The 59,974-nt window shown below is 44.9% G+C and overlaps 2 protein-coding genes and 1 long non-coding RNA gene across 15 annotated transcripts; 1 reads left to right on the top strand and 2 right to left on the bottom strand.

Moving 5' to 3' along the window:
* Nucleotides 1-3,089: 3,089 nt before the first annotated feature.
* Nucleotides 3,090-6,338, bottom strand: LOC129860136 (uncharacterized). 13 transcript variants are annotated; one of them, XR_008760307.1, is made up of 4 exons: nucleotides 4,404-6,338; nucleotides 3,987-4,302; nucleotides 3,854-3,905; nucleotides 3,090-3,655 (listed from the first exon to the last, which is right to left on the bottom strand). It is a non-coding gene; the product is annotated as an uncharacterized LOC129860136 (long non-coding RNA). The 13 variants fall into 13 exon arrangements; XR_008760308.1 differs by having other exon boundaries at nucleotides 4,185-4,302; nucleotides 4,404-6,335; XR_008760297.1 differs by having other exon boundaries at nucleotides 3,090-4,302; nucleotides 4,404-4,782; nucleotides 5,353-6,338.
* An 8,317-nt stretch (nucleotides 6,339-14,655) lies between these two features.
* Nucleotides 14,656-17,414, top strand: LOC129860121 (glutathione S-transferase 3-like). The gene is made up of 7 exons (XM_055930443.1): nucleotides 14,656-14,758; nucleotides 15,181-15,284; nucleotides 15,452-15,503; nucleotides 15,590-15,722; nucleotides 15,845-15,986; nucleotides 16,155-16,280; nucleotides 16,758-17,414. Exons 2-7 carry the CDS (start codon nucleotides 15,198-15,200, stop codon nucleotides 16,884-16,886), a joined length of 669 nt encoding a protein of 222 aa, XP_055786418.1. The 5' UTR covers nucleotides 14,656-14,758; nucleotides 15,181-15,197; the 3' UTR covers nucleotides 16,887-17,414.
* LOC129860130 (transmembrane protein 14A-like) lies at nucleotides 17,039-25,662 on the bottom strand. Its single transcript, XM_055930456.1, has 5 exons — nucleotides 25,558-25,662; nucleotides 17,957-18,039; nucleotides 17,727-17,828; nucleotides 17,523-17,610; nucleotides 17,039-17,383 (listed from the first exon to the last, which is right to left on the bottom strand). The coding sequence occupies exons 2-5, from the start codon at nucleotides 18,030-18,032 to the stop codon at nucleotides 17,335-17,337; spliced, it is 315 nt and encodes a 104-aa protein (XP_055786431.1). The 5' UTR covers nucleotides 18,033-18,039; nucleotides 25,558-25,662; the 3' UTR covers nucleotides 17,039-17,334.
* Between the last annotated feature and the right edge of the window lie 34,312 nt (nucleotides 25,663-59,974).

The following is a 59,974-nucleotide window of genomic DNA, read 5'->3' on the forward strand; positions in this document are numbered from 1 at the left end:
GCAGCAGAATGGCGCTAACTTCGAAGGTCAACTGACGAACTAGTAGCTGCAGGTTTGTGAGTGAAAACATGGTATTTTTCTATTTGAAATCCGCTGAATACAAAACTAAATAGGAACTAAATATATATTTATTTATAATACTTCTATTTCTAAATATTTCCCTTTAAATCACCATAGAAACATCCCCTCTTAACTATTGCTGCAAAGTTGACTCCTGTTTCAGTCATGTCTTTAGAACAGAGACCGCTTGTGGGTGACTGCTAGAATGATGGGCGCGGAAGAGGGCATGAGTCCTTCGTCGACTATGGGGGTTGATCCATGCCAGAATTAAGCCTCGTGAAGCTACTGATACCGCTCACCGAGTCACCTAATGTCTTCCTAGCGCTATAAAATACCGCCATGAATTAACATGGACTGTCAATGGAGACAAGTTTGTTTCTTACACGGAACCCAAACCGGCTACGCGCGTGCGCTATCGTGCATACATTTATTTGGTCCCCCTACACTAAACTCAATCACTACAGCAGGTTAAAATATAAAAACAAATTCTGAACCAATGACATTAATTTGGGGACAGGTCGAAAAGCATTAAACATGTATGGAAATTTAGCTAGTTAGCTTGCACTTGCTAGCTAATTTGCCTTATTTAGCTAGCTTGCTGTTGCTAGCTAATTTGTCCTGGGATATAAACATTGAGTTGTTATTTTACCTGAAATGCACAAGGTCCTCTACTCCGGCAATTAATCCACACATAAAACGACCAACCGAATCGTTTCTAGTCATCTCTCCTCCTTCAGGCTTTTTCATATTTGAATTTATATGGTGATCGCATCTAAACTTTACCACGGTGACCGGCAAAACAGTTCGTCTTTCAATCACACACGTGGGTATAACCAATGAGGATATGGCACGTGAGTACCTGCTTCTATAAACCAATGAGGAGATGGGAGAGGCAGGATTTTCAGCGCGATCTGCGTCAGAAATAGAAAGGAGTTCTATTTTAGCACTTGGCATCGCAGACGCTTGTTGGCGCGCGCGAGCAGTGTGGGTGCAATAATTGAATAACATGGATTTCTACATTTATTTTGCGACGCACCTGACGTGTCCGGTCTGGTCAGCATGTAAGGCGTCAAACTGCCGACGCGTTCACGTCAAGTGATACGTACACGTTATGTAGACGTAGTATTCACATTGTGTTCACTTCGCGTCATGTATCAGTTTGCGTGTAATTTTATTATAAAGGATCTTACCATGAACGCCTTAAAAACGTCTACATGTGTTACGAGCGACGTGTTAGTTTAAGTGTCTGTTTAGTTTATTATTAAAGATCTCACCATGAATGTCTTACAAACTTCTACATGTTCATTGCCAGAGTCATCTCATTTATTTAATTTGTTGATTTACTTGCACATCATCATCTGCACATCTATCACCCCAGTGTTAATGCTAAATTGTAATTATTTTGCCACTATGGCCTATTTATTGCCTTACCTCCCTAATCTTACTACATTTGCACACACTGTACATAGATTTTTCTATTGTGTTATTGACTATGTTTTCTTATCTCATGTGTAATTCTGTGTTGTTGTTTTTGTTGTTCTGCTTTGCTTTATCTTGGCCAGGTCGCAGTTGTAAATGAGAACTTGTTAACTGGCTTACCTGGTTAAATAAAGGTGGGGGGAAATGTTTTATTTTTTTCCTAAATAGGGCTATCACCTCAATACAAAACCTATTAGGCTAGTTGATATCTTAGCCATCCACCATTACTGTGTAGATATGCCTATTTCTCACATCAATACAGACACAAGGGCTTCTTTGTTGGAGGTAGCCCTATTCAGAAACAAGAGGTAGTCTACGTCTCTAGTGGCGCATTTAAAACAATTCGGAAGTCGGCAATCTCTGACTTCCAACTTCAGTGCGTTCAAGACAACTGGGACCTCTAAAAAAAAAAAATACCTGACTGATTTTGTTTTGTTTTAAACGGTCATCCAACTCGGAATTTCAATCAGAAACTCTGGCATCTTTCTCTGACCTGAAAATCCCTGATGTCATGATTAGACCCCGTTTTCCCCCCACATCCCAGTTTACCGGATTAACAGACACAATCACTGTCACCACGCAATCTTTAGGCTATACATGTCTGTGGAGATGTCTTATGGTTAAAAGCAAGGTTTGAATTGAGGGGGTATGTGAGGATATAGGCCTAACCCTTGTTATAGAGACAGGCAAAAAGCATATGCTACCACTTGTTTGCTTAGCCATAGGAAAATCAATGGTCCAGATGATATAAAGCAATCTAGGCTATAACAATGATTAACTACATGATTATTTCTGATGTCTACTAGCCTATCGAAGATCTTGTTCAGCCTCAAACATCACAGGAAAATGTGGTTGGTTTATTAAATGCTCTGCAATTTAGAGCTCTGCCTACTGCAAAATACCAAAAAGTTAGAATCTTTATAGGTCTATACATAGACCAAACAGCTTAACAGATAAAAACATTTATCACTCAGGAGAATCCCATTGAATCAGGCTATTAATTTCAGTGCAATTGCGTTCTTACGCATAACCTTAGACTAACCCGGACCGAAAACACCCCAGCCTGGTTTAGCCACAGATCATGATGAAGCCTAAACATTTCAGCTGTTTGTCATTGATTTAGCCCACAATCGCCTACAGATTTGATACACATGAAGACCTATATTTAATCTGGATTTGACAAATAAAATCCGTACTAGGATCCCACATCATATTTGTTACCAATTAGGCTAAATGCATTCCTATTAATTTGCATAGGCTAAGCATTGCGATTGTTATTTACCATCTTCTGCTTTTCATGAATAAACAGGCATCAGGGTAAAACATAATATAATTTCAATGCCCCCCCAACCCACCACACACATTGTTACTTACCTTACAGATCCCAGTCAGCTAATTTCCACTCCATTCATATGCAAATACATTTTATTCATACACTGGCTTGTCTGGCTGGCATATTTTCATTTTAAACAGGCCTTCCCTTATCTACACTGAAATAATATTAGTCCTCTTTTTAATCATAATAAAGAATCTTAGCTCATTCATACACCTTTGTGGTTGAATATATATTTATTGTAGGTCCTATGATACAACAATGAATAATGTTGAACTAACAAACACCATCAAGGGATACATTACAATAATGAAAACCTTACGAAACAGCTGTGAAAACCAATCTGGCAATATTTTAGATTTAAATACATAAACGTAAATTTTTTTGGGTACATGTGTAAATTTACTTTCAGATATTTTTGTACACTCACATGGTAATCATAGACTGAATTATAGTGTGTGGAACAGAGAGGAGTTGGGTACTGTGTGGATGGGAGGTTCTGCCTGTCACATGTTTTTAACAGGTAGTCAGTCTTGGAAGGTGGACTCAATGAGGGGAACGGCAAAGTCCAGGCGCTGCTGCCCTCTTTGTTCTGAATGTTTGAAGTGCTAGTGTTTTTAGCTAATCTGTGCATCTCACATTATGTGCCCAGTATGATAGTTTTATTGCTCTTAGCAGATAATGACAATAACAGTAGCTGATGTAATGAAAAGTTAGAGGGTGATTGGTTATGGAGGACATCAGGTGGATCCATGTCTGGGTGTTAGGCAGAACCCCTAGGTCCTGGACAACAGGAGCAGAGTAAAGGGAAAAAGGTAGGAGCAGAGTAAAGGGAAAAAGGTAGGAGAGACATACGTAAACAAGCCAACACACAGGTCAAAGGATTATCATGTATGTCAAAATACAGTTATTGAATGATTTAATTTAACTGTTTGATTAGACATGCAATAATGTTAATGGCAGACAGAAAAGAAAGGATACATGTCAATTTTTTTATGTCAGTGAGGTTGATGAGGGAGGTAAGGGATGGTCCCTGGAAAAGATAGAGATCAGTTGTGAGAGAAACTCCAGGGTGTTGTCATGACCACTGGAGTCATAGACCTTAACTACCTACCTGGAAGTGGTGGTTAGCCTTGAGATTGACTATTTGGAGAAATCCCTGGGCCAGTGATGGTACTGCTGACAACGTGGCAATGCCGCCCACCATGAGGCGGCAAATGCAAATAGTTATCATCTGAGATTTTTAGATTCACCTTAACGGATGTTGACCCCAGCTAGGAGCAAAAGAGCACCAAGCTTTCCCAGGTCTCACCTTCCTTTCGTCCTTCTTCCAAGCCAAGTCATTCGCCCAGATGTCGAAGCATTTGGTCCCCTTGATTCTCCTCCGGTGACTCTTTTTTCTCATGCGCCTTGTCCATGTTCAGTCTCACCTTGATTGATAATAGAAATAAATGCAATTATATTTCATATTATTACAAATACATCTCTTGGAAGGCCAGAAAATAAATTAACAGCAGACAATCATTTTTACCTGGTCAAAAACCTTCACATCCTTGCATGGAGGTGGTCCTCGAAGGCGTTCTGATCTGGTTCGACAACTTCCACCACATCTGGTGGAGTATCAGTGATCTCAAAGTACGTTATACAAAAATATCAATAGAAAAACACTAAGTCAATGACACATTTGTTATACTACAGTATAGGCAATAATTTTATATACAATTGCATCGTTTAACCCCAGTAAACAGCTGCGGCTCCCGTCTGAACAGCAGGCGATAAAGTGAATACTCTGGAAGCCTGGACGCTGCTGTTGTGTGCAAAGATAATTACCTTCTGGTTGTCCTTCTACAATTCCTGGTACCCGTCAAGGGACTTGCCCATGGCAGTCCCGTTGGTCCGTTCATCCAAATCTGGAGTCACCATACCCGTTCACATTATATATAACTCACTGTACTATCAGTGTTAATTTCAAAAAACGTAATTACTGGACGCCTATGCGAAACATTGGTACAACCATTATAATATAAACCACTAACCTGTAAGCTGACATTGACTAAAACGAACTAGGCTGGAGCTAACTAGCACTTAGCCAAGCTAAATATGGTTAGCATCAAGCTGGAGAACTGTGACACGCTATTTTTGTACAAATATTAACACTAACACATTTTATCGTGACATCACATAATTACATATTACCTTAAGTAAACTGAGCCTTTTGTTCATAGAAAATAAAACAAATTGGATCTAAAACGTTGTAAAATAAAAGTACAAAAATTCAGACATCTTAATTCCTTCTCTTACATGAAAACCATTAGCAAACTAGCCTAACTCCATTACTTAATGGATAAAATACCAACCAGTTTTTCACTCGGTTAACACTCCCTTCAATTGCCTTCAAACATCATGAAACTCATGGACTATGTAATTAACCATGTTACCTCAATATTTTTGAGTCATATTGCACTTTGCACACTACATACCTGAATTAATTGGATAAAATTATGAGACGGAGAAACGTTAGTTTCCAAAACTAGTAATTCTCCATAATGAAGAAGAAATGTGAAAGATCTCACTAACGCACTCCATTGACGCCACAGCTCCCCTAGCGGCAGTAATTATATACCTACATTAAATGCAAATACCTGGGAGGCAAAATAAATAAAATAAAACATACAAAACATGACCATACATATGTGTGTGTGTCACATATACACATGGCATATACTTAAGTACCACCTTGATATCTCTGATCTGCTTGCCTCAATAAATTAATGCTAGAACATTGGTACCCAGGATTAGCTATTTGTATCTAGTCTCCTAATAATTGCATAACGGTTCAAGTTAGACACGTTATCTTTTGTTTGCATGTTTTTCTTTTTTTAATTAGACCTTTATTTAACTAGGCAAGTCAGTTAAGAACAAATTCTTATTTACAATGACGACCTACCCTGGCCAAACCCTAACGACGCTGGGCCAATTGTGCGCTGCGCTGCCCTATTGGACTCCCAATCACAGCCGGTTGTGAAACAGCCTGGAAACAAACCAGGGTCTGTAGTCTCTAGCACTGAGATGCAGCCCCAAGCATGTCTTTTTTTTTTTTTTGGTCCTGTCAATGTTGACTGATCAGAAATGCCTCAGCACACATAAAAGGTTACTGTGCAAATGTGTGCTAAAAGTGGGGATGTTTCACAGTTTTTCTGATTATCTTAACTCACCACCACCAATGAATTAGATTTTTTACAGAAAACCACAGAACCACCAGTGCAATATAGGCCTACACTCAGTTAAAAAAGGTGCTATCTACAAACTACCAGGATTCTTCTGCTGTCCCCATAGGATAACCCTTTTTGGTTCCAGGTAGAACCCCTTCTGTGTCTAGGTAGAACCCTTTTGGGCTCCATTCCACAGAGGGTTCTACATGGAACCAAAAAGTTATCATTTGGTGACAGCCAAAGAAGCTGTTGGTTCCTCTGGCTCATCACATCTTGACTAAAAGAAAGAGATTTAGAAATTAGTTCAACATTGCCATAGTTCAACAGCTGAAAAGCAGTCATTAACATACTCCAGGGGTATCAATACATTCAGTATTCACTGAATGAAGTAGTCTACCCATCCCCATTTACAATTGTATTCATCAATGAAATAAATGATACTATAGCACATTCAGTTACATTATTATTGTAGACTACTCCTGTATCTACCTTGTACAATACCGTAATCATTGAATGAAGTAGTGTACCCATCCACATTTACAATTTAATTGATCAATTAGATAAATAATACTAGCACATAGTTACATTGTTGTAGAATAGCCTACTACTGTATCTACACTATATTAGGATACCGTTGTGATTTTGTCAGGCATGATTTTAGGTCTTCCATTGAAGTTGCATGTTGTACCTTGTTTCCTTTCTTCAGTGAAAAGTGTTCATGCATCCCCCATTCAATTCTGTTTGAGTGTGAATGTGTAGGTCTAGTGACAGTGGAAAAATAAACCCATAGCTCCAGCACACAATGGCATGTAGGGGTAGTGTATTACAATGTAAAATATGTATGTATATATATCCTATAGCACAATGGCATGTAGGGGTAATGTATTACAATGTAAAATATGTATATCCTATAGCACCACGTGTATATTTTCATTTACAATTTAATTAATCCATTAAAGAAATAATACTAGCACATCAAATTACATTATTGTACACTAGCCTACTCCGCTATCAACACAGTAAATAATATTGCCTACGTGTTTTCGACAATACGTTATCAACAATTTTTTTTTTCAAATGAACCAAATATGCCTTTACACAGTAGGCCTAAATATTTCCAAACGATATCACTACTTAAATATAGCCTACTTACTCCTCAATTGGATCAAGTACATCTTGGTAATTCTTTTCATCGTCTCTAAGGGAACTATCTGGGGCAAACACTCGAAAATCGCTTCTGCCGCTTGTCTGTGTCGCCGCCGAGCTCTCAAATACTGTGCCAGTCTCTCAGTCTATGAACGGTCACTGCAATCCGGATTCCTTGGGACGTCCTTAGCCTAACTAACACTAAACTTAACCATTTCACATTTATACTTGATAGAGGTAGGGACATCCCAAGGATCCCGAATAGCACGGACCCTCTGGGAAAGTCTATGAACTGCTCTATTCGACTGAATGTACATCCCAAGGAACCCGAATAACACCCATGAACTCCTCTGAAAGCCGTGGACACAACTCTTATTGGTTGTCTGATATAGGCTACTGGCAACTGGTAACAACACAGTCTGTGATTGGCTAACTACATTTAGATCTGTATACAGCGAGATAAGATAACATACCATGCCATGAGGTGTTGAGGGAAAGATAGATTACCAATAGATTGGGCATCATCTTTTCTAGGCCATTAGAATAACAGGAAATACACAAGCGTAGGCTACACTATAGTTCAAGGTGTCTACGTCCGAATGTCTGCTTGTACGGGAAAAATTGTAAGTTTCTAACACTTATGATTGAGATTTAATTAATATAAATATAAACTATGCACATTATGACTTTCATTATTAATAACACGCGACGCAGGCGTCACGCAGACATTAGTAAGGCAGCCACACGGTGGTATGGTTGTGGAGGCTTTATAAAGTCTCTTATCACCCCCCATAGACGCAGGCAGCCTGGAGAGCCACTATGGGTGCTACCTAATTACATTTATGTATTTAACCTTTAACTAGGCAAGTCAGTTAAGAACAAATTCTTTGAGAACATATCTCGGGGGGCAGTTCATACACATGCCCCCCTCCGTGCAGAGTAAGCTAGCAAGGGACCAGTTCATACAGGAGCTCTCTCCTATCGAGCTGCCAATAAAGACCCAGCTGGCTCCACCTGAGGCATTGCAGATAGCCTTAGAGATGGCTTTGGAGAGGGAGCTCCAGAGCCGGAAAAGCCTACATGGGTGGCTGAAATGAATGAACTCATTCGTGATGTGTCGCTACAGGTGGCACAAAACACAAGCCAAATCAAATCAAATTTTATTGGTCATGGTTAGCAGATGTTAATGCAAGTGTAGCAAAATGCTTGTGCTTCTAGTTCCGACCATGCAGTAATATCTAACAAGTAATCTAACAATTCCACAACAACTACCTTATACACACACAAGTGTAAAAGAATGAATAAGAATATGTACATATAAATATATGCATGAGCGATGGCCGAACGGCATAGGCAAGATGCAGTAAATTGTATAGAGTACAGTATATACATATGAGATGAGTAATGTAGGGTATGTAAACATTATATAAAGTGGCATTGTTTAAAGTGACTAGTGATACATTTATTACATCCAATTTTTAATTATTAAAGTGGCTAGAGATTTGAGTCAGTATGTTGGCAGCAGCCACTCAATGTTAGTGATGGCTGTTTAACAGTCTGATGGCGTTGAGTTAGAAGCTGTTTTTCAGTCTCTCGGTTTTAGCTTTGATGCACCTGTACTGACCTTGCCTTCTGGATGATAGCGGGGTGAACATGCAGTGGCTCGGGTGGTTGTTGTCCTTGATGATCTTTTTGGCCTTCCTGTGACATCGGGTGGTGTAGGTATCCTGGAGGGCAGGTAGTTTGTCCCCGGTGATACGTTGTGCAGACCTCACTACCCTCTGGAGAGCCTTGCGGTTGTGGGCGGAGCAGTTGCCGTACCAGGCGGTGATACAGCCCGACAGGATGCTCTCGATTGTGCATCTGTAAAAGTTTGTGAGTGTTTTTGGTGACAAGCCAAATTTCTTCAGCCTCCTGAGGTTGAAAAGGCGCTGTTGCGCCTTCTTCACCATGCTGTCTGTGTGGGTGGACCATTTCAGTTTGTCTGTGATGTGTACGCCGAGGAACTTAACTTTCCACCTCCTCCACTACTGTCCCGTCGATGTGGATAGGAAGGTGCTCCCTCTGCTGTTTCCTTAAGTCCACGATCATCTCATTTGTTTTGTTGACGTTGAGTGTGAGTGTGAGGTTGTTTTCCTGACACCACACTTCGAGGGCCCTCACTTCCTCCCTGTAGGCCGTCTCGTCGTTGTTGGTTATCAAGCCTACCACTGTAGTGTCATCTGCAAACTTGATGATTGAGTTGGAGATGTGCATGTATGGCCACTCAGTCATGGGTGAACAGGGAGTACAGGAGAGGGCTGAGAACACACCCTTGTGGAGCCCCCAGTGTTAAGGATCAACGGGGTGGAGATGTTGTTTCCTACCCTCACCACCTGGGGATGGCCCTTCAGAAATTCCAGGACCCAGTTACACAGGGTGGGGTCGAGACCCAGGGTGTTAAATGCTGAGCTGTAGTCAATGAACAGCATTCTTACATAGTTATTGCTCTTGTCCAGATGGGTTAGGGCAGTGTGATTGCGATTGCGTCGTCTGTGGACCTATTGGGGCGGTAAGAAAATTGGGGTGGGTCTAGGGTGTCAGGTAGGGTGGAGGTGATATGATCCTTGACTAGTCTCTCAAAGCACTTCATGATGGGGGTTATATCCTTCCTGTCCTTCCTGTTTGGCCCTGTCCGGGGGTATCATCGGATGGGGCCACAGTGTCTCCTGATCCCTCCTGTCTCAGCCTCCAGTATTTATGCTGCAGTAGTTTATGTGTCTGGGGGCTAGGGTCAGTTTGTTATATCTGGAGTACTTCTCCTGTCTTATCCGGTGTCCTGTGTGAATTTAAGTATGCTCTCTCTAGTTTTCTCTTTCTTTCTCTCTCTCGGAGGACCTGAGCCTTAGGACCATGCCTCAGGACTACCTGGCATGATGACTCCTTGCTGTCCCCAGTCCACCTGGCCGTGCTGCTGCTCCAGTTTCAACTGTTCTGCCTGCGGCTATGGAACCCTGACCTGTTCACCGGACGTGCTACCTCTCCCAGACCTGCTGTTTTCAACTCTCTAGAGACAGCAGGAGTGGTAGAGATACTCTTAATGATCGGCTATGAAAAGCCAACTGACATCTACTCCTGAGGTGCTGACTTGTTGCACCCTCGACAACTACTGTGATTATTATTATTTGACCATGTTGGTCATTTATGAACATTTAAACATCTTGGCCATGTTCTGTTATAATCTCCAGCTGGCACAGCCAGAAGAGGACTGGCCACCCCTCATAGCCTGGTTCCTCTCTAGGTTTCTTCCTAGGTTTTGGCCTTTCTAGGGAGTTTTTCCTAGTCACCGTGCTTCTACACCTGCATCGCTTGCTGTTTGGGGTTTTAGGCTGGGTTTCTGTACAGCACTTTGATATATCAGCTGATGTAAAAAGGGCTATATAAATACATTTGATTTGATGATGACGGAAGTGAGTGCTACGGGGCGATAGTCGTTTAGCTCAGTTACCTTAGCTTTCTTGGGAATAGGAACAATGGTGGCCCTCTTGAAGCATGTGGGAACAGCAGAATGGGATAGGGATTATATGTCCATAAACACACCAGCCAGCTGGTCTGCGCATGCTCTGAGGACGTGGCTAGGGATGCCGTCTGGGCCGGCAGCCTTGCGAGGGTTAACATGTTTAAATGTTTTACTCACGTTGGCTGCGGTGAAGGAGAGTCCACAGGTTTTGGTAGCGGCACTGAATGTGGCACTGTATTGTCCTCAAAGCAAGCGAAGAAGTTGTTTAGTTTGTCTGTGAGCAAGACATTGGGGTCCGCGATGGGGCTGGTTTTCTTTTTGTAGTCCGTGATTGACTGTAGACCCTGCCACATTCCTCTCATGTCTGAGCCGTTGAATTGCGACTCTACTTTGTCTCTATACTGACGCTTAGCTTGTTTGATTGCCTTGCGGAGGGAATAGCTACACTGTTTGTATTCGGTCATGTTTCTGGTCGCCTTGCCCTGATTAAAAGCAGTGGTTCGAGCTTTCAGTTTTGCGCGAATGCTGCTATCAATCCATGGTTTCTGGTTGGCGAAGTCACCGATGCACTTGCTAATAAACTCGCTCACCGAATCAGCGTTGTTGTTGTTGTTCGACGCTATCCGGAACATATCCCAGTCCATGTGATCTAAGCAATCTTGAAGCGTGGAATCAGATTGGTTGGACCAGCGTTGAACAGACCTGAGCACGAGCGTTTCCTATTTTAGTTTCTGTCTATAGGCTGGGAGCAACAAAATGGAGTCGTGGTCAGATTTGCCCTGGTCCCATCTGCGCCGGGATTGCCCTAGGTCCCCTAGAGTTCAGGGAAACGGCTCGAGGTCCGCATAGACGGGGCAGTGCGGACCCCTGGCTCTCTTTCCCAACCGCTACCATCGCCAGGAGGAGCCCACTGGCACGGACGGGGGTGCAAGGCTCCACTTCCCCCAGAAGCAGACGAGTGCAAGCAGGTGGAGCCTGTTGTTGTGGTGGGCCGGACCTGTGTTGGGGACTTTTGTCATGTCCCTGTCACTGTGGAGGGGGTGCCCTGCTCTGCCCTGGTGGACACTGGGTCCACAGTAACCCCGGTGAGGCTGGATATTGTGCCAGGTTGGACTCAGTTTGAGCCCACAGCTGTGTAGCTCCGCACAGTCACAGGTGAGCTGGCACCCATGAAAGGAAAGGGAATAATGACTCTGACAGTAGTGGGCAGGACTGTACGTCATCCTGTGTGGGTGGTGGCTGTGCAGGATCTTTGAATCCTGGGGTTGGACTTTCTTAGGAGCACAGGCTGCCAGTTAGACCTAAATAGGGGCACACTGAGCTTCCAGGGAGGGCCGGCAGTCATCATGGCCCTCCCAATGTCCCAATGTCCCATTCACACAACCCAACTACCCCCTTACTCCAACAGTTAAAGCAGCAGAGACACATGGCTGCCCTCCCTCCCCCACATCGGTGTGTGACTTTTTCCCAGCCCTTCTATCACCTACGGCTGTGCGTTACATTCCCCCAGCTACCTCCACGACACAGCCCTCTGTGAGCCCGGGCCGTGCCCCCCCCAGCCCAGCTACCCCAGATGGGAGAGAAGAGGACACTGTCTGCAGTGAGGGAGATATGGGGGGAAAACTGTGTTGGTCTTGACCCCGAGCAGCAGGAATGGTTGTGGCAGTTGCTGTTTGAATTCAGAGACAGCTTTGCGCTGAGTGAGGAAGAGGTGGATCAGAATAATCTGGTCCAGCATGAGATCGACACAGGTGATGCTCGGCACATCAAGATGCATCCCCACCATATCCTGCTGGCACGCCAGGAGGCGGCAGACAAGGCTGTGTTGGAGATGCAGTGGGCAGACTTCATTGAGCCCTCAGACAGCCCCTGGGCGGCACCAGTCGTCATGGTTCCTAAGAAGGGGGGCAAGCTGAGGTTCTGTGCTGACTACATGCGGCTGAATGAGGTAACCAGGAAGGACTCAGACCCCATACCACCTATCGATAAGTCGCTGGACCTGGTTAGGGGGTCCTCCTGGTTCTCCTCACTAGACCTCCACAGTGGCTACTGGCAGGTGCCCCTCTCCCCAGAGGCCAGAGCCAAAACTGCGTTCTCCACTAACAGAGGACACTGGCAGTTCAAGGTACTGTGCTTCGGCCTGTGCAATGCTCCAGCTACTTTTGAGCATTTGATGGACAGGGAGTGTCTGGTATACCCCAACAGGAGTGTCTGGTATACCTCGACGACATCCGGGCCCATGGCAGCTCCTTCTAGTCAGCCCTGGGGGGCGCTATGGCATGTGCTGGAGAGGGTGGCTGCCGCAGGCCTGAAGCTCCACCCTGAGAAGTGCCACTTCGTGAGGAAAGAGGTGTCCTTCTTGGGCCACCAAGTGGGGAAGGAGGGTATCAGAACCATGGAGGACAAAGTGTGTGTTGTCCGAGACTGGCCCACCCCCACCAACCAGCATCAGCTGAAGGGTTTCCTGGGCCTGGCCTCGTACTACAGGAGGTTTGGACAGGGCTTCTCAAGCATCGCTGCTCCCCTGAACCACCTGCTGCCGAAGGACAAGGTCTTCATTTGGACAGTGGAGTACGAGGAGGCCTTCAACACCCTCATACGTGCAATGATCAAGGCCCCTGTGCTTGCCCCACCCCCTGATCTCACCTTGTCCTTTATCCTGGACACAGACGCAAGCAATGTGGGCATGGGTGGGATGCTGGCTCAGGTGGGGCCGGAGGGGGAGAGAGTGGTGGCGTACTTCAGCAAAACATTCAACAAATATGAGCGCCGCTACTGTGTCACCCGTTGGGAGCTCCTGGCTGTTGTGGCTTCCATCAAACACTTCAAGTACTACCTGGGTGACCTGCCCTTTACTGTAAGGACTCATCACTGCTCTCCAGTGGCTCATGTCTTTCAAAGAGCCAGAGGGGCAGGTGGCTCGCTGGTTGGAGGAGCTTCAGCCATACAACTTCACAATGGCGCACAGGGCAGGGGCACGCCACTCCAACGCCATGTCCCGTCGGCCCTGTACTGCAGAGAGAGCTGTGTGGGAAGGAGGGGGTCTGTTCCACAGTGGGTCGGGCGAGCGGGCCTGTCTGCTGTGAGCTGCACTGTCGACATGGCTGAATGGGGGCAGCACCAGGGACAGGACACAGACCTGAAGCATCCGTTTTGAACATTCTCACCACCAAATGTAGTGAGAGGAAGTGGGAGAGGATGGAAGTAAACTGGGCTGACATTCTGCAAATGTTGTCATTGATGAAACATTGATCTTAATACATTTTTCTGTTCCCAAAACTAGAATCTGTTACGAACACAGTGCGCTGTGTTTGTAACAGACTTAACGCTTTGCCAAAGTTACAAAAAAAATGCATAGTTTAGAAAGAGTGCAAGGTCGAATGGAGTTTGTTCACACGCGCACTTCGGAACAAGGCCCCAATAGGCTCTCGCTAGCTCGTGCTTGGCTTTGCACACCTCCTTGCCTGTTCTGCCCACTATGCTTCACTTGTCCCACTGTAAACGACACAGATGAACTTTCTTAAATTATGGTTAGGTATAAGATTAGCAGTGTGGTTGAGGTTTAAAATCTGATTTTAATAAGATAAATTGTAGAAATAGGCAGGGTTTAAGACTTTGTGGCTGTGGAAACTAGTGACGACCATTAACAAGGCGACACTCCATCTTAACTCCTCCTCCACATTTACTGGATTTGTTGAACAGTGCAGAAGAGACGTCCCACCCCCCGCCTGCTACGTCATTAATAATTTATGACATTTGTAAAGCGCTTTTTATTATACAAGAATAATCTCAAAGTTCATAAAATAAAAGTAAAAAACGTGTTTTTTTTAAACAAAGCAAATATACAGTATATAACCATATCAAAGTCTAAGTGGAAACCTTTCCACTTAGACTTTGCTCCAAAAGCTCCAACAGTCTGAACAGCCCTGAGATTGTCCGGAAGGAGTTCCAAAGGTGTGGCGTTACATAACTTTGCAAGTTAACTTTTTTGGTGTTCACACAAGTTCATACTTCTCTCCGACACACAAGGTCAGTATTTCTTAAACTTATCTTAGAATTGTAGGTTGATAATTAAACAGACAACCGTATGTTTTGTAGGCTTTTTTTTTCAGCTTTATTTTCATATATGTTTCTAGTTGAGGCTGTATAACAACCGTCTGTGATTGGAAGTCCCATAGGGAGGCGCACAATTGGCCCAGCGTTGTCTGGGTTTGGCCATTGTAGGCCGTCATTGTAAATAAGAATTTGTTCTAAACTGACTTGCCTAGTTAAATAAAAAAAATAGTTTGAGTAGTCTGATTTAAAATGCACAGTAAAAGTAATGCACATTACTTTTAGCAAACAGACAGGGATTTGCCTGCATACACTAAATCTACTGCAATGTATCAAACACAACATTACTGCATTTGCACATGAAAGTGTAATGGAGTGTGGTTGTTTCCTTCCTGCAGTAAACTTTAATTTCACCATGTCTGGAAAAGTGGTGTTGACTTATTTCAATGGGAGGGGGAAAATGGAGTCAATTCGATGGCTTTTAGCAGTTGCTGGAGTTGAGGTAAGTAGGCTGAACAAATACAAAAAAATGTGGCTGTGGGCTGTTTACAGGACTTGCATTTTCAAAGTAGACCTACCCTAAGTGAAATAGTGGACAGGCCTACAGGCGATGCACAGATGGATCACTAAACTGATGTCGTTCTGAAAATATACATTTTATATCCATAGTTTGAAGAAGTGAATATGACAAAGCACGAGGAATATGTAAAGCTGTTGAGTGGTAAGTTTGGTCACAGTGTTAATAACGCCGATAACATGCTCATTGTGTTGAAGGGTGTTTAAATGTTGGACCTTTTCCCCCCCCAGATGGAGCACTCATGTTTGAGCAGGTTCCATTGGTGGAAATTGATGGAATGAAGCTGGTTCAAACCAAGGCTATCCTAAACTACATAGCAGGGAAATACAATCTTTACGGGAATGACCTAAAAGAACGAGTCATGTATGAATTTTAATGTCATATTTGTCGTATTTACTTGTTTGGCTGTGTTAGAGGCATAATGGTAGCTGTTCGTACAAAAGGGGGGGAATTCTGCTAAGGGTTTGGTTTTCATTTACCTTTAGGATTGACATGTATTCTGAAGGTGTGAGGGACTTGATGGAAATGATAATGATGTTGCCATTCATTTCACCTGACACCAAGAAAACTAAACTGGAGGACATTGAGAGGAAAGCTACAAGCCGCTACATTCCCGTGTTCGAAAAGGTACTGTGGGCCTTGGCCGACTGGGAAGGGTAGGGCTCACTAAAGTAACCTGAATCTAAGCAGTTTTATTATCATTGCGAAATACCATGTCTGCTAAGTGAAAAGGTTGGCACGTCTGTACAAGTTTATGTATTGTCTAATGTGAGGGTGTGCGCTGATTTCTTACAGGCTCTCGCTAGCTCCCAGTACCTGGTGGGTTATCAGTTGAGCTGTGCTGATGTCCAGCTACTTGAAATCACCTTGATGTTGGAGGAGAAATTTCCTACAATTCTCTCCAAATTCCCTGTTGTTAAGGTAAAGTTTATTACAAATGTATTTTGTTCTTGACAAAATAAGTTAGACAAATCTTGATACATTTGAAGTGCATCTCATCAAAACATGTTACAGGTTCACATAACCCAAACAGCATATGAATATTGCATACCTGCTGCACATTTTCATACAGATAAACATAAGTCTGGCCATACTGTTTCGAATGTACTGCTACAACACCCTGTCTATTTTTAAATGTACTGTACTGCGTCTCAATAATCTCTCAAGTATGCCCTCGTTCACTACTTCCCACAAATCTAAAAGCATTGGATTGGTGGAGGCATATTTATTTGACTGTCATTTCCTTTCAAATCGGTTAAGGAAAGTGAACCCAGGCACACTTTGGGAGGAAGGAGAGATAATTAGGACATATGCTGCTGACTATCTGAAAGAAAGGTCAAAATATCCATAGATACTTCATTTGATTCATTCTTGATTGGGTGCAAATTATTTTTTCAGGCTTTTCAAGGGAGGATGAAAAGCCTGCCAGCTATTCAGAAGTTCCTGCAGCCAGGCAGCAAGAGAAAGCCTCAACCAGATGACTTATATGTAAAGACTGTGTATGAGGTGTTCAACTTCAAGCACTGATGCTTATCTAAGAAATGTAAAGAGTTGAAGTGAATATAATATAAGATATACATTATTCCAGATTGTCATTTCTTGTAACATGTATGAATAAGGACCAAATTGTTCAAGTAGAACAAGTATTTGTTTTTCAATAATACACACACAAAACAAAAGGCTGTTAAACAAAATATCAGCTGTAATTAAACACTTCATGTCTGTTCTGAGCTATTCCATCATTTATATCAAACAGTTATTAGGTTATTTACAGTGAGGCAGCTAAACATGATCGTCTAAGTAAGTAGTCATACCTTCAGATCAAGTAGTAAATGTTACTGTATTTCTGTTCCCATATTCATTGAACAAATCATTACAAAAATAATACATAGGCAAGCACAAACAATGTGCAAATGGAACTTCATCCCTTGCAGTGATATTTTCAGTCTCACTTTAGACAGTTGTGTTGTTCAAATCACATTACAATCACACCCATGAAGAGAAGTCGCAGGACCATCAGCAAACTGAATAAAGAAACCAGATATGATAACTTCATATTGACTGTGCATGTTCATTATTTAATTTGAAACATTCAAACAAATACAATGAAAAGGAGTTAAATGTAACCAATACTGAGTATAGTGCACATTTGGTGATTCTCACCTTAGTCCTGCCATGATGCCAGCTGGCATTATTTTCCCAGATTTCTTGAATCTCATTCCCATCACTATTGTCAGCACTCCTGAGGCAACTGAGAAAATAAAGATTTATACATTTATGAAATGCTATTTAAAGACGTGTCAAGGCCTAAAATAATAAATTTTATTTAATTCAGGTTTCTGGTGACCAACATGTAGGCATACTTACCGAGGGAATAGAAAGTCTTGGTTGGGTCATATGAAATCATTAAGGCCCCATAGGTGGCCATGCTGCCAAACAATATCCCAGCTATCAGTGACATGACACTACCTGTAGTAAAAAAAATACAAAAATAGCTATTACTTTCCATCGTCTTGTTAACAGGGTCAATGAAACAATGACACAGACAAATTCATGTTGCTTTGTGTATTTTGAAATGCTTGACTGGAAACTCCTACCTTTTTTCTTGTACCCCATGAATCCCCCCAGGGCTATGGCTGCAGCATAGCCAAATCCAAGCCAGTCAATTGCCATTGCAGTGCTGTGGAACAGGAGTATTGGGACACATCAATAAATCTTAAGGCTTCTGCATATTTCGATTTGGCTGGCTTCGACTAGGCAAACCGAAAGAATGTGCTCACATAGCCCCTCCCTTAAAAGACCTTTGCTTGAAAATCAAGAAAAAAATGCAGTTTTTCTAGAGAGGAAGAGTCAAAGCGAGGGATAATCAAAAATCAGATTGTTCATCTGCCCTCTCATTGGCTAGAATGGTCCCACCTGATCTTGCCTCCTGACTGCCTTCCATTTTTGAAGACATATCTTATCATTTTTATAACTGCCACTAGAGTATCTGGTCTACATAATGGATCATCTGTAGTATTTCTCAAGTGAAAGATGGTTCGTTTTCATGCACAGACACTCACCAGGTCATAACATTTATTTTTTGGTCCACCAGCCAGTCAGCGGTTTTATTTTTGCTGCTAAAATTACACCAACAAAAGACTGCACATGACTTGTAATGTTTCTAAAACAATACATTTATTTTTAATGTGCTATATTGAATAATTCAATTTTTGTGACCAGAGTCTTTTAACAAGAATATCACAGATGAGACAAACATTTTCACCTGCCCCTTTCAGGGCAGGAGGTTATCATGATAGTGAGACTCCAGTCATGTTTGTGCCTGTGAGATTGAGCCTTATTAGTAGAAGTGTTGTCTTATGGAGCCAGATACCTGCCAAAAGCTTGAACATATGTATTGTTAGGTTCGTAAGAAAAGCAATGTGTGAAATTTAATCTGTGAACATACAAACACCATGTAACGATTACATACCTTTAGGCTTGAACAAATCTTGTGTTGCAATTCTGATGTACAATAATACCTTTCAGAGTTTTGGCAGTTTCATCTCACCAACAACAACAAAAAAACGTACACCAAACAGTCTGTTAGGAGTGCTACTCGAACAAGCATAACGCAGTATAAAAAAATAAAAAAAACAGAAGTCAGGGAACCCAGAAAAAGGTATTCTGCACATTTTCAAGTTAAAAGTCTCCATTCTCTATTACTCCTGTTGAGTTTACTTCACATTTAGGTAGCTACGGTAATGGATTTGTTTGCCAGTACCAGTCTAGATAGCACTAGCTGTATTATGCCTACAACAGTTCATTTTCAGTCCGCTAGGTGTATCTCCACAGCATGGGCATGTCGCTGGGTGAAGTGTACCTTATCAAAATATGACTAATTCAATATTGCACCATCCCATTCTCTGGGCTCTGTCTGAAATCCTAACCAGTAGTATCTACCAGGAATAATGAAACACAGAATAATAGATGTTTGGTGAATCTATGAATTATGTATGACCACTGGAGTCTTTGCCACTCAATATTTAGATTTTTATTTCATCACTCAATCTTGCAAAACATATTCTGTAGGAGGAGTTAATATGAATTTAAAATAATTTGACATAATTTATTTGAATTGGGTCATGAACATATGGACTTTGAAATGAACAAGGGAGAGGTTAAACGTTGCAGTGGAGCTTAGGTAGTCTCCGTATAGGCCATTCCCCCCATTGCGACACTGCTGCCCAGGTGAAGAGCTTGTGAACTCCATGCAGCAGCACAGCACAATGCGCCTTGAGGAAAAGCACCCCTCAGCCTCAGAAGATGACCTTCCGGAGTCATGCAGTCATAGTAATTTTACCCTAATGTAGGCCTATTTGCCTACTAGCCAAATAAAGTGCAGAGCATGCATGATGCGTGCAACTCATCATTCCAACATATTTGAACATTTAATTAATCCTTCATTCAGTTCAGTCAGTCAGTATGTCATCCATTCAGTCATTTGTCTGAGTTGCAATAGGATCCAAAGAGAATAGAACAGTCTTATCCACTTGTTTATTGAAATGCATGTGTATTCACTTTAATAATTAAATGTTTAATTTAGGCCTATCCAAATAAAAAAAAATAGTCCTTCAACTTGTAGGCATCGCAATTTAGGGTTTTTGGGTACTTCATTTTGGGTACTGGTGTCTTGCGGAATCATTTTTTAACTATTTGTGTTTAACTGTTTTTATTATAGAGTAGGCCGTCATTGTAAATACTATTTTTTTCTTAACTGACTTGCCTAGTTATATAAAAACAAAGACTAGCTCACAGGCCTCTAAATACAGCCTCTAAATAAATGTGAAAAAATTGTTGAAGCAGCACGTGCAGTGACTGATAGGGAAAAAAGATCTCGCAATAAGAATAGGCTATAGATAGTCTTGACCATTTGGGACCCCTTGGCTATTTCGCTCAGGACAGGTTACAGCTAAGACGTAATCAATATTTAGTTTTGTCTCATTTATTGAAATGGATATAGCCTCTGCGTGATGGGGTTGTGTAACGCAAATGGCTATAACAAGCCTATATAGAATGGAATTCATTAATATAACAGTCGAAATGCCTAATATGAGGCCTACAGTCCGTGCTCCCAAATACTGGAAAAAGTGTGATTCATTAGGTTACATGATCACCACAATAGCCCCACGCGGCTATAAAAATAAATTATGCAATTATATGGCCATTAAATAACACACAACAGAATGGCATATTTAGATAGCGGATTAGACTCAACAGCCTTGGTTTCTCAAACTACTGCCTCGCCAACTACTCCTTAGATAGAGTTCAGTGTGTCAAATCGGAGGGCCTGTTGTCCGGCCCTCTGGCAGTCTATGGGGGTGCCACAGGGTTCAATTCTTGGGCTGACTCTTTTCTCTGTATATATCAATGATGTCGCTCTTGCTGCTGGTGATCCTCTGATCCACCTCTATCCAGACAACACCATTCTGTATACTTCTGGCCCTTCTTTGGACACTGTGTTAACAAACCTCCAGACGAGCTTCAATGCCATACAACACTACTTCCGTGGCCTCCAACTGATCTTAAATGCAAGTAAAACTAAATGCATGCTCTTCAACCGATCACTGACCACACCCGGCCGCCCGACTAGCATCACTACTCTGGACGGTTCTGACTTAGAATATGTGGACAACTACAAATACCTAGGTGTCTGGTTAGACTGTAAACTCTCCTTCCAGACCCACATTAAGCATCTCCAATCCAATATTACATCTAGAAATCGTCTTCCTATTCTGCAACAAAGCCTCCTTCACTCATGCTACCAAACATAGTAAAACTGACTATCCTACCGATCCTTGACTTCGGCAATGTAATTTACAAAAAGCCTCCAACACTCTTTTCAGCAAACTGGATGTAGTCTATCACAGTGCCATCCGTTTTGTCACCAAAGCCCCATTTACACTGCCCACCACTGCGACCTGTATGCTCTCGTTGGCTGGCCCTCGCTTCATATTCGTCGCCAAACCCACTGGCTCAAGGTCATCTATGTCTTTGCTAGGTAAAGCCCTGCCTTATCTCAGCTCACTGGTCACCATAGCAACACCCACCCGTAGCAGCGCTCCAGCAGGTATATTTCACTGGTCATCCCCAAAGCCAACTCCTCCTTTGGCTGCCTTTCCTTCCAGTTCTCTGCTGCCAATGACTGGAACGAATTGCAAAAATCACTGAAGCTGGAGACTTAAATCTTCCTCAATAACTTTAAGAATCAACTGTCAGAGAAGCTAACCGATCATTGTACCTGTACACAGCCCATCTGTAAATAGCCCACCCAACTACCTCATCCCCATATTGTTATTTATTTATGCTATTTTGCACCCCAGTATCTCTACTTGCACATCTATCACTCCAGTGTTAATGCTAAATTGTAATTATTTCGCCACTATGGCCTATTTATTGCTTTACCTCCCTAATCTTACTACATTTGCACACACTGTATATAGATTTTTTCTATTGTGTTATACGTGTGTTTTTGCCGCTTTGCTTTGCTTTATCTTGGCCAGGTTGCAGTTGTAAATGAGAACTTGTTCTACACTGGCCTACATGGTTAAATAAAGGTGAAATAAAATATAAAAAATATATATTAAAAAAAATATCATATTTGCTTTCTATTTTGCAGCTCAGGTGGTTATTCTAGACAAGGCTCTTCTGTTTCTTTATCATTCTCACACAAGTAATTTGTTGAAGGCCCAAGCCTATACTATGGGATCTACTGGTATAACGCCATTATTGAATGCAGTTCTAAAACAAGCTCCAGACTTTTATTTTGGAAATTAAACCGGAAGCTGCAAACTAACATCTGGGCTAGAGTTGCTTGATTGACTAGCTAACTTCGACTAGCTACGTTCAGATCATGTCCTTTGCAGATGCCACATTACTGACAACAGTTTGTACGCATAAAAAATATCTGTAACAGAGTAAAGGGAGACGTAAAGTAAGAATTTAACGTGTAAATATTAATAGTCGTAACATAGTACGTTTACAGATCTATTTTAACATTTAGATTTCATGTTTCACGCAAGGCTTTTCTTAAGATCCTAACAATTTACAAATGGATTTTCTTACAATCCTAACAACTTTTTGGCATGTATTTGGCTCCATATGGTCTTCTCTTCCCTAGCAGTTGAAACTCAAAAAGAAAAACAACCTAGTTTGTGAACAAAACAAAGTAAAGAGCCAAGAAACACAATGACAAAGTCTCACTTCAGTAGACCTTCGTTTCAAGTAAATTAGACCAACTTTTATGCCTGTGCACAGCGCTTCTAAAAAGGTATTTCACTCAACTCTTTGCGTGTACACAGCCCCCAGCCAGGCAGTGTTGCAGCGCGTGGTGAAATAGGCAATAGGATTCGTGGTTTTGACTTTGTGTGATTATTTTACCGGCTATGAAACAAAACGGCGAAAATACTTACAGCTACTGCAGCATTTATTTTAATATAAATGTGATCATACTTGACTATTTTTATTCACAAATGCGAGTGAAATGCTCGCATCGTAGAACCCTGACCACCCGTCAACCTTTGCTGGTGAAATAGACATTTTACCCGCTAATGCCAAAATCTACCCGCATTTGGTGGGTGTTAATTTTAGGCACTGGCTCAATCTGAACAATAACACGTGTCAGTTGTGGTGCAGTTTTTGAAACATAAGGACCGTATCTTTCATAACGAGAAATAATTATTTAAAAAAGGTTAAATTGATACACATCTTGATAGGGTTAGTGTTCCCACAAGGCCATATCTCCATGTTACAGCGCTTTTTACAGAAGACAAGAGGCGACCACCTGAGCTAATTAGTTATCTAGCATGCGCCGAACACCTGTGTAAGTGTAACCTGGGAAGTGTAGTTTCTTCGGATGGAGGCACACTTAACTGTAAGGATCAGTTCAAAACTGCTACAGTATGTGTATCTTTTTTATTTAAAGGATTCTTTCTCGCCGATGAAAGATATGTTTCGAAAGCTGTATCGCAAGCAATGATTAAAGTTTCTAAATGTTAAAGTTAAAACACAGCATCGGGATTGTAGTTCACATGAGCCAGTCATGGGCGAAACTAATGGCTGAAAACTGTATGGAGAAGTCAGAACGTCGCCTAGACCAAGATATACTACATGGCCAAAAGTATGTGGACACCTGCTTGTCAAACATCTCATTCCAAAATCATGGGCATTAATATGGAGTTGGTTCCCCTTTGCTGCCTTAACAGCCTCCACTCTTCTGGGAAGGGTTTACACTAGACTGATTGCTTTCAATCAGCCACAAGAGCATTAGTAAGGTTGGCCACTGATGTTGGGATATTAGTCCTGGCTCGCAGTCAGCGTTCCAATTCATCCCAAAGGTGTTCGATGGAGTTGAGGTCAGGGCTCTGTGCAGACCAGTCAAGTTCTTCCAAAGCGATCTCAACAAACCATTGCTGTATGGACCTCGCTTTGTGCACGGGGGCATTGTCATGCTGAAACAGGAAAGCGCCGTCCCCAAACTGTTGCCACAAAGTTGGAAGCACTGAATCGTCTAGAATTTCATTGTATGCTGTATGTGGCGTTAAGGGGCCTAGCCCGAAGCATGAAAAACAGCCCCAAACCATTATTCCTCCTCCACCAAACTTTACATTTGGCATTATGCATTGGGGCAGGTAGCGTTCTCCGAGCATCTGCCAAACCCAGATTTGTCCGACGAACTGCCAGATGGTGAAGCGTGATTCATCACTTTAGAACAAATTTCCACTGCTCCAGAGTACTATGGCAGCGAGCTTAACACCACTCCAGTCGACGCTTGGCATTGCGCATGGTGATCTTAGGCTTGTGTGTGGCTGCTCGGCCATGTAAACCAATTTCATGAAGCTCCCAACGAACAGTTATTGTGCTGACGTTGCTTCCAGAGGCAGTTTGGAACTCGGTAGTGAGTGTTGCAACTGAGGACAGATGATTTTTACACACTTCAGCACTTGGCGGTCCAGGCTGAGCAGTTGTTGCTCCTAGACATTTCCATTTCACAATAACAGCTCTAGGTGGGCAGAAATTTGATGAACTGACTTGTTGGAAAATTGCCATCCTATGACGGTGTCAGGTTGAAAGTCACTGCGCTCTTCAGTACAGACCATTCTACTGCCAATGATTGTCTATGGAGATTGCATGGCTGTGTGCTCAATTTTATACGCCTGTCAGCAACGGGTGTGGCTAAAAAAGACGAATCCCCAAATTTGAAGGGGTGTTCACAGCTAGCCCTTAAATCATGACTGTTAGTCTGGTGTTAAAGTAGATTTAATTTCTTACTGGTACAGACACCCAAGCGTGCACACTTGTTTTTATAGCCTAGTTGTAATGATAGAATCCCGATTATCTGTGGACCTAGAAAAGATGTCATATCACTTTTAACAAGCTATACCTTTTAACATAGGCGGCGTGTAGGTATTAAGTTAGGGGAAGCTAATTTTCAGCATAAACATGCACTGTTATAATAAAGTAATTCCATGCATCCTCGCATTTGCAGACTTATGTGAAATATCCTACTATTACTAATGTGATGATTAGATTGGATAGTGATAATTTGGGCTAATAATAATTTAGGCTAATAATAACTCAATTACTGTTCAATGGAGCGAGTAGTGTCGTAGATTAGGCTTATCAAATACATTTCATGCAATTCTACTACACATTGACTGGAGACAGCATAATGTTTTTAATACGACAAACTACAGGGTAGCCTACTCTGCTGACGCTTACAAACAGATCAATAAAAACGACGTTGTCTGATCCATATACTAGGCATAAGAAAAGGGGAGATACAAATACAATATGACGTCCACCTAACCTGGAGTGGGAAATTATTGTCCAAAAACAAACCAAAGTGGCACTGACTCAATGATAAAGACAGTGAATTTAGGGGGGATTTATGTTTCTATAACTATATCGCAATTGAGACTCGATTCGCGTTTAGATGGGAGTATTTGGCTTTTTGGGCTTCCAAAGTAAATTCGCCCTTTAAACAGACCATGTGAGGTACTTGGACTGCAAGGAGTAACGTTCAGCCAGTCCAACGTTAGGCTACAAAATAATAGCTAACTACAACTAGCTAACTAGCGAACAGAAAGGTACCCAACACTTGACAAAACACCACTTGAAATGTATGCATACTACTCAGATTTGAAAATAATGAATTTACCTGGTATTTGCTCATTTAAACGTAAAACAAATTAGTTAGAAATTTGCACACGTAGACGCCTGTAGTCCCAATGTTTACTGTTCAGCAGTAGGAAGGGATCACTACTATTCTGCAAGCAGCACTAACAATGACGTCACTTTCATGTGGTAATGAAGAAAACTTCCAAATAAAAGCTCGCATTTCAAAACATTGCAAGGTGGATAACTCATTCAAAAGATATTACATTTTAATCAATGTCGATTTTTATTGTGCTTATTTTAACATTATTTTAAGACCTCTATGGAAAAATACAATGCTCAGACTGGTATGTTGACAATATGGGCTTACAGTAAAAGATAATTGTGTAGCGACCCGCACAGACAGCTGTGTGTTATGTGTTAGGCTAGTAGGTGGTTGTGTTCGCAGGGTCCGACATGTCAATCAACCTGCTATCTGCCAATCACGAGAATGCCTGGAATGTTCTGATGCCGGGCATCCTGGCGGTTGGCGGAGTGGCGTGGAGGGGGGTTGGGCAGGGGGATGGAGCATTGGAAGTTAAGACCGGGTTTTGCCTTTGTTCTCTCTCTCACGTCTGGGCTTCACAAGAGAAGGTCACGATTGGCTTGTGGGTTATCTTTCATTTGTTTGGCGTGGGCTACGGCCAAACAGTAGCCTGTGTAAAGTTGGTTTAATAAACCGTCCGTTCGAAACTCAATCCTCTGTCTGGACAGTTGTTCTTTTATGATCTAGTCAGGTCATTACATTGGTGTCAGAAGTAAAAACAGTGATAAAAGTTAGCCAGCTAGCTAGCTGACTTCTGTGGCTAGCTACCGTAGGTGAGAACGGGGGTGAAAATGCTTCGAGGGAATCCGAAAGTGAAGGTGGAGGTAGGGGACGATTATGGCCAAGGAGGTGCGTGTGCATGGACGTCGGGGGTTCTGGCTGAGGAGATCGCTAGGGCGTCGGAGCCCAGAGGCCGCTTGAGGGAGGACGTTAGAGTGATGGCGGCTGAAGCGGGCATGAGTGCTTCGTCGACTGTGTTTCGCGCGGATTCTGGTGGGCGGGCTGAAGTAGTGACGTCGACGCGGCGGGACGAGGAATCTGGGGCTCAGGATGTAAACAAACATGGCGGCGCCCAGTCCCCGGCTGCGTCCGTATCTGTTAAGACCCCGAAGTATTCCGGTAAGGCGGATTGGGAAGCTTTTCATGCTCAGTTTGAACTGTTAGCTCATTTTAGGGGGTGGTCGGATGAAGAAAGGGCACTGCAGTTGGCTTTATGCCTCACGGATGAGGCTCTGGCCTGTTTGATATTGATTAGCCCCGAGGACAGACATGATTATGGTGCTTTAGTGGGACCACTGAGGAGGCGTTATGGACAGTGTGTACAGCCCGGGCTACTGCGCTCCGAACTGAGTAATAGACGCAGGCAGCCTGGAGAGCCTCTACGGGTGCTAGCTAATGACATTGAGAGCCTCTCTCGGCGGGCATATGCTCACATGCCCCCCTCCGTGCAGAGCGAGCTAGCACGGGACCAGTTCATACAGGCGCTCTCTCCTACGGAGCTGCGCATACAGACCCAGCTGGCTCATCCTGAGTCATTGCAGATAGCCTTGGAGATGGCTTTGGAGAGGGAGCTGGTGTGGGCTGGGGCTTTGGTGGGGGTGCAGGGAGACACACCCTCTGTGCGAGCTGGGGGGCAGAGCAGCCCGGAGCCGGAAAAGCCTGCATGGGTGGCTGAAATGACAGAACTCATTCGTGCTGTGTCGCTACAGGCGGCACGAAACACACACCCTGGTCCCAGGGTCTGCTGGGGTTGTGGCCAGCCAGGCCATCTGCGCCGAAATTGCCCCATGTCCCCCAGAGCTCAGGGAAACGGCTCGGGGTCCGCATAGACCGGGTAGTGCGGACCCCTGGCTTTCTATCCCAACCACCATCATCTTCAGGAGGAGCCCACCGGCACAGACGGGGAAGCAAGGCTCCACTTCCCCCAGAAGCAGACGAGAGCAAGCGGATGGAGCCTGTTGTTGTGGTGGGCCGGACCTGTGTTGGGGACTTTTGTCATGTCCCTGTCACTGTGGAGGGGGTGCCCTGCTCCGCCCTGGTGGACACTGGGTCCACAGTAACCCTGGTGAGGCCGGATATTGTGCCAGGTTGGACTCAGTGTGAGCCTACAACTGTGCAGCTCCGCACAGTCACAGGTGAGCTGGCACCCATGAAAGGGAAGGGAATAATGACTCTGACAGTAGGGGGCAGGACTGTGCGTCATCCTGTGTGGGTGGTGGCTGTGCAGGACCCTTGTATCCTGGGGTTGGACTTTCTTAGGAGCACAGGCTGCCAGTTAGACCTAAATAGGGGCACACTGAGCTTCCAGGGAGGGCCGGAAGTCACCATGGCCCCCCCTAATGTCACAATCACTCAACCCAACAAACCCTTTACTCCAACAGTTAAAGCAGCAGAGACTCATGGCTGCCCCACCTCCCCCACAGATGTGTGTGACTTTTCCCCAGCCCCCCTGTCACCTACTGCGGTGTGTTACATTCCCCCAGCTACCTCCATGACACAGCCCTCTGTGAGCCCGGGTCGCGCCCCCCCCGGCCCAGCTACCCCAGATGGGAGAGGAGAGGACACTGTCTGCAGTGAGGGAGATATGGGGGAGGAACTGTGTTGGTCTTGACCCCGAGCAGCAGGAACGGTTGTGGCAGTTGCTGTTTGAATTCAGAGACAGCTTTGCGCTGAGTGAGGAAGAGGTGGGTCAGACTCATCTGGTGCAGCATGAGATCGACACAGGTGATGCTCGACCCATCAAGATGCGTCCCCGCCGTATCCCGCTGGCACGCCAGGAGGCGGCAGACAAGGCTGTGTTGGAGATGCAGCGGGCAGACTTCATTGAGCCCTCAGACAGCCCCTGGGCGGCGCCAGTCGTCATGGTTCCGAAGAAGGGGGGCAAGTTGAGGTTCTGTGCGGACTACAGGCGGCTGAATGAGGTAACCAGGAAGGACTCATACCCCATACCACGTATCGATGAGTCGCTGGACCTGGTTAGGGGGTCCTCCTGGTTCTCCTCACTAGACCTCCGCAGTGGCTACTGGCAGGTGCCCCTCTCCCCAGAGGCCAGAGCCAAAACTGCGTTCTCCACTAACAGAGGACACTGGCAGTTCAAGGTCCTGTGCTTTGGCCTGTGCAACGCTCCAGCTACTTTTGAGCGTTTGATGGACAGGGTGCTGGATGGCATCCCCCGACAGCAGTGTCTGGTATACCTCGATGACATCCTGGCCCATGGCAGCTCCTTCCAGTCAGCCCTGGGGGCGCTACGACGTGTGCTGGAGAGGGTGGCTGCCGCAGGTCTGAAGCTCCACCCCGAGAAGTGCCACTTCATGAGGAGAGAGGTGTCCTTCTTGGGCCACCGAGTGGGGAAGGAGGGGATCAGCACCATGGAGGACAAGGTAAGGGATGTCAGAGACTGGCCCACCCCCACCGACCAGCGTCAGCTGAAGAGCTTCCTGGGCCTGGCCTCGTACTACAGGAGGTTTGTACGGGGCTTCTCAAGCGTTGCTGCTCCACTGAACCGCCTGCTGCCGAAGGACAAGGCTTTCACTTGGACAGTGGAGTGTGAGGAGGCGTTCAACACCCTCAAACGTGCACTGATCGAGGCCCCCGTGCTCGCCCCCCCTGACCTCACCTTGCCCTTTATCCTGGACACAGACGCGAGCAATACAGACGCGAGCAATGTGGGCATGGGTGGGGTGCTGGCCCAGGTGGGGCCAGAGGGGGAGAGAGTGGTGGCGTACTTCAGCAAAACATTTGACAAACATGAGCGCCGCTACTGTGTCACCCGGCGGGAGCTCTTGGCTGTTGTGGCTTCCGTCAAACACTTCAAGTACTACCTGGGTGGCCTGCCCTTTACTGTAAGGACTGACCACTCTGCTCTCCAGTGGCTCATGTCTTTCAGAGAGCCAGAGGGGCAGGTGGCACGCTGGTTGGAGGAGCTTCAGCCGTATGACTTCACGGTGGTGCACAGGGCAGGGGCACGCCACTCCAACGCCGACGCCATGTCCCGTCGGCCCTGTACTGCAGACGGCTGCCGCCACTGTGAACGGAGAGAGGGACGGGAGAGAGAGCTGTGTGCAGAGGGGGTCTGTGCCACAGTGTGTCGGGCGAGCGGGCCTGTCTGCTGTGAGCTGCAGACTGTCGACGTGGCTGAATGGCGGCAGCAGCAGGGACGGGACACAGACCTACAGCCAGTGCTACAGTGGGTAGAGGCGCAGGTGAGGCCACCATGGGAAGAGGTGACAGCGCTCTCACTCGCGACCAAAGGGTTGTGGTCAAAGTTTGAGAGACTGCGACTGGCTGATGGCGTGCTACAGCGGGCATGGAAGGAGTCAGCTACGGGAGAGGAGAGGTGGCAGGTGGTGGTCCCAAAAGCATTGCGGGAGGCTGTGCTCCAGAGTACTCATGGGGGGGTGGGGACTGGACACTTTGGGGTCACAAAAACACTGCGCCGTCTCCGTCAGGGCTTCTACTGGGGGCAGCACAAGAGGGATGTGGAGGACTTTTGTCGCCGCTGTGACAACTGCACAGCGAGAAAGGGCCCCCCCAGGCCGCTCTCATGCTCAGCTCCAACAGTTCCCAGTGGGGGCTCCCATGGAGAGGGTGGGAGTGGATGTAGTTGGGCCGTTCCCCACCACAGACAGTGGAAACCGCTGGGTGCTCACGGCCATGGACTATTTCACAAAATGGCCCGAGGCCTATGCTCTGCCTGACCAGGAGTCAGAGACCATCGTCGACGCCCTGACAGCGGGGATGTTCAGCAGGTTTGGAGCTGCAGAGTCCATCCACAGCGACCAGGGCAGAAACTCCCGTGTGTTCGCCACCATGTGTGAGAGGCTGGGTATGCACAAGACCCGCACTACTCCTCTCCACCCTCAAAGTGATGGCCTTGTGGAGCGCTTCAATAAAACGCTTGGACAGCAGCTGGCCATCGTCTCTTCCAAACACCAGCGTGACTGGGACAAGCACCTGCCTATGGTCCTCATGGCATGCCGCTCCGCTGTCCAAGACTCCACCTCCTGCACGCCTGCCCTCCTCATGCTGGGGAGAGAGATCCGCACCCCTGCGGAGATGGCGTTTGGTCGGCCCCTGGATAACCCTCATGTTCCCCCGGGGCCGGAGTATGCCCGGAGACTCCAGGACCGCCTGGAGACAGCCCACACCTTCGCCAGAGAGCAGCTGGTGAATGCAGGTGTGAGCCAGAAGAGGAACTATGACGTGCACACCCGGGGAAGGCACTTTGTGGCTGGGGAGCTGGTCTGGGTCTACAGCCCGCTAAGGAAAAAAGGCAGATGCCCCAAGTTGGACAGTCACTGGGTGGGACCCTGCAGTGTCCTGGAGAGGGTAGGGGAGGTTGTTTACCGGGTGCAGCTTCCTCCCAGGGGGAGAAAGGTGGCACTGCACCGGGACAGGTTAGCCCCATACAGAGGGGCCTCTTCTCCCCAAACCCCAGGAACCCCCACTGGCAATGCCATTCTCCAGGCACCCACCCCAGGTGCCGCAGACAAGGCTCCAGACAGCCCACTCCCCCTGTCTCCCCCCCTGTGTCACCGCGTGGTTCCCCAGAGCCACGGACTGTATTACCCGTTCCCGCTTCCTTGTCCCCCATATCCCTGCCTTCATCCCCTGGTTCCCAGAGGGGCACTCTGCGACCATCACGGCCACGCAGGCAAAGGAGACCTCCGGGTCGCTTCAGAGACTTTGTTTGTTCCCTCGGGGACGAGGGACTTTGTGGTAGGGGGGCTGTGTAGCGACCCGCACAGACAGCTGTGTGTTATGTGTTAGGCTAGTAGGTGGTTGTGTTCGCGGGGTCCGACATGTCAATCAACCTGCTATCTGCCAATCACGGGAATGCCTGGAATGTTCTGATGCCGGGCATCCTGGCGGTTGGCGGAGTGGCGTGGAGGGGGGTTGGGCAGGGGGATGGAGCATTGGAAGTTAAGACCGGGTTTTGCCTTTGTTCTCTCTCTCACGTCTGGGCTTCACAAGAGAAGGTCACGATTGGCTTGTGGGTTATCTTTCATTTTTTTGGCGTGGGCTACGGCCAAACAGTAGCCTGTGTAAAGTTGGTTTAATAAACCGTCCGTTCGAAACTCAATCCTCTGTCTGGACAGTTGTTCTTTTATGATCTAGTCAGGTCATTACAATAATATATATTAAAAAAATACTATATTTTGTAAAAATATAAAAGTGGGGGTGGGAGTACTCAGTAGTGCCTGTAGAAACTATATATGGTGTATTTTCTGAGCGAGGCAGTTAACCCACTGTTCCCCGCGTGCCGAAGACGTGGATGTCGATTAAGACAGCGGGGGGGGGGGGGTTGGGTGAAATGCGGAAGACACATTTCAGTTGAAGGCATTCAGTTGTAAAACTGACTAGAAGGCCAGCATCCCGGAGTCGACTCTCCACTGTTGACATTGAGACTGGTGTTTTCCGGGTACTATTTAATGAAGCTGACAGTTGAGGACTTGTGAGGCGTCTGTTTCTCAAACTAGACACACTAATGTATTTGTCCTCTTGCTCAGTTGGGCACTGGGGCCTCCCACTCCTCTTTCTATTCTGATTAGAACCAGTTTGCACTGTTCTGTGAAGGGAGTAGTACACAGCGTTGTACGAGATCTTCAGTTTCTTGGCAATTTCTCACATGGAATAGCCTTCATTTCTCAGAACAAGAATAGACTGACGTGTTTCAGAAGAAAGTCCTTTGTTTATGGCCATTTTGAGCCTGTAATCGAATGCACAAATGCTGATGCTCCAGATGCTCAACTAGTCTAAAGAAGGCCAGTTTTATTGTTTCTTTAATCAGCACAACCGTTGTCAGCTGTGCTAACATAACTGCAAAAGGGTTTTCTAATGATCAATTAGCCCTTTAAAATAATAAACTTGGATTAGCTAACACAACGTGCCATTGGAACACAGGAGTGATGGTTGCTGATAATGGGCCTCTGTACACCTACGTAGATATTCCATAAAGAATCTGCTGTTTCCAGCTACAATAGTTATTTACAACATTAACAATGCCTACACTGTATTTCTGATCAATTTGATGTTATATTAATGGACAAAAAATGTGCTTTTCTTTAAAAAATAAGGACATTTCTAAGGGCCCCAAACTCTTGAAAGGTATTGTATACAGTGCATTCGGAAAGTATTCAGACCACTTTACTTTTTCCACATTTTGTTACATTACAGCCTCATTCAAAAATATATGAAATACTTTTTTTCCTCTTAGCCATCTACACACAGTACTCCACAATGACAAAGCAAAAACTGTTTTTTAAAAACATTTTTTGCAAATGTATTAAACATTAAAAACTGAAACATCACAATTACATAAGTATTCAGACCCTTTACTCAGTACTTTGTTGAAGCACCTTTGGCAGCGATTACAGCCTTGAGTGTTCACGGGTATGATGCCACAAGCTTGGCACACCTGTATTTGGGGAGTTTCTCCCATTCTTCTCTGCAGATCCTCTCAAGCTCTGTCAAATTAGATGGGGAGCGTCACTGCACAGCTACAGTGGCTTGCAAAACTATTCACCCCCCTTGGCATTTTTCCTATTTTGTTGCCTTACAACCTGGAATTAAAATGGATTTGTATCATTTGATTTACAAGACATGCCTACCACTTTGAACAAGCAAAATATTTTTTATTGTGATACAAACAGGAAATAATAAAAAAAAACGGAAAACTTGTGCTTGCATAACTCTTCACCCCCTGAAAGTCAATACTTTGTAGAGTCACCTTTTGCAGCAATTATAGTTGCAAGTCTCTTGGCGTATGTATAAGCTTGGCACATCTAGCCACTGGGATTTTTTGCCCATTCCTCAAGACAGAACTGCTCTAGCTCCTTCAAGTTGGATAGGTTCCGCTGGTGTACAGCAATCTTTAAGTCATACCACAGATTCTCAATTGGAATCAAGTCTGGGCGTTGACTAGGCCATTCCAAGACATTTAAATGTTTCCCCTTAAACTACTCAAGTGATGCTTTAGCAGTATGCTTAGGGTCATTTACCTGCTGGAAGGTGAACCTCCGTCCCAGTTTCAAATCTCTGGAAGACTGAAACAGGTTTCCCTCAAGAATTTCCCTGTATTTAGCGCTATCCATCATTCCTTCAATTCAGACCAGTTTCCCAGTCGCTGCCAATGAAAAACATCCCCACAGCATGATGCTGCCACCACCATGCTTCACTGTGGGGATGAAGTTCTCAGGGTGATGAGAGTGGTTGGGTTTGTGCCAGAAATAGCTTTTTCCTTGATAGCCAAAAAGCTAAATTTTAGTCTCATCTGACCAGAGTACCTTCTTCCATATGTTCCGGGAGTCTCCCACATGCCTTTTGGTGCAACCATAAATATGTTATCAGACTGTCATCTGATGAGGTTTTTTCTTGGTTAGTGGCTATCAATATCTTAGTTTAGCCGAATTGGTGATAGCTACTGGTGTTGAGAGACAATGGTGGACAAAGAAAAATGGTGATTTTTGCTAACGTGTTTAGCTAATAGATTTACATATTGTGTCTTCCCTGTAAAACATTTTAAAAATCTGAAATGGTGGCTTTATTCACAGGATCTGTATCTTTCATTAGGTGTCTTGGACTTGTGATTTAATGATATTTAGATGCTACTATTTAATTGTGACGCTATGCTAGCGATGCTAATCAGTGTAGGGGTGGGGGTGGGGGGTGCTCCCGGACCCAGGGTAGAGGCTCCTGAAAGGTTGAGCAATGACTTTTTCTGGCCACTCTTCCGTAAAGCCCAGCTCTGTGGAGTGTACGGCTTAAGGTGGTCCTATGGACAGATACTCCAGTCTCCGCTGTGGAGCTTTGCAGCTTCTTCAGGGTTATCTTTGGTCTCTTTGTTGCCTCTCTGATTAATGCCCTTCTTGCCTGGTCTGTGAGTTTTGGTGGGCGGCCCTCTCTTCGCAGGTTTGTTGTGATGCCATATTCTTTCAATTTTTTAATAATGGATTTAATGGTGTTCTGTGGGATGTTCAAAGTTTCTGATATTTTTTTATAACCCAACCCGATCTGTATTTCTCCACAACTTTGTCCCTGACCTGTTTGGAGAGCTCCTTGGTCTTCATGGTGCCACTTGCTTGGTGATGCCCCTTGCTTAGTGGTGTTGCAGACTCTGGGGCCTTTCAGAACAGGTATAGATATACTGAGATCACGTGACACATAGATTGCACACAGGTGGACTTTATTTAACTAATTATGTGACTTCTGAAGGTAATTGGTTGCACCAGATCTTATTTATGGGCTTCATACCAAGGTGGTGAATACATATGCATGCATGCACCGCTTTCCGATTTTTATTTGCTAGAATATTTTTAAACAAGTTATTTTTTAAATTTCACTTCACCAATTTGGTCTATTTTGTGCATGTCCATTACATGAAATCAAATAGAAATCTATTTAAATTACAGGTTGTAATGCAAAAAAATAGGAAACACGCCTAGGGGGATGAATACTTTTGCAAGTCACTGCATTTTCAGATCGGGTTCAAGTCCAAGCTCTGGCTTGGCCACTCAAGGACATTCAGAGCCCTGTCCCGAAGCCACTCCTGCATTGTCTTGGCTGTGTGCTTAGGGTCTTTGTCCTGCTGAAAGGTGAACGTTCACCACAGTCTGAGGTTCTGGGCACTCTGGAGCAGGTTTTCATCAAGGATCTCTCTGTACTTAGCTCCGTTCATCTTTCCCTCGATCCTGACTAGTCTCCCAGTCCCTGCAGCTTGGCAGACAGATGCTTGGCATTCAGATGTGACGCTTGGCCTTCAGGCCACAGAGTTCAATCTTGGTTTCATAAGACCAGAGAATCTTGTTCCTCATGGTCTGAGTGTCCTTTACGTGCCTTTTGGCAAACTCCAAGTGAGCTGTCATGTGCCTTTTACTGAAGAGTGGCTTCCATCTGGTCACTCTACAATAAAGGCCTGATTGGTGGAGTGCTGAGATGATTGTCCTTCTGGAAGGTTCTCCCATCTCCACAGATGAACTCTGGAGCTCTGTCAGAGTGACCAGAGTGTCCGTTCTTGGTCATCTACCGGACCAACAACCTTCTCCCCCGATTCCTCAGTTTGGCCTGGCCGCCACTCTAGGAAGAGTCTTGGTGATTCCAAACTTCTTCAATTTAAGAATGATGGAGGCCACTGTCTTCTTGGGGACCTTCAATGCTGCAGAAATGTGTTGGTACTCTTCCTCAAATCTGTGCCTCGACACAATCCTGTGTCGGAGCTCTACAGACAATTCCTTCGACCTCATGGCTTCGTTTTTGCTCTGACATGCACTGTGAACTGTGGGACCTTATATAGACAGGAGTGTTTCTTTCAAAATCATGTCCAATCAATTGAATTTACCACAGGTGGACTCCAATCAAGTTGTGGAAACATCTCAAGGATGATCAATGGAAACAGGATGCATCTGAGCTCAATTTCGAATTTCATAGCAAAGGGTCTGAATACTTATGTAAATAAGGTATTACTAAAAACCTGTTGTCACTTTGTCATTATGAGTTATTGTGTGTAGATTGATGAGTAAAATAAATATTTCATACATTCTAGAATAAGGCTATAATGTACAAAATTTGGAAAAAGTGAAGGCGTCTGAATACTTTCCAGAATGCACTGTATATATTCACAAAGTTTAGCATGTCATTACGGAAGCCCAAGGCAAATAAGAAAGACAAAAAGTAGACTCAAGGAATTATCTTGTTTAAACGACTTCGTAAAAAAAGGCGTTTTAAATACTTAATTGTTCTTATGTCTAATTAAGCCTAATTTGTTATGCAACTTATCAGACCGTTTAATGGTTGCTGCAGCCATTCATTCACTGATTCCATCAATTGATATGATTGACAGTTCTTTGATAGCCTAAAATAGGGCTGCTTTTGAATGCCAGAGCATGTTAGTGGGCGAGTGTGGAGCGAGGAGCAGAGCGTAATTCGATGCAGATTTAAAAAATGGTGTTGGCCATCTCTCTCTCTCTCTCTCCAATTTCGCTCTGGTAATGCTCAGGCACAAGCTCTGGGCATGCTCTACATAGCATTTCTTGTTTCCTTTGTCACCATTATTTTAATTAGCCCTACTCGGTTGTAATTACTTAGCCTGCCCCACCCACAGTAACCAGTAGCCCAGTAATTAATTTTGTTTGTTAATTTAAAAATAACCTCTATGTACGTATGTGCATTGAACATTCTTTTTGATAAAGGCATAGAAGGATGGAGAGACGTATGTTCTGACACTTGAATAAAGGTGTGTTTTTGCTATTGTCTGTTGTCAATTCAGTTTTAACAAGCAAACCGTGTGACTGTAATTTGATGTAGGCTATTACTCTAATCTCATGTTATTATCATGCCACAGCTATTTTACCCCCCTATATCTCAGAAATTTGATAAGATGTGATTTGATACACCCCGCACACTTCAAAGAAAGAGAGTGCACATGTAGTAAGCTTTCGATCTAGCAGACCTCCATTAGAACATATAGCATACGTACAGCCTGCATTACATACTGCCACTTTCTCTGGACTCTATAACACCAGCGGCTATTTACTTTGTGTGTTTGGGATCTGTTTAAATGTGATATTTTACTATAAATGTCTTATTAGTACAGTAAACAGGCACGGGTTATTCCTTTTTGGTAGTTTATTCCGTTATTCCATCAGGGCATGGCCTGCAGGGTCTCATTATAATCATGCAGAAGGCAGTATTGAGTCATGACTTGAAGGCGTGACTCAATTCTGCTATCTGCAGGAAGAGAATGAGACTCCAATATACCATAGTACTCTATTACATTTAAGTAAGGAATTATAATCGTGAGTCCAGTAGGACAGTGTCACAAGGCTACACAGTGTGATGGAAATTATGGAAATATTATTGGTTGTTCTTTTCTAATAACACATTTCTGTGTTCTATTCATGTACTTTTCTAATAACCCATTTATGTGTTCATGCAAGTGACTGATGTCCTCAGGCCAGGATGTCCTCATTCGTGGTCCAAGAGCCTCAGGTCCCCCGAAAGGAGAGACAGAGAAAGATAAAAAAAATCTGGGTTAGTGAGAGCATGGCAAAGACCATAGTACACCACATGCACTGGGGGTTGAGAATAATCAATAGTGTTGCTGTTGACACAAGATAATCTGACTAACCCACACACTTGTTTGACCTCGCTGCGATACTGTAGGCCTACTTATGTTATTTTTCTGAGTCAGTTCAGGTAGCATTCAATGTCCTGCGTTTGTGTTAACCATGGCAGCCAGCACTGTAAATAAAGAGATGTGCAGAAAGATAATCTGTGTCTGTGGATTCTTTTCCCTTGAATGTATTTTTCATGTCAACCAGGCTCATCTTTTCAAAGAAACCATTTATTTCAATCTCTAGTTGAGTAAAATAAGGAGTCTATTGGTTGAGTCCTTGTTTCGTTTTCACTTCTTGTTACCTGGTAAATAACCAACAACCATGGATGATTCCAATCATTTAGGTAGTCTAGTAAACAGTGCCCCTCTCTGGTATGTTCTATTGCAAACTGTCTGGGACTCGTTTCCCTGTTTACTACTCAAAGATATTTTACTTATTAAATCGTAGACTAAATTAACTGCAATAGACTGGTCTCAAGTATATTAGAATTACTAGGCTACACAGAACCACAGCAGAGCCATTGTATATTGAGAGGCTTTTCTTTATTATTATTTTTCATACAATAAAGTGTCCCAGTAATCGGTGTTCTCTTTTGGTAATATCACCATTGCGCATGCCCTCGGTGACAGACTGTTCGATTACAGCTATAAAAAGAAGCCGATACTGGCCTTGATTAGTTATATTAGGGTGGTTCTATTCTATATATTGCCTACTAAAACATCCACTAATACATTTGAAGTCCTTCAAAATAGAAACTACATATCTTAATATTAGAAAGTCGAAAATAAACTAGATATAGGCTACTGTGGATGGGTTAGGCTAAATAATTACAACCAAATGGGCCTAATTAAAAGAATAGTGATAAAGTAAATGAAAAATGCTAGGCAGCAGAGCATGCCCAGAGCTTGTGACTGAGCAGTACCAAAGAGAAATTGGAGCAGGAAAAAACGCAGTCACAATTTTTTATATCTGCCCAATTACGCTCTCCTCCTCGCTCCCCTCTTGCCCACTTACATGCTCTGGCATTCAAAAGCAGCCCTGTTTTAAGCAATCAAATAACTGTTAATAAATGATCATATCAATGGATGGATAATGATGCCGGAGGAGATGGCTGCCGTTTTACGGTCTCCTAACCAATTGTGCTATTGTGTGTTTTTCGCGTTATTTGTAACTTATTTTGTACATAATGTTTCTACCCCATTCTCTTATGACCGAAAATAGCTTCTAGATATCAGGACAGCAATTACTCACCTCATACTGGACGAACATTTTTTCTTAAAGAGTCGCACGCAAAGGATTTACTTCAGACACTCGAACAAAGGCCCACATCCCTGTCATTGGTAGGAGAAAGAGACTGAGATCTTGGGGACATAGGTCGGGGTGCCTTGTAAGGATCTGACAGCGAGTAAGTAATCTGCCTCTACCATCAGTCCTATTAGCCAATGTGCAATCATTGGATAACAAAATAGACGAGCTACGATCACAAATATCCTACCAACGGGACATTAAAAACTGTAATATCTTATGTTTCACCGAGTCGTGGCTGAATCGGCAAGATAGAACAGCCACCTCCGGTAAGGGGGGTGGCAGTCTGTGTATATTTGTAAACAACAACTAACTGGTGCACGAAATCTAATATTAAGGAAGTCTCAAGGTTTTGCACGCCTGAGGTAGAGTATCTCATGATAAGCTGTAGACCACACTATTTACCAAGAGTTTTTTTTTTTTTTATCTATATTTTTCGCAGCTGTCTATTTACCACCACAAACCGATGCTGGCACTAAAACTGCACTCAATGAGCTGTATGAGGCCATAAGCAAACAGGAAAATGCTCACCCTGAGGCGGCACTCCTAGTGGCCAGGGACTTTCATGCAGGGAAACTTAAATCCGTTTTACCTCATTTCTACTAGCATGTTAAATGTGCAACCAGAGGGGAAAAAATCTAGACAACCTTAACTCCACACACAGACGCGTACAAAGCTCGCCCTCGCCCTCCATTTGGCAAATCTGACCATAATTCTATCCTCCTGATTCCTGCTTACGAGAAAAAACTAAAGCAGGAAACACCAGTGACTCAGTCAATAAAGAAGGGGTCAGATGACACAGATGCTAAGCTACAGGACTGTTTTGCTAGCACAGACTGTAATATGTTCCGGGATTCTTCCGATGGAATTGAGGAGTACACCACATCAGTCACTGGCTTCATCAATAAGGGCATCGATGAAGTCGTCCCCATAGTGACTGTACGTACAAACCCCAACCAGAAGCCATGGATTACATGCATTATCCGCACTGAGCTAAAGGGCAGAGGAGACGCTTTCAAGGAACGGGACTCTAACCCGGATGCTTATAAGAAATCCCCTATGCCCTCCGATGAACCATCAAACAGGCAAAGCATCAATACAGGACTAAGATAGAATCATACTACACTGGCTCCGACACTCGTCGGATGTGGCAGGGCTTGCAAACTATTACAGACTACAAAGGGAAGCACAACCGCAAGCTGCCCAGTGACACAAGCCTACCAGATGGGCTAAATTACTTCTTTGCTTGCTTCGAGGCAAGCAACACTGAAGCATGCATGAGAGCATCAGCTGTTCCGGATGACTGTGTGATTACGCTCTCCGTAGCCGATGTGAGTAAAACCTTTAAACTGGTCAACATTCACAAGGCCGCAGGACCAGACGGATTACCAGTATGTATACACCGAGCATGTGCTGGCCAACTGGCAAGTGTCTTCACTGACATTTTCAACCTGTCCCTGACTGAGTCTGTAATACTAACATGTTTCAAGCAGACCACCATAGTCCCTGTGCCCAAGAACACCATGGTAACCTGCCTAAATTACTCCCGACCCGTAGCACTCACGTCTGTAGCCATGAAGTGCTTTGAAAGGCTGGTCATGGCTCATATCAACACAATTATCCCAGAAACCTTAGACCCACTTTAATTTGCATACCGCCCCAACAGAGCCACAGGTGAGAATGCTATTCATTGACTACAGCTCAGCGTTCAACACCATAGTGCCCTCAAAGCTCATCACTAAGATAAGGACCCTGGGACTAAACATCTCCCTCTGCAACTGGATCCTGGACTTCCTGACGGGCCGCCCCCGACTGTGCCCTGGACACCATATGTGAATTGATTGCCCCCCATCTATCGTCAGAGCTCGTGCTGTTAGGTGACCTAAACTGGGACATGCTTAACACCCCGGCCATTCTACAATCTAAGCTTGATGCCCTCAATCTCACACAAATTATCAATGAAACTACCAGGTACAACCCTAAATCCGTAAACACGGAGACCCTCATAGATATCATCCTAACCTACCTGCTCTCCAAATACACCTCTGCTGTCTTCAACCAGGATCTCAGTGATCACTGCCTCATTGCCTGCGTCCGTAATGGGTTTGCGGTCAAACGACCACCCCTCATCACTGTCAAACGCTCCCTAAAACACTTCAGCAAGCAGACCTTTCTAATCGACCTGGCCCGGGTATCCTGGAAGGATATTGACCTCATTCCGTCAGTAGAGGATGCCTGGTTATTCTTTAAAAGTGCTTTCCTCACCATCTTAAATAAGCATGTCCTATTCGAAAAATGTAGAACCAGGAACAGATATAGCCCTTGGTTCACTCCAGACCTGACTGCCCTTGACCAGCAAAAAAACTTCCTGTGGCGTACTGCATTAGCATCGAATAGCAACGATAATTGAGAATTTCAATAAGTATTTCTCTACGGCTGACCATGCTTACCACCTGGCTACCCCCACCCCGGTCAACAGCCCTGAACCCCCCACAGCAACTTGACCAAGCCTCCCCCATTTCCCCTTCACCCAAATCCAGATAGCTGATGTTCTGAAAGAGCTGCAAAATCTGGTCCCCAACAAATCAGCCGGGCAAGACAATCTGGACCCTCTCTTTCTAAATCTATCTGCCGAAATTGTTGAAACCCCTATTACTAGCCTGTTCAACCTCTCTTTCGTATCATCTGAGATCCCCAAAGATTGGAAAGCTACTGCGGTCATCCACCTCTTCAAAGGGGGAGACAGTCTAGACCCAAACTGCTACAGAACTATATCTATCCTACCCTGCCTTTCTAAGGTCATCAAAAGCCAAGTTAACAAACAGATCACCGACCATTTCGAATCCCACCGTACCTTCTCCAATATGCAATCTGGTTTCCGAGCTGGTCATGGGTGCACCTCAGCCACGCTCAAGGTCCTAAACGATATCATAACCACCATCGATAAGAGACAATACTGTGCAGCTGTATTCATTGACCTGGCTAAGGCTTTCGACTCTGTTAATCACCACATTCTTATCGGCAGACTCAACAGCCTTCGATTCTCAAATGACTGCATCGCCTGGTTCACCAACTACATCTCAGACAAAGTTCAGTATGTGTCAAATCGGAGGGCATGTTCTCCGGACCAATTGCAGTCTCTATGGGGGTGGTACCGGATTCAATTCTCGGGCTGACTCTTTTCTCTGTATACATCAATGATGTTGCTCTTGCTGCTGGTGATTCTCTGATCCACCTCTATCCAGACAACACCATTCTGTATACTTCTGGTCTTTCTTTGGACACTGTGTTAACTAACCTATAGACGAGCTTCAATGCCATACAACTCTCCTTCCATGGCCTCCAACTGATCTTAAATGCAAGTAAAACTAAATGCATGCTCTTCAACTGATCGCTGCCCGCACCTGCCCGCCCGTCCAGCATCACTACTCTGGACGGTTCTGACTTAGAATATGTGGACAACTACAAATGCCTAGGTGTCTGGATAGACTGTAAAATTTCCTTCCAGACTCACATTAAGCATCTCCAGTCCAAACTTAAATCTAGAATCGGCTTCCTATTTTGCAACAAAGCATCCTTCACTCATGCTGCCAAACATATCCTCGTAAAACTGACTATCCTACCGATCCTTGACTTCGGCGATGTCATTTACAAAATAGCCTCCAACACTCTACTCAGCAAATTGGATGTAGTCTATCACAGTGCCATCCGTTTTGTCACCAAAGACCCATATACTACCCACCACTGCAACCTGTATGCTCTCGTTGGCTGGCCCTCGCTTCATATTCGTCGCCAAACCCACTGGCTCCAGGTCATCTATAAGTCTTTACAAGGTAAAGTCCCGCCTTATCTCAGCTCACTGGTCACCATAGCAGCACCCACCGTAACATGCGCTCCAGCAGGTATATTTCACTGGTCACCCCCAAAGCCAATTCCTCCTTTGGCCGCCTTTCCTTCCAGTTCTCTGCTGCCAATGACTGGAACGAACTGCAAAAATCACTGAAGCTGGAGACTCATATCTCCCTCAATAACTTTAAGCACCAGCTGTCAGAGCAGCTCACAGATCACCGCACCTGTACACAGCCAATCTGTAAATAGCCCATCTGTAACGATTCTCGTCTGGTGAAGGAGAAGAGGAACAAAATGCAGCGTGGTAAGTGTTCGTCATAATTTAATTGAAAACAGAACACTACACAAAATAACAACGAAGAGAAAACGAAACAGTTCTGCAAGGCGAACAGACACTACACAGAAAAAATACACCCACAACCAAAATGTGGAAAACAGGCTACCTAAGTATGATTCTCAATCAGAGACAATGATCGACAGCTGCCTCTGATTGAGAACCATACCAGGCCAAACACAGAAATACAATAACATAGAAAAAAGAACATTGACTACCCACCCCAACTCACGCCCTGACCAAACTAACACAAAGACATAAACAAGGAACTAAGGGCAGAACGTGACAGTACCCCCCCCCCCCCCCCCCCCCCAAAGGTGCGGACTCCCGCCGCAAAACCTGAACCTATAGGGGAGCGTCTGGGCGCGGGACGTGGACCCCACTCCACCATAGTCTTTGCCCGCTTAAGTGGCGCCTTTGGAGCGGAGACCCTTGCCGCCGACCTCGGACTGGGGACCCTTACAGCGGGCCCCGAATAGATGGGAGACTCTGACAGCGCAGGACAGGCGGGAGACTCCGGCAGCACCGTAGTGAAGGGCGACTCCGGCAGCGCTGTAGTGAAGGGCGACTCCGGCAGCTCCTGACTGACGGGCGGCTCTGGCAGCTCCTGACTGACGGGCGGCTCTGGCAGCTCCTGACTGACGGGCGGATCTGGTAGCTCAGGACAGACGGGCGGCTCTGGTAGCTCAGGACAGACGGGCGGCTCTCGCTGCTCCGGACAGGAGGGAGACTCTGGCTGCTCCGGACCGGAGGGTGACGCTGGAGGCTCCGGACCGGAGGGCGACGCTGGAGGCTCCGGACCGGAGGACGTCGCTGGAGGCTCCGGACTAGAGGGCGTCGCTGGAAGCTCCGGACTAGAGGGCGTCGCTGGAAGCTCCGGACAAGAGGGCGACGCTGGAGGCTCCGGACTAGAGGGCGACGCTGGAGGTTCCGGACTAGAGGGCATCGCTGGACGCTCCGGACTAGAGGGCGTCGCTGGAGGCTCCGGACAAGAGGGCGTCGCTGCAGGCTCCGGACAAGAGGGCGTCGCTGGAGGCTCCGGACAAGAGGGCGTCGCTGGAGGCTCCGGAGTAGAGGGCGTCGCTGGAGGCTCCAGCCTAGCTTCCTTCGTTGGAGGCCTCGTGCCATAACTCCTCACTGGAGGCTTCGTGCCATGGATCCTCACTGGAGGCTTCGTGCCATGGATCATCACAGGAGGCTTCATGCCATGGATCATCACAGGAGGCTTCGTGCCATGGATCATCACAGGAGGCTTCGTGCCATGGATCATCACAGGAGGCTTCGTGCCATGGATCATCACTGGAGGCTTCGTGCCATGGATCATCACTGGAGGCTTTGTACCATGGATCATCACTGGAGGCTTCGTGCCATGGATCATCACTGGAGGCTTCGTGCCATGGATCATCACTGGAGGCTTCTTGCCATGGATCACCACTGGAGGCTTCGTGCCATGGATTATCACTGGAGGCTTCGTTCCATAGATCATCACTGGAGGCTTCGTGCCATGGATCATCACAGGAGGCTTTGTACCATGGAGCATCACTGGAGGCTTCGTGCCATGGATCATCACTGGAGGCTTCTTGCCATGGATCATCACTGGAGGCTTCGTGCCATGGATCATCACAGGAGGCTTTGTACCATGGATCATCACTGGAGGCTTCGTGCCATGGATCATCACTGGAGGCTTCGTGCCATGGATCATCACTGGAGGCTTCGTGCCATGGATCATCACTGGAGGCTTCTTGCCATGGATCACCACTGGAGGCTTCGTGCCATGGATTATCACTGGAGGCTTCGTTCCATAGATCATCACTGGAGGCTTCGTGCCATGGATCATCACAGGAGGCTTTGTACCATGGAGCATCACTGGAGGCTTCGTGCCCTGGATTATCACTGGAGGCTTCGTGCCATGGATTATCACCGGAGGCTTCTTGCCATGGATTATCACTGGAGGCTTCGTGCCATGGATCCTCACTGGAGGCTTCTTGCCATGGATCACCACTGGAGGCTTCGTGCCATGGATTATCACTGGAGGCTTCGTGCCATAGATCATCACAGGAGGCTTCGTGCCATGGATCATCACTGGAGGCTTCGTGCCATGGATCATCACTGGAGGCTTCGTGCCATGGATCATCACTGGAGGCTTCGTGCCATGGATCATCACTGGAGGCTTTGTGCCATGGATCATCACTGGAGGCTTCTTGCCATGGATCATCACTGGAGGCTTCGTGCCATGGATCATCACTGGAGGCTTCTTGCCATGGATCATCACTGGAGTGGAGAGACACACAGGAGGCCTGGCTGTGGGAGAAGGCACAGGACTCACCAGGTTGGGGAGACATGCAGGAAGGTTAGTGCTTAGCACAGGCACAGAACTCACCAGGCTGGGGCGACATGCAGGAGGCCTTGTCCTTGGCCGAGGCACCGGATGCACTGGACCGTGGAGGCGCACTGGCGGTCTCGAGCGCAGAGCTAGCACCACTCGTCCTGGCTGGATCCCCCCTGTAGCCCGGAAAGTGCGGGGAGTTGGAACAGGCCGCACTGGGCTGTGCTGGCGAACTGGAGACACCGTGCGTAGAGCTGGTGCAGTATACCCCGGGCCGAGGAGACGCACTGGGAACCAGATGCGCTGAGCCGGCATCATCCATCCTGGCTCGATGCCCACTCTAGCCCGGCCGATTCGAGGAGCTGCGATGTAGCGCACCGGGCTATGCGTGCGCACTGGGGACACCTTGCGCTTCCCCGCATAACACGGTGCCTGCCCAGTCACTCTCTCGCCACGGGGAGTTGGCTCAGGTCTCCTACCTGAGTCCGCCAATCTACCCGTGTGCCACCCCCTAAAAAATTCTGGGGCTGCCTCTCGTGCCCGTTACCTCGCGCCAATTCCTCGTAGTGGCGCCGCTCCGCTCTAGCTGCCTCCAGCTCCTCTTTCGGACGGCGATACTCCCACGGCTGTGCCCAGGGTCCTTTGCCGTCTAAAATTTCCTCCCATGTCCAGGAGTCCATGTTTCCACACTGCTTGGTCCTTTGTTGGTGGGTATTTCTGTAACGATTCCCATCTGGTGAAGGAGAAGAGGAACAAAATGCAGCGTTGTAAGTGTTCGTCATAATTTAATTGAAAACAGAACACTACACAAAATAACAACGAGGAGAAAACGAAACAGTTCTGCAAGGTGAACAGACACTATACAGAAAATATACACCCACAACCAAAATGGGGAAAACAGGCTACCTAAGTATGATTCTCAATCAGAGACAATGATCGACAGCTGCCTCTGATTGAGAACCATACCAGGCCAAACACAGAAATACAATAACATTGAAAAAATAACATAGACTACCCACCCCAACTCACGCCCTGACCAAACTAACACAAAGACTGTAAGGGCTGTCGTTCTCCTCATCCTCGGATGAGGAGAGGAGAGAAGGATCAGTAGACCAAAACGCAGCATTTGGGAAATAAGCCATCTTTTATTTGACACGATGGCAACACGAAAACAAACACTTTCAAAATTACAAAACAAGAAAACGACGTAGACGAAAAAAACCTGAACATGAACTTACATAACTAACGTAAAACTCACGGACAGGAACAGACTACATCAAAACGAAACGAACAACCGAACAGTCCCGTATGGTGCAAAACATAACACAGATACGGAAGACAATCACCCACAAACAAACAGTGAGAACACCCTACCTAAATATGACTCTTAATTAGAGGAAAACGCAAACCACCTGCCTCTAATCAAGAGCCATACCAGGCAACCCAAAACCAACATAGAAACAGAAAACATAGACTGCCCACCCAAAACACACGCCCTGACCATAAACACATACAAAAACAACAGAAAACAGGTCAGGACCGTTACAAAGACAAGGAACTAAGGTCAGAACGTGACACCATCCAACTACTTCATCCCCATACTGTTATTTATTTATTTTGCTCCTTTGCACCAGTATCTCTACTTGCATATTCATCTTCTGCACATCTATCACTCCAGTGTTTAATTGCTATATTGTAATTATTTTGCCACTATGGCCTATTTATTGCCTTACCTCCCTTATCTTACCTCACTTGTACACACTGTATATAGACTTTTCTATTGTATTATTGACTGTATGTTTGTTTATTCCATGTGTAACTCTGTGTTGTTGTTAATGTCGCACTACTTTGCTTAATCTTGGCCAGGTCGCAGTTGTAAATGAGAAGTTGTTCTCAACTAGCCTACCTGGTTAAATAAAGGTGAAATAAAAAAAATAAGAAAAATAAAAGTTAACAACACATCTGCCACGCTGATCCTCAACACAGGGGCCCCTCAGGTGTGCGTGCTCCGTCCTTCCCTGTACTTCCTGTTCTCTCATGACTGCATGGCCAGGCCCAACTCCAACACCATCATTAGTTTGCCGATGACACAACAGTGGTAGGCCTATAACCGACAACAATGAGACAACCTATAGGGAGGAGATCAGAGACCTAGCCATGTGGTGCCAGGATAACAACCTCTCCCTCAACATGATCAAGACAAAGGAGATGATTGTGGACTACAGGAAAAGGACGACCGAGCACGCCCCCATTCTCATCAATGGGGCTGTGGTGGAGCAGGTTGAGAGCTACCACATCACCAACAAGCTTTCATGTTCCAAACACACCAAGACAGTCGTGAAGAGGGCACTACAAAGCCTATTCCCCCTCAGGGGACTGAAAAGATTTGGCATGGGTCCTCAGATCCTCAAAAAGTTCTACAGCTGCACCATCGAGAGCATCCTGACTGGTTGCATCACGGCCTTGGCGTCCAACCGTAAGGCGATACAGACTGTAATACGTATGGCCCAGTGCATCACTCCATGCCATCCAGGACCTCTATACCAGGCGGTGTCAGAGGAAGGCCAAAAAATGGTCAAAGACTCCAGCCACCCTAGTCATAGACTATTCCCTCTGCTACCGCACGGGAAGCGGTACCGGAGCGCCAAGTTTAGGTCCAAAATGCTTCTTAAAGCCTTCTACCCCCAAGCCATAAGACCCCTGAACAGCTAATCAAATGACTACCCAGACTATTTGCATTGTCCCCCCCACCCCTCTGTTATACTATTGCTACTCTCTGTTAATTATCTACGCATAGTCACTTTAACTCTACCTACATGTACATATTACCTCAATTACCTCGACTAACCTGTGCCCCCGCACTTTGACTCTGTACCGGTACCCCCTGTATTAGCCTCGCTACTCTTATTTTACTTCTGCTCTTTAATGAGTTGTTATTTTTATTTACATTTTTCACTTCTATTTTCTACTTAACACTTATTTTTCTTAAAACTGCATTGCTGGTTAAGGGCTTGTAAGTAAGTATTTCACTGTAATGATGTATTCAGCGCATGTGACAAATACATTTTGATTTAATTTCATTTGAATCAGCTGTCACGGATCCCCCGGTACTGATGCTCATTCTGTTCACCAGTTCCGGAGGTCTAAGTCACCAGCTTTCTAGGCTTCCCTGAACCGAATTCATCATCATCAACCCTTGACTGTCATGTCTGATTACACACACCTGGTTCCCATTTCCCCTGATTAGTATGTTATATATGTGCCTTCTGTCTTTGTCGGTTATTGTTCCCATGTCCGTTGGTTGTGTGAGTACCTACGCATTGGTGCAGCTGTTATGCTGCTTGCTTTAGAAAACTCATGAGACCATATGGCTACTGGTAAATGCACATGCGGGGGTAATTCAGGGGTACTCCAGGCAGAACAAAATTCAGTTGGTGGTACAGTCACTAGAAAAGGTTGGGAACCAATGCATTACAGCAGGTATTCCAAAACGGGTACGCGCAATGCCGTAGGGGGTATGCCAAATAAAAATGTGATTCACATTATTTAATTTTTTTTTTGGAATAACATATACATATATATATTTTTTTAAATATTCACATTTTCAAACAGTCCATTTATATTTTCCAACAGGGCCATACATTTGGCTGAGGATTTTCTCTCGCCTGAGTAGCCTCGTTTCACTGCCAAAAATCAAATTAAAGCATCTAGTGTTCAGCGAAACAACAACACAAATCAAATCAAATCAAATGTTATTTGATACAGCCAACACTATGTCAAATACAGGTAGCCTAGCCAAATAATTAACAAAAAATCACATTAACCGTTACTCTCTCAAGGGAATTCCACTAACGGTCAGTATGTAGCCAAACGTAGCTGCTGCTCATTCCGTTTGCTCGAAAATTGATAAATAGTTTTAAAAAAGTAAGGCCCGCGTCCATAGAGACACATAGCAGCTCTACTGGCAGTACTGCTACTACCAGCAGTACTACACCTGCACCTTTCGATGACACAAGTTGTTCCACTTCTACACTTGTTGTTAGTCCAGCTAGCATGGACACTGACAGTTGTGAATCTGATACAGCCGAAGAGCTCCTACCCCCTCACCCGGGAAAGCACCGAACAACAGACAGGGACAATGGACCATCGAAGAGGTGCAAATATGATGAGAACTACATTCATTTGGGGTTCACTTATATTGGGAGTAGTGTTATCTGTGCAAAAGTATTATCTCACAACTCAATGAAACCTTCGCTCTTGCGCAGACATTGTCGTGACAGAATCAGATTTAGCTAAGTAACATAGATAGATAAGATGTTATTTTCATCATATGCTTGTGAGATACTTGTCATTAGAATGGTGCCCTTTGGACTATGGAATTGGCAGTGCATTTTCCTCTTCAGTGATAGGGCTTAGTAACTTGGGGCCAGAGAGGGGAGAGGTCAGGCTTGTCTTCATATGTCAATGTACAGTGGGGTAAAAAAGTATTTAGTCAGCCACCAATTGTGCAAGTTCTCCTACTTAAAAAGATGAGAGAGGCCTGTAATTTTCATCATAGGTACACTTCAACTATGACAGACAAAATGAGGGGAAAAAATCCAGAAAATCACATTGTAGGATTTTTAATTAATTTATTTGCAAATTATGGTGGAAAATAAGTATTTGGTCACCTACAAACAAACAAGATTTCTGGCTCTCAAAGACCTGTAACTTCTTCTTTAAGAGGCTCCTCTGTCCTCCACTCGTTACCTGTATTAATGGCACCTGTTTGAACTTGTTATCAGTATAAAAGACACCTGTCGACAACCTCAAACAGTCACACTCCAAACTCCACTATGGCCAAGACCAAAGAGCTGTCAAAGGACACCAGAAACAAAATTGTAGACCTGCACCAGGCTGGGAAGACTGAATCTGCAATAGGTAAGCAGCTTGGTTTGAAGAAATCAACTGTGGGAGCAATTATTAGGAAATGGAAGATATACAAGACCACTGATAATCTCATTCAAGACCACTGATAATCTCCATCGATCTGGGGCTCCACGCAAGATCTCACCCCGTTTTGTCAAAATGATCACAAGAACGGTGAGCAAAAATCCCAGAACCACACGGGGGGACCTAGTGAATGACCTGCAGAGAGCTGGGACCAAAGTAACAAAGCCTACCATCAGTAACACACTACGCCGCCAGGGACTCAAATCCTGTAGTGCCAGACGTGTCCCCCTGCTTAAGCCAGTACATGTCCAGGCCCGTCTGAAGTTTGCTAGAGAGCATTTGGATGATCCAAAAGAAGATCGGGAGAATGTCATACGGTCAGATGAAACCAAAATATAACTTTTTGGTAAAAACTCAACTCGTCGTGTTTGGAGGACAAAGAATGCTGAGTTGCATCCAAAGAACACCATACCTACTGTGAAGCATGGGGGTGGAAACATCATGCTTTGGGGCTGTTTTTCTGCAAAGGGACCAGGACGACTGATCCGTGTAAAGGAAAGAATGAATGGGGCCATGTATCGTGAGATTTTGAGTGAAAACCTTCCATCAGCAAGGGCATTGAAGATGAAATGTGGCTGGGTCTTTCAGCATGACAATGATCCCAAACACACCGCCCGGGCAACGAAGGAGTGGCTTCCTAAGAAGCATTTCAAGGTCCTGGAGTGGCCTAGCCAGTCTCCAGATCTCAACCCCATAGAAAATCTTTGGAGGGAGTTGAAAGTCCATGTTGCCCAGCAACAGCCCCAAAACATCACTGCTCTAGAGGAGATCTGCATGGAGGAATGTGCCAAAATACCAGCAACAGTGTGTGAAAACCTTGTGAAGACTTACAGAAAACGTTTGACCTCTGTCATTGCCAACAAAGGGTATATAACAAAGTATTGAGATAAACTTTTGTTATTGACCAAATACTTATTTTCCACCATAATTTGCAAATAAATTCTAATTTTGTCTGTCATAGTTGAAGTGTACCTATGATGAAAATTACAGGCCTCTCTCATCTTTTTAAGTGGGAGAACTTGCACAATTGGTGGCTGACTAAATATTTTTTTGCCCCACTGTATATGTTAAACCATGTGGTGCTATGTAGAATATCAGAAGGGGAGGAGGACAGAGTGGAACGTTGTTTTCTTATGGGAATGTGTCTGTAACTATTCCTAAACCATGTGAAGGGATGGCGTTATTAATGGGTAATCAGTTAGTTATCTCATACAATGTCTGTACGCCAGTCACTCCCTACTTTTCTCAAGGGGGGAAGGAGTAAGGCAGTGTTTGGAACCATTGTATGTCCCCTCTGAGGTTGCCCTTATCTTGATCTGGTATATGACCTAAGAGGTTCACTGTCTTTTCTGAGCTTATCCAGGAGGGGGTGTATTTGAGATGGGAGTATCTCAAATGACAATTGATATATGCCATTGGATGAGGTAATGTTTTGGTAGACAGTGAAGTACCAATGAAACCTTGTCTTGGGAGACCAAACTGAACGATGATTTATAGCTGATGCTGTCTAGCGATAGGATACTCCTCTTTGGGGTAAAGAATTCTTTGTAAGTTGAGAGGGGTGTATCTTGGCTATAAATGAAACTAAGAATTGTTTTGTAAGGACTCTCAGATAATTCCTTGATAGACACTGAATTGATCTGAGAGTCATAAAGGTCTATGGTGAAGCTTATATGTTATTAAAGATGGATTTTATAATATAACTCTGACTTGTGTGTGGTTGGCTCTCTCTCTCTCTTTTTTGAGTAATACAGGAAATTACCACGACAACATTTAGAAACAAAACATGCCAATTTGAAAAATAAGCCACAGGAGTTTTTTGAGATTCGAGTAGTAAGACATGTATAAAAGCAACAGATACCATTAATAAGAAGGGGCTAGAAGTGTCTTATATGGTGAGCTACCGAGTGGCTAGGACAGGCAAGCTCCATACTATTGTGGAGGTCTTAATTCTTCCTGCTGTCGGGGATATGGCTGGGACATTGCTGGGGGAAAAGGCCAAAAAAACTATACAGACAATGCCTTCATCAAACAACACTGTTTCACAACGCATCAGTGACATGGCAGGAGATGTTTTGAAACATTTGTCGCTTCGCATACAAGCCAGTGAATTCTATGCGTTACAGCTGGATGAGTCAACAGATGTGGCGGGCCTGGCACAGCTCCTGGTATATGTTCGCTACGTTTATGGGGGGTCAATTAAGGAAGACATCCTCTTCTGGAAACCAGGACAACAGGAGAGGATATATTTAAGTATTGGACAGCTTTGTGACATCAAATGGACTTTGATGGTCAAGATGTGTTGGTATCTGTACTGATGGCGCGAAAGCCATGACAGGGAGACCTAGTGGAGTGGTAACGCGCGTAAAAGCAGTTGCTCCCAATGTCACTTGGGTACACTGCAGCATCCACCGAGAGGCTCTTGCTGCCAAGGGAATGCCTGACTGCTTGAAAGACGTTTTGGACACTACAGTGAAAATGGTTAACTTTGTTAAAGCAAGGCCCCTGAACTATCGTGTATTTTCTGCAACATGCAATGATATGGGCAGCAAGCATGTAACGCTTTTACAACATACATTGTATAATTTCGTGTGTGCAAATGAACTAAAGCTTACGGACAATGTCAAATGTGATATAGCGAAGCACCTGAGTGAGTTTTGTGTGCAATTACGCAGGTACTTTCCCGAAACGGATGACACAAACAACTGGATTCATTATCCCTTTCATGCCCTGCCTCCAGTCCTAGTTAGCGATATCTGAAAAAGAGAGCCTCATCGAAATTGCAACAAGCAGTTCTGTGAAAATTGAATTGAATCAGAAGCCACTGACAGATTTCTGGATTGGGCTACGCTCAGAGTATCTGTTAAGACACTGATGCTCTTTGCAACCACATACCTATGTGAGAGTGGATTCTCAGCCCTCACTAGCATGAAAACTAAATACAAGCCCAGACTGTATGTGGAAATGTATTTAAGACTGAGACTCTCTCCAATACAACCCAACATTGCAGAGTTATGTGCAGCCTTTCAAGCACACCCTTCTCATTAACCAGTGGTGAGTTATTCAGAATATTCAATTAAGTTTTATATGAAGGATGGCTAAATAAAGAGCAAAATTATTGATTAGTATTATATTATTATTAGTGCCCTGGTCCTATGAACTCTTTGTCACTTCCCGCAAGCCAGGTTGTGACAAAAACTCACACTCATTCTTAAGTTTAATAAATATATCGTATACTGTGTTTGTGCCAGTCTTACAATGATGGCAAAAAACAACATTTGAGAGTGTGCTGACCCTGGTGCTAAAGGGGGTAAGCAGCTAGAGGTTGAATGTTTGAAGGGGTACGGGACTATTAAAGTTTGGCAACCACTGCATTTACACGTTCTGACAAGCTTTGTAACAAGTTAGACAAAATTACAATTGTCTTTCAAACGAGATACTAAGTCGTTCAAACAAGATAATTCCAAGAGTGTAAGTTTTAGTAGATTTTTTTGCCTTGGGCTTCAGGGCTTCCATATGTCTTTGTAGGAGGATAAAACCAAGATTGTGCTGCCAGCATATTATTCTGCTGCCAGGAGAACGGTAATGAAGTGATCGGTGAAAGTCCGAAGTGCATGCACAAGTTATGTGCTCACAACCATCTGCACCAATTTCGGTTCTCTCCAATTCCCCAATAGTGTGTGATTACAGCCCACAATTTGGGGCGTTCCTGCATGTGGTTATTCCCCGACCCTTGAGCATCCCATTGGTTCCTGCATGAACGCCCTCCCCTCGAGCATCCAATTGATTGGGTGGGCCTGAAGAAATTTGGGTGGGTAGAGAAACAGTTAACTTCTTGCAATTCTATACATTCTGCCATGGGGCAAAGAGAAAAATGTGCAGTTTTATAGCTAATCTCATGCTATTCTACACATTTTGCCATGAGGCTGAGAGAAAATGTTGCATTTTTAAAGTTAATTAAAGCTAAAATATAGGTGATAAAGTCACTATATGAGTTGTCTTGTTTGCTAAATTGACAAATGAAGTAGGCAGTGACATGGTGCATATAGCCATAAAAGCACAGCAACATACTTTGTGTGTGTATGTCTACATACAGTATCAGTCAAAAGTCTGGACACACCTACTCATTCCAGGGTTTTTCATTTTTCTCTCTCAATTATCTACATTGTAGAATAATAGTGAAGACATCAAAACTATGAAATAACACATATGGAATCATGTAGTAACCAAAAAAGTGTTAAACAAATCAAAATATATTTTATATTTGAGATTCTTCAAAGTAGCCACCCTTTGCCTTAATGACAGCTTTGCACACTCTTGGCATTCTCTCAACCAGCTTCATTAAGTAGTCACCTGGAATGCATTTCAATTAACAGGTGTGCCTTGTGTGAAATTTGTGGAATTTCTTTCCTTCTTAATGCGTTTGAGCCAATCAATTGTCTTGTGACAAGGTAGGGGTGGTATACAGAAGATAGCCTTATTTGGAAAAAGACCAAGTCCATATTATGGTAAGAACAGCTCAAATAAGCAGAGAAACGACAGTCCATCATTACTTTAAGACATAACGGTCAGTCAATCTGGAACATTTCAAGAAGTTTTTAAGTTTCTTCAAGGCAGTCGCAAAAAGCATCAAGTCCTATGATGAAACTGGCTCTCATGAGGACCGCCACAGGAAAGAAAGATCCAGAGTTACCTCTGCTGCAGAGGATAAGTTCATTAAAATAACTGAATGTCAGATTGCAGCACAAATAAATGCTTCACAGAGTAACAGATACATCTCAACATCAACTGCGTGAATCAGGCCTTCATGCAAAGAAACAACTACTAAAGAACACCAATAAGAAGAAGAGACTTGCTTGGGCCAAGAAACACGAGCAATGGACATTTGATCAGTGGAAATCTGACCTTTTGCCTGATGAGTCCAAATGTGAGATTAATGGTTCCCACCGCCGTGTCTTTGTGAGATGCAGAGTAGGTGAACGGATTATCTCCACATATGTGGTTCCCACCGTGAAGCATGGAGGAAGTGTGATGGTGTGGGGGTGCTTTTCTGGTGACACTGACAGTGATTTATTTAGAATTCAAGGCACACTTAACCAGCATGGCTACCACAGCATTCTGCAGTGATACGACATCCCATCTGTTTTGCGCTTAGTGGGACTATCCTTTATTTTTCAACAGGACAATGACCCAGACCACGAGAAACAAAATTATCTGGTCTGATCAAATCTTATTGGTCACATACACATGGTTAGCAGATGTTTTTACGAGTGTAGCGAAATGCTTGTGCTTCTAGTTCTGACAGCGTAGCAATATCTAACATGTCATCTAACAATTCCACAACAACTACATAATACACAGAAATCTAAGTAAAGGAATAAGAATATATACATATAAATATATGGTTGAACAATGGCAGAGCGGCATAGGCAAGATGCAATAGACAGTATGAAATACAGTATATACATATGAGATGAGTAATGTAAGATATGTAATTCTGGCCTGATGACTCCTTGCTGCCCCCAGTCCATCTGGTCGTGCTGCTGCTCCAGTTTCAACTGTTCTGCCTGCGGCTATGGAACCCTGACCTGTTCACCGGACGTGCTACCTTGTCCCAGACCTGCTGTTTAAAACTATCAAGAGACAGCAGGAGCGGTAGAGATACTTTAAATGATCAGCCATGAAAAGCCAACTGACATCTACTCCTGAGGTGCTGACCTGTTGCACCCTCTACAACAACTGTGATTATTATTATCTGACCCTGCTGGTCATCTATAAACATTTTAACATCTTGGACATGTTCTGTTATAATCGACAACCCGGCACAGCCAGAAGAGGACTGGCCACCCCTCATAGCCTGGTTCTTCTCTAGGTTTCTTCCTAGATTCCGGCCTTTCTAGGGAGTTTTTCCTAGCCACCGTGCTTCTACACCTGCATTGCTTGCTGTTTAGGGTTTTAGGCTGGGTTTCTGTACAGCACTTTGTGACATCAGATGATGTAAGAAGGGCTTTATAAATACATTTGATTGAAATTTGATTGATTTGATTGATGTAAACATTATTAGAGTGGCATTATTAAAGTGACTAGTGATCCATTTATTAAAGTGGCCAATGATTTCAAGTCTGTATGTAGGCAGCAGCCTCTCTGTGTTAGTGATGGCTGTTTAACAGTCCGATGGTCTTGAGATAGAAGCTGTTGTTCAGTCTCTCGGTCCCAGCTTTGATGCACCTGTACTGACCTCGCCTTCTGGATGGTAGCAGAGTGAACAGGCAGTGGCTCGGGTGGTTGTTGTCCTTGATTATCTTTTTGGCCTTCCTGTGATCTCGGGTGCTGTAGGTGTCTTGGAGGGCAGGTAGTTTGCCCCCAGTAATGCGTTGTGCAGACCGCACCAACCTCTGGAGAGCCTTGCAGTTGTGGGCGGTGCAGATGCCATACCAGGCGGTGATACAGCCCGACAGGATGCTCTCAATTGTGCATCTGTAAAAGTTTGTGAGGGTTTTAGGTGACAAGCCACATTTCTTCAGCCTCCTGGGGTTCACTATACAGTCTGTGTGGGTGAACCACTTCAGTTTGTCCGTGATGTGTGCCCCGAGGAACTTAAAACTTTCCACCTTCTCCACTACTGTCCTGTCGATGTGGATAGGGGGGTGCTCCCTCTGCTGTTTTCTGAAGTCCACAATCATCTCCTTTGTTTTGTTGATGTTGAGTGAGAGGTTGATTTCCTGACACCACACTTCGAGTGCCCTCACCTCCTCCCTGTAGGTTGTCTCGTCGATGTTGGTAATCAAGCCCACCACTGTTGTGTTGTCTGCAAACCTGATGATTGAGTTGGAGGCGTGCATGGCCACGCAGTCATGGGTGAACAGGGAGTACAGAAGGGGGCTGAGCACGCACCCTTGCGGGGCTACAGTGTTGAGGATCAGTGAAGTGGAGATGTTGTTTTCTACCTTCACCACCTGGAGGTGGCCCGTCAGGAAGTCCAGGGCCCAATTGCACAGGGTGGGGTTGAGACGATGATGAACATGGAGGGTACTCTGGTGTTGAATGCTAAGCTATAGTCAATGAGCAGCATTCTTACATAGGTATTCCTCTTGTCCAGATGGGATAGGCCAGTGTGCAGTGTGATGGCGATTGCATCGTATGTGGAGCTATTGGGGTGGTAAGCAAATTGAAGTGGGTCTAGGGTCACAGGTAAGGTGGAGGTGATATGATCCTTGACTAGTCTTTCATAGAACTTCATGATGACAGAAGTGAGTGCTACAGGGCGGAAGTCATTTAGTTCAGTTATCTTTGCCTTCTTGGGTACAGGAACAATGGTGGCCATCTTGAAGCATGTGGGGGATAGCCGACTGGGTTAGGAAGAGATTGAATATGTCTGTAAACACACTAGCCAGCTGGTCTGCGCATGCTCTGAGGACTGGGCTAGGGATGCCGTCTGGGCTGGCAGCCTTGCGAGGGTTAACACGTTTAAATGTCTTACTCACGTCGGCCACGGAAGAGACTCCACAGTCCTTGGTAGCGGGCCGCATCGGTGGCACTGTATTATCCTCAAAGTGGGCTAAGAATGTGTTTAGTTTATCTGGAAGCAAGAGATAAAACCAAGACCAAAATTGAACTCTTTGGCCTGAATGCCAAGCGTCACTTCTGGAGGAACCTGGCACCATCCCTACGGTGAAGCATGGTGGTGTTAGCATCCTGTTGTGGGGATGTTTTTCGGCAGCAGGGACTGGGAGAATCGAGGGAAAGATGATCGGAGCAAGGTACAGAGAAATTCTTGATGAAAACCCCAGTCTGAGGTCCTGAGCGCTCTGGAGCAGGTTAAGGTTCACCTTCCAACAGGACAATGACCCTAAGTACACAGCCAAGACAACGCAGGAGTAGCTTCAGGACAAATCTCTGAATGCCCTTGAGTGGCCCAGCAAGAGCCCGGACATGAACCCGATCTAACATCCATGGAGAGACCTGAAAATAACTGTGCAGCGACGCTCCCCATCCAACTTGACAGAGCTTGAGAGGATCTTCAGAGAAGAATGGGAGAAACTCCCCAAATACAAGTGTGCCAAGACTTAAGGCTGTAATCGTTTCCTAAGGTGCTTCAACAAAGTACTGAGTAAATGTTCTGAATACTTATGTAAATGTCACATTTCAGTTTAAAAAAAATTATAAATTAGCAAAAATGTCAGAAAACCTGTTTTTGCTTTGTCATTATTGTCACGCCCTGACCTTAGAGATACTTTTTTTGTCTCTATTTTGGTTGGTCAGGGCGTGAGTTGGGGTGGGCATTCTATGTTGTGTTCTATGTTGTCTAGTTCAATGTGTTTGGCCGGGTGTGGTTCTCAATCAGAGGCAGCTGTCTCTCGTTGTCTCTGATTGAGAATCATACTTAGGTATCCTTTTCCCACCTGTGTTTGTGGGTAGTTGTTTCCTGTTTTGTGTTGTTTCACCTGACAGGACTGTTTCGTGTCGTTCACTCTCTTTTTTGTTTTTGTCATTCAGTGTTCAGTCTATTTAATTAAATTACAATGAACACTTACCACGCTGTGTGTTGGTCCGATGATTCCTATTCTTCATCATCAGACGAGGAGAGTCATTACAATTATGGGATATTGTGTGTAGATTGATGAGGGGAAAAAACGATCAATATTAGAATAAGGCGTAATAAAATGTGGAAAGTCAAGGGGTCTGAATACTTTCCGAATGCACTGTTTATATTTAAGCAATAAGGCCCGCGGGGGTGCGTTATATAGCCAATATACCATGGGCAAGGGTTGTTCTTATGCACAACGTAACAGAGTGCCTGGACACAGCCCATAGCCGTGGTAAATTGGCCATATATCACAAACCCAGGGTGAGTCTTTGCTATTATAAACTGTTTACCAACGTAAGTAGAGCAGTAAAAATAAGTGTTCTGTCATACCCGTGGAATACGGTCTGATATACAACGGCTGTCAGCCAATCAGCATTCAGGGCTTGAACTGCCCAGTTTATAAATGAATATAAACTCAACAAAAAAAGAAACGTCCTCTCACTGTCAACTGTGTTTATTTTCAGCAAACTTATCATATGTTCATACAAATATTTACATAACAAGATTCATCAACTGAGACATAAACTGAGCAAGTTCCACAGACATGTGACTAACAGAAATGGAATAATGTGTCCCTGAACAAAGGGGGGGGGGGGGGGGGTCAAAATCAAAGTAACAGTCAGTATCTGCTGTGGCCACCAGCTGCATTAAGTACTGCAGTGCATCTCCTCCTCATGGACTGCACCAGATTTGCCAGTTCTTGCGGTGAGATATTACCCCACTCTTCCACAAAGGCACCTGCAAGTTCCTGGACATTTCTGGGGGGAGTGGTTCTAGCCCTCACCCTCCGATCCAACAGGTCCCAGACGTGCTCAATGGGATTGAGATCGGGGCTTCGCTGGCCATGGCAGAACACTGACATTCCTGTC

The sequence above is a fragment of the Salvelinus fontinalis genome, chromosome 1, assembly GCF_029448725.1.
Source record: "Salvelinus fontinalis isolate EN_2023a chromosome 1, ASM2944872v1, whole genome shotgun sequence".
Lineage (NCBI taxonomy): Eukaryota > Metazoa > Chordata > Actinopteri > Salmoniformes > Salmonidae > Salvelinus > Salvelinus fontinalis.

Coding starts and splice junctions, on each gene's coding strand:
- LOC129860121 (XM_055930443.1), top strand. CDS start 15,198: ATGTCTGGAAAAGTGGTGTTGACTTATTTCAATGGGAGGGGGAAAATG. Junction 15,504..15,589: donor ATATGTAAAGCTGTTGAGTG/GTAAGTTTGGTC, acceptor TTCCCCCCCCAG/ATGGAGCACTCATGTTTGAG. Junction 16,281..16,757: donor CCAAATTCCCTGTTGTTAAG/GTAAAGTTTATT, acceptor TTATTTTTTCAG/GCTTTTCAAGGGAGGATGAA.
- LOC129860130 (XM_055930456.1), bottom strand. CDS start 18,032: ATGGCAATTGACTGGCTTGGATTTGGCTATGCTGCAGCCATAGCCCTG. Junction 17,829..17,956: donor CATGGGGTACAAGAAAAAAG/GTAGGAGTTTCC, acceptor TTTTTACTACAG/GTAGTGTCATGTCACTGATA. Junction 17,384..17,522: donor GGCATCATGGCAGGACTAAG/GTGAGAATCACC, acceptor TTCTTTATTCAG/TTTGCTGATGGTCCTGCGAC.